Below are 61,257 nucleotides of genomic sequence, written 5' to 3'. Positions count from 1 at the left end.
ACTTTATCGCATTTGACTCCACTCCATGAGCAACAATCCGTACCATTCTGCCAAGTCTTTCTGATACGTTCTTGGACTTCGTTATCACAATATAAGTTTCCAGGGATAGTACCAAAGGAAAATGAGTTTTTGAAATGGAGCAAAGCAGAGCTCTCATCAGGATGACATAATGAAGAATCAGGATGAGGAGAAGGAAAAGACATAGATATTGATGAGTGGAAAAGAAAATAAAGGACACAACAAAACCAAATTGATGATGAACACCCCATTTTTTTTTTTTTTTTTTTTCCCTTGATGCTGATGAACAAATAATGGTAATGTTACTAATTTACTTGGGCTATTTATTTGGATCAAAGTCAATGAAAGTCTTCCAAAGCAAACAAAATATTTCCTAAAATGGTTCTTCTTTTATTTTTTAGGTCCCCACCATACAACAAAAAGTCCACGCTCTCAGACACGTTAAGTAACCAAGTCAAAGTAAACCTTGTGATCATAGCAACTTTAACCGTGAAATGCGGTAGAATTTGATAACTCTTATATATGTAAACATTATTTAGTCTTCTCAAAATCAAATAATAAGTCTATGTGTAACTCCATTATTTCAGCAGTAATGATGAACCTTATCCAGAAGGATTGGAGAGCAATTTTCTACTCAGCTTTTTCAAATACCGTTGAAAAAATGCCATATAAAAGTCTGACATTTTTGTTATCTTTATACTGATTATATCATTAATGTGCTTTTCACTATCATTGTGACAAAGTTACTAGGTATATACAAGGATCCTCTCCATTTCTAAAAAAAATGGAGAATTTCAATTTGAGTTTGTCAAATTGTGACATGTCAATAAAATTAAATCTAATGGCTAGAATTGTATCATGTAATAATTTGCTAGATATGAAATATTTCTGTTAGTTAATTAATAGTGTTAATTTCCTTTTATGGCAAGAATTTTAAATAAAATAATTAAATATGACTATTCAAAATTAAATTGCTAAGTGATCACTTTAAAAAAAAAATGGTGAATATTAATAAAAAAAAAATACTAACAAATTATGCAAGTTTAAGTATTACAACTTTTTCTCCTGTAATAAAAAACGTATATTTATATATAAAAGTAAACGCATACATAACATTTTTTAATATAATTTATAAATATTAAAAAGCAATTCTCTTATTTGTAATGGTAAATTGTCTATATTTTGCCTTTAAATTATGATTTCTTTTATTGTCATCTTTTCGCCTTTACTTGTTTTATTTTTTAATTTTTAATATTGCTTAAACATAATTATTAGGGAAATATGATATCTATATATATGTATAATATATTATTTTGGTTATATTTTAGTACATTTTTTCGTTAGGTAATCTGCTTGGAATTCTTTCAAAATGGATGAGACCAAGTTGTATTGACAAATTAATTACAAAAAATTGTATTGACAAAACAATATAATATAACAATACAAACAATATAAAAGCTATTTGTGGTGGATTTGATTAATTTAAAAGAGGAAGAATGATAATTACAGAGAAGAATTGAAGTTTAGTTGATAGTTTAACAGAAAAATAAACTTAAAATTTTTTTTTGTCTTTTTTCTTTTTTGCTAAAATAAAAAAGATGCCTCTTGATAGTATCATAAGCATTAGATCTAGGCTTGGTAAAATCTTACACGACACGATAATACGATATGAACCCACATGATAATTTATGGGTTTGGATTGACAATATCATGTCGGGTCCGTATGAGTGTCACCCAATAAGATCCAATAAATTAATGGATTTTAATGGGTAAGACATGACAAACCCATTAAATCCATTAAACAAAGGTATTTTGGTAATTACATAGTTTTATAATATTAAAATTACTTAATTAAAGAAATTGAAATGATTGAAGTTTTTCTATTTGGAATTGTCTTAGGTCTAATTCCTATTACTTTGGCTGGATTATTCGTAACTGCATATTTACAATACAGACGTGGTGATCAATTGGACCTTTGATTAATTAACATCTCTTTTTTTTTATTGACCTCCTACTTTCTTTTTCTTTAATCTACAGGAGGTCAAATTAAGATTGCTCGGTGTCATTATGTTAATAAAAAATGGCTTGGTGGTATGTCAACGAATTGGCATACTACAGAAACGAGACTTCATAAATTCAGGGACTTAAGAATGGAACAAAAGACGGGGAGACTCTACGATTGGATTCAAAAAAGCGTAGGCCTCTGGTAATTTTGGCGACGAAAAAACCGTTTGAATAAAGGGCAGAATTAAGATTTATTGTTAAACATATATTAATTTGGTTAATTTTAACGTTAGTTTCAATCTAGTCTAAAGTTGTTATTTTGCTAGCTGCACTAATAGTTGTTGACATGTTGTGGGCCTGAGGCAACTTAAGGACTTAAATGACATAGATGATTACAATAGCTTCACATTTCATTGGAGAGATTTCTTTTCTTGAAGAATTTCTATTCTTTTCTCCTTTGAATGCATTGATTATTGGCTCGCCACATTTAAGCATTTACATGCCAGTTTTCTCGTAGTTATAATTCCTATGGAAAAGCAATGTTGAGGACCAAAACTGGTAAGTATGGCATTAATTGCTTAGGATATCCTTTCTAGAGTTATAATGTGGTAGATTGTTCTTTTCTCCAGTAATATATATTCATGCAACAAAGAAATCATACCTTAATTCTCTCTGATAAATTGGATAAGCCCTTTTTGTCAGAGTAAATAACAGTCAGTCACTGGGCATTAGAAATCACTTCAACTCTACGATGATGTGGTTTAGATAATACACCTAATCTTTTCCTTGGTGAAGGATTTAATGCCAATGCTTATGTAGATTTGTGTTCCTACTTTCTTTTGATTATCTTTAAAGTGTTACAACTAAAAATGCCTGTAGTAATGGCCACTAACAACAATGTTAGGCCAGAGAGTTGAGAGAGAGAGGGATGAAAAAAAGATAATGCAAAGGCTAATTAATTATGGGATGGCTATGCTTTAATAACAATGATGATGAGTTTTAAATAATATGTGTGAAAATTTAATGAAAATTTGGCAGAGGAGCACTATGATATGTAATTTCCTTTGTTAATTTATTTCTCTTTGTATGGTTTTGAGAATCACCCAACCAAAAAGTTGGCGGCTCAGGTGACTCATAGCTCCCCTCTTGCCGATACCAATACCCTTCAAATTCGATATCCTTTTTTAGTGACCCTTTGATAGGGGCTTTATAAGCCTTTGTTGACCACCCTTATTGCAATGACTGGAGTATATTTAATTTAGACTTTTGAATATTTTTATGAAAATTTTTTAAGTGATTACTTTTGCGAACTTAATGAAATTCTATTTGGAAAAAGTACTTTTTTATTATAAATTTTTATGTTATTGCATAATTTTGATTTTAGCAATATATTTTGTTTAAATGTAATGACCTTGATTTATTTGTTACTTATGGTTCTTAGGATTTTATGAAGTTTTCTTATGAAGTTCTTATGCCACAGTCTGATTTTCGCTACTGCAGCTACAGCTAGGTGGGTGTGTGTGTGTGTGTGTTTTTTTTTTTTTCTTTGAAAGAAAAATGTAGAAACAAGCGTGTAAAATGTTTGAGGTCTAGGCCTTTTTATCCGAGCTTGAGATATCCTTTGATTTACTAGGTTTGTGAATGGGAAAGTTTTGTTGTTTAGTCTATTAGTGTGGTCCCTCTCCTTCCCTGCTCTATTATTATTATTATTTCTATAGGCTTAATAATTTCATACCCAAAAAAAACATATTCAGGGTAGGTTTGACATGGACTGGTTATCTCCTCTAGAGTTGAAGGTGATGGTATGTGATATAAAAACCACATGAAAAAAATTGCCCTTGTAGAGGTCAGAAGCCAAGTTGCTTTCATGAGTTGAGTTAATTAAACTTGTCAGCGCCTTGCTGTAGAAATTGTTGCAAATATATGATAGGCTTGCTACCTTGTTAATGATTTTCAAGTTGATATTTCTATAACTATATCAAAATGGTTTGTATAAGTCCTTTATATTATTATTGGTTTTCGGGGATCATTTAAATCTTGTTAAAATGTTTAAGAAGCAACTAGTAATGATTTTATATACAAATCTTTTTCCAGGCTCAGCAGACAGAACTGTGAAATTCTGGGATTTGGACCTTCGAACTGATTGGATGTACAAGCATTCGATGTCTACTTGGTGAGCGAGCAGGTCTACAGTCGAAGAGAGCTTGGGAGAGAGAAGAGAAAGGGAGAGAGAGCAGGTCTGTAGCTGGTGTTCTTTCTTATATTTTTTATCATTAAAGAATGTTGCATTCAACATGTTCTATGGTGCAATACATTGTTAAAAAATAATTGTAAATTTGGATGATTCGTGAAAGAAAAATTTAAACGCAATTTTGATGATAATTAAAAAGATCCTCACCTTAAAAGCATATATGGTCCGGTATTCCCTTGTTCCCTATATTGTTTATGTTCTTTATCTCTCATCTAGCAGAAACTAGTCGAGCTCCATTTGATTTCCCAGAAGCGGAATCTGAATCAGTTGTAGGCTATAATGTGAATACAATTTTTACTAAGTCTTTCATATGCTTACAAGAGGAGAGGTGAGAGATGCTTTTTCATAGAGGAAAGGAAAACAAAGGTGGTATTACTTTGGTAAAATAGTATTATGTTTTAAGTATTTCGTATGTTATATGTGAAGTCTCAAATCGGTTGGAAAGGGAAACAAAACACTCCTTATAAGTGGGTGTGGATACCTTTCCCTTACGAGGCTTTTTAAAACCTTGAGGGTTAGGTTGTAAGAGGATTTCCTAGGCCCAAAGAGGACAATATCGCATGCAGGTGGTCTGGGCTGTTACAGATGGTATCTATAACACCCCGTCCCGAACCATGTCGGAATTTTTGCACGTTGACCGAGGTTGACCGTTGACCGAATAGGTCAAAAGTTGACTTTTTGATCCGATTGGAATTCTAGGTTGACTGAGGTACCGTTACGAAGTACACGTTGGCACGAGTTCGTAGACTGGTAGCACGTTGAAAACGGAGCTACGGTTTGAAAGTTATGAGCAAAACAAGTTGAGGTCCAAACTGTCCAAGGGGTGCCGGAGTTGACTTTTTATTCATGCAAGGTTGAGCATTGACTCATGCATGGTTGTGAAGTGCTCGTCGATACGAGTCCGTAGACTAGCGGCACGTCCGATTTGGACATGTGGTTTGAAAGTTATGGACCTGTAAAGTTTTTCAAATACTGTATTATTTTAATATTATTTTTTTTCACACATAACGATGTGCCACGTGCGACTTATTGAAGGTGACCATGTGTCATCATGGTAAAATGCCACATGTCAACCATGTGTAAAATCAAATTATTTTTATTATTATTTCAAATAATAATATTATTATTAATATTATTTAATCATTTTTATTTTATTTCTTTTTCCTTTTCTTTTTCTTTTCCTTTTTCTTTTCTTTTTCTTTTTCTTTTTCTTTTCTTTTCCCCATGTGGGAAAACACCATTTCTTTCTTTTTTTCTTTTTCTTTTCTTTTTTCCTTTTTTTCCTTCTTCTTCCCCGAGCACCAAAACACACACACACGCACAGCTGTTTTTTTTTCTCCCACCGACTGTCCCTCTCTCTCTCCCGTGTTTTCTTTTTCCGACCACCCATACTGTACATGCACCGGCCAGTGACGTTCGGAAGGAGGAGGCGAGCTTGGCCGCCAATTTTCACGGCCAGCCGCCGCCGGATGCGCGCCGATCGGGCCGGAGAAGCCGCCGGCCGCCGGAATTTCTCTCTCCTCTTTTCTTGTGTTTCCAACCAACCCAGCCCGTCCCATACCTCTATCTCACTATTTTCGACCCCTCTGAGTTCAAATATGGCCTCCAATCTCAAAAATTCGAAGCGGTTTGCGAGATACGAGGAAGTGAAAACCGGCCGAAACTTCCCGACCAAATTCCGGCCACCTCCGGCGGAATTGGGCTCGATGGAGACCGGATTTGTGATCCTCGTTCCACGAGCTTCGATTCGGTATATTATTCGCCTATTTTGGTTAACGTTTGTGTTTTACCCCCCGGGTACCGGGTATTATTTACCCGATTAAAATATTAATTTATTTGACTGTTTGTAAATTTTGTTCTAGGAGCACCGGTGAGTCGTAGAATTGATCCCGTGGTGGATCATGGGTTAATTGCGTTCTCCAGGTGAGTGACCCACCTTCAAATTTATTTTGGGAAATTTAATTGGTGAATATATTATGTGTGATTTAAATATTTGGAATTTAATTTCTATGTGCCAAATATTTATTTGATTTATTGTGGAATTATTTGTGAAATTATCGGATTTAAGAAAATGTGCATTTCACCAATTTATGCCATGTGAAATTATTTTATGGTTTTGCGAATTTTGAAATTCGGGTGTTTTTAATGTTAAATTGGGCATGATTGATTTTCAAATATTTCAAAGAAAATATTTGGTTATGTTGGTGGTTTCAATTTTTATAAAATATGCCCATGGAATATTATGAGATTTGATTATGATATTTCGAGAAATTATTTTTGCTTGGAAAAATGTGGATATTTGAATTGATGGATTTGGGAGTTGGTGGATTTGAAAATCATGGAATTTATGGTATTAATCATAAAGAAATTGTGGAGAATTTCCCGGTTCAAGTGGATGGATTATGCCCGCTATGCTTATGAAAAATGTGAAAATTGTTTTATAATTTAAATTTGCGGATTTTATAATTTTTAGATGCACCGTGCACGTACTGGTGTTCTGATTATGTGATATGGTATATGTGATATGGATATTGTGCACACGGATATGATTAGCGCGCAGGTGGGTGTGAGTAGCGCGCAGGTAATATTATGAGGGTGTCCTGTGGATGCCATCGGAGAGGGTGGCCACCCCCCTTTGGCCGGGACACCAGGTTAGCAGCTGCGCAGTGGGACGCCACGCGACCGTATGCCGGTTTCTTTCTATAACCTCCTGTCTGGCAGTACCTCGGGACGCTGGGTACTGTTGGCGCCACTGGTATATAGTGGGTGCATCAACTGATTTTCAGAACTGTGTTTTAAAAATAAAATGTTTTAAAGCTGTGTTGGAATAAAAATTAATTATTACTGTTCGGATATTTATTTGATGTCTTGGTTTTCGGGGAGTATAAATAAAGGGTTTTGTGAAAATGTTTTAAAAGGGGAACCTTTCCAACTGAGAGAATTGTAAGGGTTTTGAGAGAAAATATTATTTCCAAATAATTATTATTTATATACCTATTACCGTGGTATTATATTGTATAGTAGATAGGGTCACTCACTGAGATGATTAGCATCTCACACTCTTAAATTCCGTTCCTCTAGGTACCAGGTTGTCGTTGTTCATTCGGAGCGGACTCGATCTTCCTCGCTGTTTTAGTTCGTGAAGTACCCTGTTCTTCTTTTATTGCAGTTGTAATATTTCTTCACTCTTGTTGTATTTATTTTGCACTGGATTACTGTATTTATTTTTGGAGTGCTGCAATTTGTGGAATCAATTTGTAGTATTGTGGGAGGAATAAGGGGATATTTTTGAAGTGTGTTTTCAGTGCAGGTAAATTTGTGGTAAGTAAATCCCTTAGGGGAGGTGCTGCCGGATTTTCCGTTGGAAGGTTCGGTGGTATTTCCCTGGGATCAGGGCTGTCTAGGGTTCCGGGGAAGGAATTCTGGACGGGTCCTGACAGTATCAGAGTCAGTACTCGGATCGGTGTGCCAGCGAGAATGCTGGGCCCCAAGGGGGGTGAATTGTGAAGTTCCACATTGGTTGGAAAAGGAGAACGAAGCATGCATATAAGTGGGTGTGGATACCTTTCCTGTATGACTCATTTTGACAAAACCTTGAGGGCTGGGTTGTAAGAGATTCCCCAGGCCCAAAGAGGACAATATCACATGCGGGTGGACTAAGCTGTTACAGTTGGTATCGGATTGTGAAGTCCCACATCGGTTGGAAAAGGGGAACGAAGCATGCCATATAAGTGGTTGTGGATACCTTTCCCGTACGAAGCGTTTTGACAAAACCTTGAGGGCTGGATTGTAAATGGATTCTCCAGGCCCAAAGAGGACCATATCGTATGCGGGTAGACTGGGCTGTTACAGTTGCTATCAGAGCTAGTCCTTAGATTGGTGTACCAACGAGGATGCTGGGTCCCAAGGGGGGAGGATTGTGAAGTCCCATATCGGTTGGAAAGGGGAACAAAACACTTCTTATAAATGGGTATGGATACCTTTCCTTTACGAGGCCTTTTAAAATCTTGAGGGCTGGGTTGTAAGAGGATTCCCCAAGCCTAAAGAGGACAATATCGCATATGGGTGGTCTGGGCTGTTAAATTATATACCGTTATAAAGATGGCATTATCATGATAATATGATATTAATGTGTGTATGGAATTATGGTGGGAATAATCATTTATTCTTCACGCAAATACACATTATCAAAGTAGATATATTGAATTCTAATTATTCGAAATGAAAAATAAAAGAATTGGCAACAACATGGTTATCACATATTACCAATTTTTTGGCCCCCACAAGTCCCCCTAATGTGTATTAAATGCAACAACATGCAAAATATACATTCTTCAACGATCCTAAGGAGAAAAAACTCCAAAAGTTCTGAAAAAGTTCTTAAATCGACACAAAAATTTGATTACCATAGGTACTTCGGTAATTACCGATGCAACCTATGGTAATCAATTTGTCCTTGCTGAAAAAATTACCGTAGCTTTCATCGGTAATTACCAAAATCTCTGTAGTAACATCAAGCCATCACACCCAAACACAAAATTAATCTACAAATTCTCTGACAACCAAAACTCCAAAAAGAGTTTAAGAAATTGAAATAATTTAGACCCATTTCACTAAAAACACCATACTAAAACCCATATTCCATTTTCAAAAGAAAATGCATAATTAATGAGAAAAAAGCATCGTTTTCTCCATAAGAAAGAGTGGGGGGGGGGGGGGGGGGGGAGTAAAAGGGAAGTACTTGACCAACAATGGCAGCTAGAGGGAAATATTGTCTTCCATGAGGAGTAACATATGGGGTCTTCTCTAGAGTTAGTACAGCTCCATTGCCATTGCCAGAGTCAGCAGTAGTAGCATTTACAGAAGCACGAACATGAAGGCCGTAGAAGTGAAGGCGTTTGGAGTTGAAAGAGAAGAGATATACAGGTCTTTTAAAAGTTTTTTAAGAACATAATGGTCACACATGTGCATAAGTCCCCATGTAAAAATTAGGAATACAAAAAATAATAATAAAAAAGGGGAAAAGGAAAATGTCAACCAAAAACCCAAAAGAAGTGAAAAGAAAAAGGGAGTGCCTTTTTTTTTTTTCTGGGTTCGAAGGGAGCATGAGTGGGGTGTTTGGGTTGGGGGGTTCCTAAATCAAGACAAGACATTCAATAGAAACTACTAAGTTTGCGTAATATGCATCTTTTTGCCAATTGTTCCTGTGTTAGGCTTTGTCCCCAAGCATCGTATAGTAACTCCCCTTTACTCATAAACATGATAAAGCATGTACCCCCCAAACGATATTGAGTTTACATACATATATATATATATATATATATAAACCATTTCATAACTATCAAATTGTTTAGCACGAGATATGCTGCCCCTAAGTTGGTTTTATGAACACCAAAACTGTCATCATGATTCAGAAGAGAAGTTGCACTTGACTAAGGTTTCTCTAAGATGAGAAAATGAATTCCATCAAGATAGAAACCGCAGAAACAAAATTGGACAATTTGCAAACATGTTAGACCTATTTTATATTGGTACATGATATATCACCAAGTGTAACAAAGATTTTTAAGGTGGTTATGCAACTCTTATTATATTTTAAATAAAATGTCAGGAACATTTTCTTTCTTTGTACTCATCTTGATAAGTTCTCTGTTTTATAGCTCAAATAATAAGTACCGGTGCTGCACTATACAATAATGTAAAAACAGCTTCAGAAACAAGAAATAAAGCAAAAATAGAAAAGGTACTAGGCATATGGTCAAATTGTCATGTGCTTATTAGTACAAGTAATTGAAACATCCATAGTCCAGACCACATATTGAAAAGAGATGGAGTATGTTTTATGGAAGCAATATCACACATGTAGCACTCAAATTATTTCAAAGACTAATCCCAAAATATTTTAGCATCTACAGGAGAAAAAATCAAATCTAAGAACCCCCTATAAATAAATAAAATCACAAAGATTTATAGCTGATATTACTACAATAAACAATATGCTTTAAGAAGAAGAGCTTTTATTGGAGATATTTTTGTAACTTGTGCATATATGCAGATAAATATTTCATTAGGCAACTAATTTCTTCTCTTGTTATTGAAGCATGCATTCTTCTTCTTCTTCTGCCTTCCTAGCAGTTTATGCCATCGTTGTCCTCCAAACTTTCTCATGAAAGAAGCAAGTCTTTTGTCTGAAAGCAACATATAACATACAGATATCCCTATCAACAATCCACATCCATAGCCAACCAATATGAACTTCCAATCAAACACTCTTGCTTAATCCAAATCATATTCTAATGGGGATGGCGGTTGTGTTCCATCATCACATGTTATGGATAATTGAAATCCACATAATCCCATGTTTCCAATGAATGCAACCTTTCCAAAACCATCAAATTGATTACCTCGAGTTATGGCTCCCACAAGTTGGTTTCTTGAAAGGTTCAAGACTTCAAGTGATATCAATTCAACCAACTAGCTAGAAATCTTTCCAAAAAGTTGATTCGAGGAGAGATCTAACCATTCAAGGTTAATCAAATTTCGCATTGGTTATGGAAAGGAACCAGTTATGTCATTATAAGAAAGATTGAGCACTTTAGATTTCCAATTAACTCTGGAATCTCTCCCTCGAATTTATTTTTTGAATAGTCAGTGATTCTAAATATGTTTTAAATCTTTTCCATTTCCTTGTCATAGCCTTTGATTGTCACTGTCACAGAATCTTGATGAAATCCTTCCCCTTCCATTCATCATTTTGGACAAATTCCCAAAATTCTTTGTTGGCAAAAGTCCCTTGAATTCGTTGTTTGACAGGTACAAGATTGCAACTTTTGAAAAAGTAATTCAACATTGGGAGAACTAGCTATGGTTCCATAGAATCTGTTGGATCTCAATATGAGAACTTGTAGCTTTGGAAGAGATTTCAACCACTGAGGAAAGGTATCATTAATCATGTTATTTACCAGGTTTAAAACTTCCAAGTTTCTATAATTGAGCAAAGCTTGCGACAATGGTCCTTTCAACTGATTTCCATTAAGGTTAATGTTCATCAATATATTGCCTTTTTCAAATGCTGTTGGAACCATGCCTTCATGCCTAGATCCAACACCGAGAGACGACTGCTCAAATTCAAAAGCTCAGAGGGATGTTTCCATTCAAACTATTGTTAGACAATTCTAGGACTTCAATGACACTAAGGTTGCAAATCAAAGAAGGTATCTCTCCAGACAAATTGGTTACTTGAAATGGAAGAGATAATAGTGGATGGGGGTGGAACCGGAATATGTCCTTGAATCAAATTGGATCGCAAGTCAACAATTGCTAGTTTCGTCCATGGAAGTTGATCTACGTATGTCAAAAGGTGGGGAGAAAGATTGAAATACAATAACAAAGCCTTTTCCATGTTCCATAGCCATTTGGGAATATTGTCTTGAATCATGTTGTTGAAAAGGTCTGAATATTCTAAGATTTCTAATGTTCTTAATGAGTAAGGAAACTTGCTTATGTTGCATGCAGCCAACTCCAACATATCGAGGTCAGGCAAAGTATAATTGATGGAGTCCTTAGAATCCAATGACAAATTGTTAAAAGATAGATCTAGATAGTAGAGTTTTTTGACTTTGAAAACTGATCTAACCTCACAGTTCCACTCAAGTTATTATTTGAAAGCAGTGGATAATTAAGATTCACTTGGTGAAGTATTGATGTCGGAATGGGACCTTGAAGTTTGTTATAGGCCAAATTAAGATGATCCAAAGAACCATATTGGAATTTTTTAATGGAACCAATGAATTGGTTATTGTTCAGGCCCAAGTACTCCAAATCTGGAAGGGAAAATAACAAAGATGGTATTGTCTCATTCAACAAGTTGTGACATAAGTTTAGATATGTACAACTCAAAGGAACTTGACCCAACAATTGATGTTTCTGAAGAATCATGTAAAAATAAATTTTGATTTGTGTAATTATTAGAAGTTTCTAGAAGTTGGCCTATAAAAGCATTGCCTGAAAGATCCAAATAATGGAGTCTCTCCAGATTTAGAAAGATCCAAGGAATATGGCCACTGAAATCGTTATCAGAGAAGTCCAAGAAAGTGAATTTTGTAAGGTTGGCAACCAAAATTGCAGGAAATGATCCTATGAGTTTGCAATTACTTAGATGCAATATATTCAAAGACTTCGAATTTCTTACTAGATATGATACATGTAACACCCCATCCCAAAGTACATCGGAAATTTCTAAAATTTGACCAAGGTTGACCGGGTTTGAGCGTCGTTGGCTGAGAAGGGGTCTAATGTTGACTTTTTGTTCCTGATGGAATTTCACATTGATTGAGGTACCGTTAAAAAGTGCACGTTAGCACGAGTTCATAGAATAGTAGCACGTTGAAAACAAAGCTATGGTTTGAAAGTTATGAGCAAAACAAGTTGAGGTCCAAACTCTCCAAGGGGTGCCGGAGTTGACTTTTTGTTTATACAAAGTTGAGCTTTGACTCATGCATGGTTGTGAAGTACTCATCGATATGAGTTCATAGACTAGTGGCATGCTTAAATTGGACATCTGGTTAAAAAGTTATGGACATGCAAAGTTTTTCGAATATTGTAATATTTTAATATATTTTGACTTGAGTGAACAGTGTGTGCCACGTGTCGTATTTTCAACCAATCCCATGAATGAATAGTATCACCCACGGGTGGCTTTTATTTTGGCAAAACACATGAGCCGGGGGAGGAGAGAGAAAGAGAGAGAGAGAGAGAAAGCTAGAGAGAGAAACCCAACCGGCCAACCGCCGTTCACCCATTTTCGACCACCAAAACAGTACACGTGTCACCCCACCTTGAAGCTCACCTGAAAACCGGCATGCCAACCAAAAATCACGGCCAACCGATTGCCGATGCGTCCGGATCGAGGCTTTTTCCGGCGGCGGCGCCAATACTTCAAACCCAGATTTCTCCCTATTCCGACCTCCGTTTGCCTCACCACCGGTCCCATTGAGTCACCCATTACCCGATCTACCTTCCCACCAAAAATCACGGCCAGTGGCCAACTGACGCGCCGCTGGCGGTGGCGGATTTCGATGACCACAACGGCTCGTCGAAAAATTGACTTTCCGGTGAGTTTCCAGTTGCACTGTCCATCCTTTCCCACTAATTCCGACCCTGTGATCCCAAATCCAAGGTCGTTTTCCTCCAATTTGAGATGGATTGTGAGAATCAAAGGTCTAAAATTCAAAAGCTTTCCGACGAGATTTCGGCTATCTCGAGTCCGATCTCCAGGAAGTAAGACCAGATTTGTAATGCTCGTTCCATAAGCTTCGTTTCAGTATATTACTCGTAAATTTTGGTTGACATTTGTGTTAAATCCCCTGGGTACCGGATATTATTTATCCGAATAAAATATTAATTTAATTGAGTTGTGTAATATTATTGTTCTAAGAGCACGTGTGCGTTGTGAAATTGATCCCATGGATGATCTTGGTTGGATTGCGTGCTCGAGGTGAGTGATCCACCTTCAAATTAATTTCGGAAATTAAATTTGTGAATATTTTGTGTGAATTGAATATTTGAAAATTATATTTTATGTGTCAAATATTTAGTGGATTTATATGTGGAATTTTGATGCCCAATTGAGTGTGTTAAAATATTTATATATTAAAAAATATTTTGATTTAAAGAATTTTATGAAATTGAAATTGAAATTATTAATTATTAAATTAATTTGTTAGAATATTTCATAATTGAATATTTTCAAAAATATGTTTATGTGTTCAATATTATGAGAATTTTTATCTAGAATTGTATTGCCAGTTTATAATGTTTTTAATATATGTTTTGGTGCCAAAAGAATATATCTGGGAATTTAAAAAAATTGTGGTTTTGATTTATTTTAATTATTGCTATGGTTATTATTTAATTATCGTGCACAATTATATGAATTGATTATATATGAAATTTATATGGTTTTCGTATTATTGATTTAAATTGATTTTTGAGAATTTGAGAAAATACGGATTTAAATTATTATGTTTCAAAAATATTTATGCATTGAAATATTAATGGCTTGATCTTATGCCATTGGAAAATTTGTATATTCAAATTAATGGATTTGAACTTGATGGATTTATAATGATGATTTAAAAGAGAATATGGAAAAATTACGGGTTTAATTGGATGGAATAAACCCGATGATATTTATGAGATTTTGAGATTGAAATATAAATATATTGATTTTATGATTTTTAGATGTACCATACACGTACTGGTGTTCTTTATACATGGATTTGATTAGCGCACAGGTGGATGTGATGAATGCGCAGGTAGGTGTGAGTAGCGCACAGGTGATTATGGGGTTGTTCTGTGGTTGCCATCGGATGAGGGTAGGCCGCCCCTTCATGGCCGGGATGCCTGTTAGCAGCGGTGCGGTGGGATGCCACGCGACCGTATATCGGTTTCTCTCTTTAACCTCCTGTCTGGAGGTACCTTGGGACGCTAAGTACCGTTAGCACCACTGGTATATAGTGGGTGCATCAAGTGGTTTTCAGAACATGGATTTCAAAATAAATATTTTGAAATTGTATTTAAATTAAGAATATATTTAATGTTGTTTTTATTATTTATTCAAATGGAGGTTTTAATTTGATTTAATTTTTTCCTTTGCTTAATTATTCAATAAATTGATTTATTTTAATTATTTAATTATTTCATGAATTGTTTTAATGTGAGTTTTATTAATATTTCGGTATTAATTGTTATGACGTGCATTAATTATTTAGTAATTGTTATAAGTTATTTTTATTTCAATTTATTTTATTATAAATTTGGATCCTTAAATTCTTATATTTTATTTGAAATTTATTTGATTAATTATTCCTTGATTTTTTGGGCATAAAATATTCGGTTTTGCTAAAATGTTTTAAAAAGGGAACTTTTCCAACTGAGTGAATCGTGAGGGTTTTAAGGGAAAATATTATTTTTAACTACCTATTAATTATTTACTTATTTCTTATTAATCAATTAACTAAGTTATTTACCTTTTATTATTATTATTATTATTATTGTACAGTAGATAGGGTCACTTACTAAGATGATTAGCATCTCATATTTCTAAATTCCGTTCCCCTAGGTACAAAGATTGGGAGACGTTGATCGTCCGGGTCGAATTCGACGTCTCAGTTCATTGCCGAAAGTCCAAGAAGCATTTTTTTTCCTTTTTTCCTCTCCATCTTGTATTGCTTCTTTATCTGACATTGTATCAATTCCATATTTATTTGTATAATGCTCTATATACTGTAATGGATACATTTTATTAAATACTGCATTAATTCCCTGTTATTATTTTGGAGTGCTGTAAATTTGTGGAAACAAATTATAGTAAGATGAGAGGAATAAGGTGGTGTTTATAGAAGTGTGTTTTTAGTGTAGGAAATTTATGGTAAGTCCAGCCTTTAGGGGAGGTTCTGCCGGATTTTCCATTGGAAGGTCCGGTAGGATTTCCATAGGATCAGGGCTTGTTTAGGGTTCCGATGAGGAATTTTAGATGGGTCCTGACAATACATCTATTGAGAATCCAGTCTCAGAAACTGACAATAGTCTAAGTGGATTGGTCCAGTTAGACTCTGGAAATCAATCGGTGAGATTTGCATTCCCAGCTAAGTCAAGCTCTTGGAGGTTTGGCAGGCTCAAAATGTTTTCTGGGAATTTTCCTCAAGTTGTGAATAGCTTAAATCAAGAAATGACAAAGAGGATGACAGATTCATCAAGGATCGAGGTTCTGTTAACGAAATATCGATATAATACAGACCAAGTTTCAGAGATCGGTTAGATTTGTAGTGATTCTTTGCAGGGCAGATGTCTCTAGTCTTAAGCCAGGATTGAGAGAAAGGTCAAGTGTTTGCAATTCAGATAGGTAAGATATTTCTGGAGGGACTTGTCCTGAAAACTCAAAATAAGATAGTTGTAGATGCTTCATACTTGTAAAACTACCAAACTTGGATGAAATTTGGGAGCCTTGGAAACGATAAGGTTTAGTCTGCGAAGATAATTTAAGGATGAAAAGACGATTGTGGAGTAAATAATGCCACGAAGCCTACTACTGTGAAGGTCGAGAGAGATTATGTTAACTTTCACCTTATGGCATGTTACTCCACTCCATGTGCAATAATCGATACCATCCTTCCAAGAGAGTGTTTTTATGTTGCTTGCTTCAGAAAAAGAACCACAATAATCAAAAGCAGAGGCATTGTCAATGGAAAATGAGTTCCTAAACTGCAGTAAAGTAGAGCTTTCATTAGGATTGCATAATGAAGAATTGGAAGAAGATAATGTAAGAAATACTAAGCATAGCAGGAAACACAACCATGGTGACTACCCCATCTTTCCTTTATTATAGAGCAAAGTATAATATATATATATATATATATATATATATATATATATATATATATATATATATATTTTGGTTCTAATGCTGAGAATTTAAATAGGTGGTGAGATTTGCATTCAGGTAGCATGTGGTATTTATTTGCATCAAGTCAGCCAAAGTCTTCTCTGAGTCTACGTTGAAAGTCAACAAAACTCTACCCTTTCACTTTTTTTCACATTCAAAAAAGTTAGAAGAAGAAGAGGAAAAACATAATGATAATGAAAAAAAGAGAAATCAGAGGAGAAACAACCATATATATATATATATATATATATATATAATCTTCAATATTTATTCAATAGCTGTTTATATATAGCATGACTCAGTTGCCAGAGGACTTTAGTCTTTAGGGGATGTGTGAACATTGAAGCAAATGTTTTACTTGAGAAATAAGATATACAATGTAAGATGCGCATGTTCGATTGGGGCATCAAATTTCCATGATCAGGACTCGACTATATTTTTCCAACCGTCCATATTCAGTATGAGATATTTTCATATTTACAAGAGTATCAACCACAATCTAATATTATTACCATCTAACATACCAAATTCACACAGTGCAAGAGCACAAACAACTAGAAGGGAAATCAAAACCAAGCATACGTAACATTACTAATACATTTGAATGTTTGTTTTTTAACGCATTCATAGATCAAAAACTCAAGTAGTCGAATTTTAGATAGCCTAAAATTTATAAATATTCCAAATGCAATAGGTTGACAAATTGGTTGGTCCTTCCAGGTTGAAAATGTCCTGCGTCCTTTTCATTATTAAGCCTCAAATTCCTAGAGAAAAGTTAAATGTTAACATCAGTTGGTAAAAAGTTAGTGAAGAATATCATTACACTGCAAAATTAATATGTCACTCTTAAATGAATCATTAAGGGATTAATATCAGAAATTAGTTTAAAGCATCAACTGCATGTATGAAATAATATCAAATATCCACATGTGAAGCAATATTGGCAAACAAAATATAAAAAGAAACTCTCTACATTTATTTCTATATAAAATTAAAAGACTTAGCCTAAAAGTGGATTTATAGAAAAATGCACACACAAATTGGACAATTTACAAACTTGTAACTTATTTTTGTTTGTAACAGAGACTTTTCGGGTCCATATGCAGCAATTGCTATATTTGAAACAAATTGTTAAGATCAAGTTCTTCTCGTTTTTGTATATTCATTTTTAATAATTCTCTGTTTAAGCTATTTTCTATCTCTTTTCTGAATTCAAACTATGCATTATGTTTTAGAACTCAACTACTAAACACCAGTGCTACTAATGGCAAACAAAAAATAAAGAAAGAAATAAAAAAATTATACATATAAAATGGAAAAAATAAAATAAAATTGCAAACAGAAAAAAAAAAAAAGGTCAAGTCCCCCGGTCCACCCCCACCCCACCCCCCGGGTCCGAGATGGTCAATTTTCATCTCTGCGTATTAATATAACAAAAACATCCAGAGTCCACAAGTGTACATACCACATTGGAAAAGAGATGTCGAATATTTTATAGAGTACATTTCAGTTTTGCAAACTATTCCCAACATCCTGTAACAATTCCAAAACCATCACAAATACTTTTTTTCTTACTTACATGTAAACCTACCCCAAAATTATAGGATATTAATTATTTAAAACATATAAAAAAAATGATAGAACAAAATTGTATTATAGTAGTTCTGTTTTTTCAAAGCACAGGAGTTATCTCCTATTCACTTCCGTAATAAAAAGAATAAATCAATATTAATCCAAAAAAACAAAAACAAATTACTTTCCAATGAAATCATAGTTTCATATTGAAATTATAAATTCAAACAAAACCCCAAAAGTGGCTCTAGTAGGCTACCACTGATATAGGACATCCAAACAAAAGTCAAATTGAAATATCAATACAAAAATCATTTCAGAAGTGATTAAGAAAACAAAATTGAAAAGAATAATTTCAGCAAATTATACAAAATATAATGGGAGAAAATTGACGGAAAAAAAGGTGAATAGGTTACCTTTTGATGTCTACCATCACAGCCTTATTCTTCCAACAATCCTAAGTTGCAGGACGAAACAACATTGGTGAAGAAGAGAAACCGAGAGACTACAAAAATATAATAAATAAGAGTTGCCAAAAAGGTAATTCATGCAGCAATATAGGTGAAAAAGTTACTAACTACCTATAATTGATTACCACAAAACTTAGGAGTTTGAATCATGAAATATCCATTAAGGAGCATAGTTTGTGTATACCTTGTGCAGATTAATTTGCCAGAAGGCTAGTGATTTCTTCTTCTGGTGTTGGAGTGAGCCTTCTTCTTCTTCTTCTTTCGTGCTTTTAGCAATTCAATCCATCGCTCTCCTCCAACTTTTCTTATGAAACATGCAAGTCTTTTGTCCGAAAACAACATATATCCCATTGATATCTCAATCCCTAATCCACAGCCATATCCTATCAACATTGCAAACTTCCAATAAAATATTCCATTTGAAGTCTCTAAATGATCACCTTCTCATGGGGTTTGTTTTGCTCTGTTGTTGTCACATGCTATAGACAACTGAAATCCACAAAGTCCTAGATTTCCGAAGAATGCATCCTTTCCAAAACTATCAAACTGGTTTCCTTGAGGTATGGCTCCCACAAGCTGGTTTTATGAAAGGTTCAAGACTTCGCGCACCGTCATTTCTATCGGTTACATCAGAATCTCTCCTGAAAGCTTATTCGAGGAAAGATCTAGCCATTCCAAATCAGTCAAATTTCTCAGCGATGGTGGAATGTGACCACTTATTTTGTTGTGAGACAAATTGAGACCTTTAAGATCTTTCAGATTTCCAATGGATTTTGGAATCCCCCATCAAAATTATTTTCCGAAAAATCAATGGTTGTGAAGATGTTTGGATCTTTTCCAAGCGTACCATGCTGCCTTTCATTGTCACTATCACAGAATCTTGATAATGATCTTCACCCATGTATTTCAATTTATCCACACGTCCATTCATCATAGCCAAGAAATTCTTGAAATATTGTGTTGGCAAAAGGCTGCTGAATTGATTGTTGGACAAGTCTAAGATTCGCAACTTTTGGAATGGAGATTGTACTTTGGGAGTGCTACTTATGCAACCATGGAATTTGTTGGATCTCAAGACAAGTACTTGTAACACTGGAAGAGACTCCAACCACCCCGGGAACGTATCATTTATAATGTTGTTTCCCAAATCTAGGACTTCCAAGCTTTTACAATTGCTCAAGGATGGCGGCAATGGTCCTTGGAAATGGTTTCTGTTTGGCTTAATGTTCTTGATGTAATCGAGAGATGCAAATGTTGTTGGGATAGTTCCATGAAACATATTCATACTTAGATCTAACACCGAAAGACGGCTAAGGTTTCCAAGACAAGGAGGAATGCTACCATTCATATTGTTATTAGACATATCCAGAATCATAATGTAGCCAAGGCTGCAAAATAATGAAGGTATCCCTCCTAACATTTGATTCTTCTAACTCTTTCCATGGAAGTTGGTTAACATTTGTCAAAAGATTGTGAGAGAGATTCAAATAAGATAAATGATAACCCTTCCCAATGTTCCCTAGCCATTTTGGAATACTGCCTTGAATTCTGTTGTATGAAAGGTCTAAGCAGTCTAGAATTCCTAAGGTTCTCAAAAAGTATGGGGACTCACTTAAGTTGTATGAAGACAATTCCAGTTCAACAATGTTGGGAAAGGTAAAATTGTTGTCAGAACTCAATGACAGATTATAATCTGAAAGACTAAGATTAGTGAGATTCTTCAACTTTGAAAACTGGTCTAGCCCGATAGCACTGTTCAAGTTATTTCTTGAAAGATCAAGATGGTAAAGATTCTCTTGCTGAAAGAGTGATTGTGGAATGGGGCCCTGGAGTTTGTTACCAGCCAGGTTAAGATAATACAAAGAAACATATTTGAATTCTTGAATGGAACTGGTGAATTGGTTTTTGTTCAACCTAAGATACATCAAGAATGGAAGAGAATATAACCAAGAAGGTATTGTCCCATTCAGCAAGTTGTGGCCTAAGTCAAAAATTGGTAAATTCAATGGAAGATGACTAAGTAATTGATGATTTGAAGGAAATGGGTTTTGATCATTTGAGTGGTTAGTATAAGTTTCTAGAAGCTAACCAACAAAATTATTACCTGCAAGATTTAAATAAACAAGTTTCTCTAAATTAATAAACAACCATGGGATTGGGCCCCCAAAACCCAATCCAGAGAGGTCCAAGGAAGTGACTTTTGTAAGGTTAGAAATTACTAATGCAAGATATGCTGATCCTATGACTTTGCATCCACTAAGGGATAATGTTCCGAAAGAATTGAAATTTCTTGTCAGAGATTGCATATCCACTGAAAATCCAGACTCAGAATGTACCAACACTCTAAGTGGACTACTCATGTTAGGCAGATCATCTGGAACAGAACAATTTAGTTGTCCATTTACACTTAAATCCAGCAATTCAAGGTTCGAGTAGTAGTGGAAAAAGTTTTCAAGGAATTTCCCTTGCAGGTCACAATAAGAGAGATTAAGATGTGTCAAAGAGGATGACAGATTCATAAGGACATTAGGTTGTGCAGAAAACATATTAACATTAAACAGATTAAGTTCCTTAAGATTGGATAGGCTTGTAAAGACACTTAGCAAACTGGATGTATTTAAATCTAATGCACTGAAAGAGAGATCTAGAGAAACCAACTGAGATAGATAAGAGATTTCTTGAGGGAAAGGGCCATAAAAATTGGAGTCACTCAGGTCAAGATGCTCCAAATTTTTGAACCTGACAAATTGAGATGGAATAGGGCTATCGAAACTGTTACCAGAGTGGATAAGACTTTGGATATGAGTCAGGTAGAAAAGGCTGCTGTTGGAGTGAATAATGCGTTCAATCCCACTAGATTGAACATCGAGACCGATCACATTGCCTGTCACCTTGTCACAAGTGACTCCGCTCCATGTGCAACAATTAGTACCATTGTTCCATGATAGCAGCATCTCACTTGGTCCATCAATATGACTAGGGTAACCAGGGGGTATATCACCAATAGAAAATGAGTTTTTGAATTGCAGCAAAGCAGAGCTCTCATTAGGATGGCACAATGATGATCGAAGTGGAGGAGGGGAGGATATAGATGGTGCAAGAAATAGGAAGTAAAGAAGACACAAATGTGGTGATAAGAACCAAAAACCCATGTTTTTCTAATTCACAAAACCAAAAGATAACATTGTTGTTTTGAGCGAAGAGAGTTCATGTCACACCCCCAGTCTATATACTTAGAGTGTGACAAAAGTCATACTCAAAACTCTTAATAAAACTTATAATGTGAAACATAAAAAGTCTCCAAACATCATTATAATTAATATCTTAAAACTTCTCCATAAAAAATGAACAAAAAATAAACTTCTACACCCAAAAGATCCTCCAAACCAACTACAATAAAATTAAAAACAACTAAAACACCATCGACCTATGTCAAATCCAGCTACCTTGAAACTATGATGTACGTGAATACATATTCAAAAATAACCTTTAGCAATGTAAATATAATTTCCTTATAAACTCTAATTGTTAACTACCTAGTAGGACTTGGCATAATATAATATTACTCGGTAATCCATATAAACTTGAGTGCGAGGCAGTAACAAGTGGGGAACATAAATTTTAAAAACAAACACTCATACCCGAAGATATAAGTCATACCCCTACTGTGATTGTCAGGACCCGTCCAAAATTCCTTTTTCGGAACCCTAGACAAGCTCCGATCCTAGGAAAACACTACTGAATCTCCCAATGAAAAATCCAACAGCATCTCCTCTAAGGGTAGGACTTACCACAAATTTTCCTGCACAAAAAATACACTTCTATATACACCACCTTATTCCTCCCACCTTACTACAAAGTATTACCACAAATTGCAGCACTTCAATAATTAACAGGGAATCAGTGCATAATTAAATAGATAATCGTCCAAATAGTATACAGAGCATTATCAGTACAGTTGAATATAAAATTTAATACAATACAAGATAAAAAGAAATAATACAAGATAGAAAGGAAAGGAAAAGCTTCTTGGACTTTCGGCAACAAACCAAGACGTCGAGCTCGCCCTGATCGAACAATGTCTACCACCTGAGCCTAAGGGAACAAAATTTAAAAACGTGAGATGCTAATCATCTCAGTGAGTGATACAATGTACTAATCAGGAAAATAAATAATAATAATATAACAATATTATAAACTTGATTAATACATAATAAATACATAATTAATTATTAAGTATTTGAAATAATATTTTCTCTCAAAACCCTTACAATTCACTTAGTTTGAAATGTTTCCTTTTTAAAAAGTTTCACAAAACCCAATATTTTAAGCCCCAAAATCCAGAAAATATTTAATTAATAATTTGCAAATAATAATCAATAAATTAATAATCCAAAAATCTTAGTGAGAAATAATTACAAAAATAAGACTAATGACAAATATTAAATTGGGAATAAAGTATTGTGAACAATTAATATGAAAACAAAATAAAATCTACAACAAAAATGATCCAAGAAATATTTAAATAAATAAAATAAAACCAAATAATTAACAATAGAACTCAATTTAAAATACTAAAACAATTTAATTTATAAAACACTGTTAAAAACATTTTAATTTAAATAAATTTCTAAAATATTTTATGTTCAAAATTATGTCGTGAAAACCATTTGATGAACTCACTATATACCAGTGGAGCCAACGATATCCAGTGTCCTGAGTACCTCTAGACAAGAGGTTAAAGAGAGAAACATGCATACGGTAGCATGGCATCCCACCGTGCCACTGCAAACAGGCGTCCCGGCCATAGAGGGGTGGCCTACCCTCGTCCAATGGCAACCACAGGAAACCCCATAAATCACCTGTGCGCTATTCACACCCACCTGTGCACTAGCCACATCCACCTGCGCACTAATCATATCCATGTATACATAACACCAGGACATGTATAGTGCATCTAAAAATCATAAAATCAATATATTTATTTTCAAATCTCAAAATCTCATAAATACCACCGAGTTTATTCCATCCAATTAAACCCGTAAATTTTCCACAATTCCTTTATAAATCATCGTCATAAATCCAACACCTAAATTCCATCAATGAAATTAACAATAATTTAAAACAAATATTCATTCAATTCCTCAAAATTCAAAATATAATTAAATCACATAAACATTCAGATTTTTGTAAATTCATATAAATGCAATTTTATTAATCAAAATAAAATCACAATTAAATTTCACAATAAATCAAATAATATTAAATTCACAATTCCTTTAAATATCACATTGCATAAAATCTAGATTTCCATAATTTGTCAAAAATCATATATTCCAATTACTTCAATTGTTGGCATCAAAATTTAGTTCACAATTTATCAAATAATCAACATAAAATAAAAACATTCAAATATTAGAATATCCCAAAATATAATTAATTTAACACTCGAAAATAATTTTGAAGGTGGGTTACTCACCTCGAGCACGCAATCCAACCAAGATCCTCTATAGGATCAAGTCTATGACTCACATGTGCTCCTAGAATAACAATATTACACAGGATCAAATAAATTAATATTTTACTCGAATAAATAATACCCGGTACCCGGGGAAGCTAATACAAACGGTTTCAAAATTCGCAATTAAGGTATCAACAGAAAGCTAAGGGGACGAGAAATACGTTACCGATCTCCGTTGGACTCAACTCGACCGGAGGTGGCTGGAAAGTGGATGGAAGGTTTCGGCCGAACTTCAACTTGTCGTGTCTCCCAAACGATGGAGAGTTGAACTGAATGGACCTCAAAATCAAGCTCAGGAGGTCCAAAATAAGGGGACTACGTTATAAAATTGGACTGGGTTGGCCGGAAAACAACGAAATCGCCAGAGAATCAAAATGAGCCGCCGCCGGCTTCATCCGCCGATCTAGGCGCATCATCGATTGGCCAGCTGCCAAACTTGGCAGTTAAGCTCGCCAACTGCTGGGCTTCACCGGTGGTCGGCACGTGTGGCCATCCGGTGGCCGGAAAAGATGCAGCAGGGAGAAAGAGAGATTGATGGGAAGGAGAAAGAGAGAGAAAGAGAGAGGATGATGAATAGTAACCTTTCTCCCCTCTTTTTCACGTGCCCAAAAGAATAAAAAAAAGAAAAAGAAACAAAAAGAAAAGGAAAAGAAATTAATAAAATAAAATAATGATGTATTAGAAAACTTTGCAGATCTATAACTTGTAAATCACATATCCGTTTTAGGCGTGCTACTGGTCTATGAACTCGTATCGATGAGTACTTCACAACCATGCATGAGTCAAAACTCAACTTTGCACGATCAAAAAGTCAACTCCAGCACCCCTTGGACAGTTCGGATCTCAACTTGTTTTGCTCATAACTTTCAAATGGTAGCTCCATTTTCAACGTGCTACTAGTCTATGGACTCGGGTCGATGCATACTTTGCAACGGTACCCCAGTCAAAGAGAAATTCCATCCTTATCAAAAAGTTAAATTTTGACCCCTCTCAGTCAACGTGAAGAAAATTTCGATGTTGTTCGGGACGGGGTGTTACAGTGATCATCAGTAGGTCTTCCCACATTAAACAATACATCTAAACTTGAAGGTAAAGAGCCATAAATCACTAGAGAAATATCCTTAGATGATTCATCTCAACACCCAAAAACATATCATAACGTATCACATAATGCCTACTAAGTACCAACTACTAAAGCAGAGATACATATATCAATAATCCAATAATTTCTTTGTACAATTCAAGGAAATATTTGCTAGGGTTTCAGTTTTTAAAAAGTCCAGTAACTTACCTTGATCAGCACAATCCACAAAAGTTAAACAACCTATGGATAAAACCAATAATCTCTCATAAGTATAAAATAGAACCATCATATACCATAAATATCTTATGTATAAATCCCATAATTAAGCTTTTAAATTTAAACTAAATGAATAAGAGTTGATACCATAAGATCATCATAGCCTAAACCTTAAATTTTAAAATTATAAGCTTAGAACAAGATCAAATCACCAAAAGCCTAATAAAAATCAATTAATCCATAAATAGTCTCTAAACAATAATTCAATTCCTTATTCAAACGATATTATCTGAGTCTGAAAAATTATGGGGGTACTGTACACATTCATAAGTAACTGTGATTAGAACAATTTCATAAAATAATAGTGAAAACCATTCAAAACTCATTGAAAAATTAACAAAGAAAATACTGAAACTATTAGATTTTCATAAATCTTCATTCAATGCTCAAATTGTTTCTCTTTCATGAAAGTTTGTATTCATTTGAAATTTTACAGATTAAAACTAGATACTTATATATACTACTATAAAATTTTAAAAGCCAAACAAAGATAAAAAAACATGGTCAAATTAAATTTAGTAACTAATTGACAGAAATTGAAAATCAGCATTTAACAGGAAAAACCATCTATATAAAAATTCATTAAAAATAAAATACATTTCCAGAAGCAGTAATATTTTATTTTATTTTAATATATATATTAATAATGCTATAAAAAAATTATTAGGTCAAATAGAGGTCGAAAACTATTTTAAATTGAATTTGATTCTAACTAAACGGATCAGAAAATAAATTCAGACGGTTGGATGTAGGTAACTCAGAAAATCACCACGGCCAAAATATAAAGAATTTGAAGCTAACTTTTTTTACACTAATATTAGACATACAAATAATAAAGTATAAAAATTTTCAGATAAAAATAATTTCGTTTGGATCTGTTTTGAAAATTTTATATATGAACCATACTGAAATCGTACAGAAAAACCAGACAGAATACATAAATTCAAAATTTTGTAATAAATTGAAAACAGATCCAAATCAACCCAAATAAATTTTTACGGATTCATAAACATGTCTATTTTTATCATATAAATTGTAATACTAAATTACACTTTTAAATATTTTAAATAAATTTAAAAAGTTACTCTATATAGATCCTCATATAAATTCTAGATTAGGGTTTCAACAATAATACTTCAAATTAGTCTTAATCATTACTTCTAGAACTCCAAAACATCTCAAACAATATCATATAACATAAAAAGATCAGAAAAACCAACCTAGATTAACCCCAAAAATTAAGGATCTTCCTTCCTATACTCAAAAACTTGATCAGAAATTGAAATCTTCAAAGATACTGGATCCTTAACCATCTTAAATGGAAAATGAAAACCCTAAATTAAGATTAGGAGCCCTTAATGTTAACCCTAATAGCTTTTAGAGCTAGAAGAAAAAGAAGGAAAAGGAAGAAGATGACTTACCCGATACCCTAGCGGCGCAAAGTTAAAAACAACGTAAAAGTAAAATCAATGTATTTTTCCTTCTTTTTTATAAAACGAAAAATAGAGTAAATATCTTTTTTTTTTTTTTCAATTTCCTAATAAAATTGAAATATACTTATATGTCAGGACCCGTCCAAGATTCCTCCCCGGAACCCTAGACAAGTCCTGATCCCAGGGAAATACCACCGAACCTTCCTATGGAAAATCCGGCAGCACCTCCCCTAAGGGTAGGACTAACCAAAAATTACCTGCACTGAAAACACACTTCTATAAATATCCCCTTATTCCTCCCACGTTACTACAAATTGATTACACAAATTTCAGCACTTCAAAAATAACAGCAACTCAATGCATAAATAATAACTACACGTCCAATACAGTATACAGAGCATTATACAGATAAATGTGGAATTTATACAATGACCAATAAAGAAGTAATACAAGATGGAGAGGAAAAAAGGAAGAAATACTTCTTAGACTTGCGGCAACGAACTGAGACGTCGAGCTCGTCCCGGACGATCAACGTCCCAACCTGGACCTAGGGGAACAGAATTTAAAAACGTGAGATGCTAATCATCTCAGTGTGTGACTCTAACTACTGAACACCTTTAATATTAATAATATACCAAATAAAATGATTTAATTAATCAATACCGAACAATTAAATAAATAAATAAATAAACATTTGAAGTAATATTTTCTCTCAAAACTCTTACTATTCACTACGTTGGAAATGTTCCCATTTTTAAAATATTTCTACAAAACCCGATATTCGTACCTCCCGAAAACCAAGGGATCAAATAATTTAATAAACAACAAATAAATAAATACCCCAAATATAAATAAAATGCAATAAATTATAATAAATAATTTTTGTACTCTTTGGGGTTTGAAATTTCGATCGGAAAAATTCTACTTGACGCACCACACCATATACCAGTGATGCCCTCCGATACCCAGCGTCCTGAGCACCGACTGGCGGGGAGATTAAAGAGAGAAACTTGCAAAAGGCACTTCAGCGTCCCGACAGTACCGCTGCTGAAACCGTCATCCCGGCCAAGGAGGGGGGCGGCTGATGTGCAATATATAAGACTTGCCTGCCCACGGTCCAATGACAACTCACGGGAGACATAATACTTGCGCGCTAAACCACATAATACTTGCGCGCTAAACCACGTGGACATATACCAGAACACCAATACTGTATGAGTGCGTCTAAAATAATTATTAAATCAACCGTACCATTCTTTCCAAAATTACCGTGGGAAATATACCAATTTTCACATTTACTATCCCACATATTTTTATTTAATAAATCCGATACGAAAACATCGATAACAGATAAAACCATAATTTTTCTCGCAACACGCGGTTCAACAAATAATATACCACGGGCATAATTATGAAAATTAAACCACCAATTTGAACAAATAATTTTTTTAAAATATTCAAACCAATTATGCCCAAAAATAATATAAAATCCAAACACAACGAATTATTGAAAATACTTGCCATGTGTAATAAATACCATTTAATCATAATAAAATAATAATCGGGAATTTCTTAATAACCCCAAGATTCCATTTAGCACCAATGGGTAAATATATATAAAATAATATTTTTTCCCGATTATATTTAAAGTACACCACATGAGCATAACTGCAGATATCAAATTAACACGACATAAATATAATTAATTACCCCAAAAATATTTTCAAAGATGGATCACTCACCTGGAGCACGTAATTAAACCATGATCCACCATGGGATCAATTCCACGACTCATCGGTGCTCCTAGAACACAATTCACACACAGTCAAATAAATTAATATTTTATTCAGATAAATAATACCCCGTACCAGGGGGTTAAACACAAACGTTAACCAAAATGGTCGAATAATATACCGAATCGAAGCTTGTGGAACGAGGATCGCATTACCGGTCTCCATCGATCCCAATTCCGCCGGAGGTGGCCGGAATTTGGCCGGAAAGCTTCGGCTGGGATTTAATTCCTCGTATCTCGCAAAGCGCTTCGAATTTTGGAGATTAGAGGCCATATTTGGACTCAGGGGACCCAAAATAGGGGGAGAGGGGTGGCAATTTGGACTGGGCTAGCCGGAAATGGCGAGAATTGCCGAAAAAATTTCAACGCGCCGCTGCGACTTCACCGGCCCGATCTGGGCGCATCGCCGGCCGACCGACAGCCAAATTTGGCTGGTGAGCTCACCGGCGTGTGGGCAAGGTGGTGGCCGGAAAAAAATAAACACGGGAGAGAGAGGGACGGCCGGAGGGAGAGAAAATGAAGGAGAAGGAAGAAGAAGGAGGAAGAAGAGGAGAAACGGGGCTGGGTCCCCTTTTTTCCCACGTGGGGGAAAAGAAAAGAAAAAGAAAAAGGAAAATAAAATAAAATAAAAATAATTAAATAATTAAATAATAATAAAAACAATATTATATAAAATAATAATAAAATAATATAATATTATACATGGTTGACATGTGACATCTCACCATGGTGACACATGGTCACATTTATTAAGTCACACATTGCACATCGTTACACGTCCAAAAATAATATTAAAATAATACAGTATTTGAAAAACTCTACAGGTCCATAACTTTCAAACCACATGTCCAAATCGGACGTGCCGCTAGTCCACGGACTCGTATCGACAAGTACTTCACAACCATGCATGAGTCAAAGCTCAACTTTGCATGAATAAAAAGTCAACTTCGGCACCCTTGGATAGTTTGGACCTCAACTTGTTTTGCTCATAACTTTCAAACTGTAGCTCCGTTTTCAACGTGTTACTAGTCTACGAACTCGTGCCAACGTGTACTTCGTAACGGTATCTTAGTCAACCTAGAATTCCAACCGGAACAAAAAGTCAACTTTTGACCCTTTCGGTCAACGGTCAAAAACAAAATCAACAGTCAACCTCGGTCAACGTGCAAAAATTCCGATATAGTTCGGGACGGGGTGTTACATATAACCAAATATATTAGGATAAAAATTATATATTTTTTTTCTTTTAAAAATAAATAGTTATAAAATCTTTTTTTTTTTGGCTTAAATATATTTATATATATATATATATATATATATATATTACCCGTATATTACAGTTCATATATATAATATAATATAATATAATATATTAGGTACCATGAGATATCTATAAATGCAACTATGAAATTTTGCTAGAATGGATCCGGGTCAATTGATAGGATGGATATAACTACCCCATGACTTATACATAATTGAACACCGACCCCTGATAGGGTGTTACGACTAGGCATTTAATATTTGTATCAAGTCTACTCTTTACAAGAAAATAATATATGATATTAAAATATGATATATTGGACCTTCCAATTGGATCAAATGGAAATTCCGTTTCACCTTTGTCTTCATTTTTTAACTCCTTTCATGTACAAGCTAATAGGTGTCCATAAAATATAGTGAACCATGCAACAAAAGTCTACCTTAGCTTCTCGAACACGTTGAATGATGTGTGTGCGTGTATATATATATATATATATATGTGCACATATTTTATATAAAGTGAACTTTTCTATCTACATCTAGCTCTCAGAGTGAACTCCAGTAGAATTGGACAACTTTTAGTTGGAATTTTCAAAAATATTGCAACAAAGTCAACACTCCTTGCCCACTTTGACCAATGTTATTTGCAGTCTTTAATATGGTACTTTGGCGTCTTTCCTGGGTTACTAACAACTAACAACTATGGTAGACTTCCACTTGATATATACTTGCACTCATTATCCCTACCAATCAATCAACTTTTTGTCAAATGCCATTGCCAAAACAAAAAGATAATGAAACAGAGAGAAATCAGAGCACTGAAGCAAAAGTCTTTGGAGTGTGTGAACATTGAAGCAAAAGTCTTTTGAGTGTGTGAACATTGAAGCAAAAGTCTTACATAAGAATAAGATATACAATGTAACGTGTATGTTCAATTAGGATATCAAATTTCCATGATGCATATTATTTCTGCTATTGATTCGAGAGAGTCATGGGTTTGTTGTGAGAGTAAGGGCTATATTGAAGAGGCAAGAAAGCTTTAACTATTTTTTCAACACTCGTTCGGTACAGTCGGTTAACAGAGAGGGTAATCATGCAGCTCATGCCTTGTGTAAATGGGAGTTTTCTATTCAATGGATGATCATTTTGGCCAAGTTAATCCTGTTGGAATGCCGGCATTTTTGAAGTCTACCTTGGCTAAAAAATTTTCATGGGGTGTGGGCTAGTTGATTTTAACTTGTCGCTTAACCAGCAAAAAGGAAAAAAATAAAAATAAAAATAAAAATAAAAAAAAGAATTCCGACTGTCCATGTTCAATATGAGATATTTTGATATTTATAAGAGTATCAACCACAATCCATATGATTATCATCTAATACCCTGAATTAACACAGTGCAACAGAACAAACAAGTGTAAGGAAAATGAAAACTAAGCACACATAATATTAGTGATACATTTAGATTATTTGTTTTCTGGTTTCATCTCAAATTATACATTCATAGATCAAAAACTCAGGCAGTCGAATTTTACATAGCCTTAAAGTTCATGAATATTCCAAATGCAATTGGTTGACACATTGGTAGGTCCTTCCATGTTGAAAATGTCCTGCTTTCTTTTTGCTTATAAACTCCCAAATTCCTTTAAAAAAAAAGGAAAAAAAAAAAAGTTAGATAATAAAATGTTAGTGAAGAATATTAACGCATTGCAAAATTAATATGGTATTCTTTTTTATTTTTTTAAAATTTTTTATCATTAGAGTTATTCAAACTCAGGATCTCATATATCAAATGAGAAAATTAGGAGATTATTGTTAAACGCATCATTAAAGAGATTAATATCAGAAATTAGTATGAAGCATCAACTATATGGATTAAATAATATAAAATATCTGGCAAACAAAATATAAAAGAAACTCTCTACAGTTATTTCTATATATAATTAAAAGACTTAACTCAAAAAGTGTAAATTTCCCTCAATAAAAGAAAATACATTTTGTCAGGAGATATATTGAAAATGCACACACAAATCGGACAATTTGCAAACTTGTCACCTTATTTAGATTGATATATGATTTATAAGTGTAACAGATGGATCCTTATGAAGAAATTGCTACTACTTGAAAAAATTGATCTGATTCATCTTTTCGTTTGTTTGTCTGTTGTTTTTTTTTTTTTTTTTTAATAAGTTATTTTCTGTCTCTTTTCAAAGTTGAAACTATGTACTCTATTTCATAGCCCAAACAGTAAACTACTTATAATAAATAAATAAATAAATAGATAAGTAAAAACTAGTAAACACTAGTGCTACTAATAGGAGTTAATGTAAAAAACAGTTTTACAAAAAATAATAACAATAATAATTGAAGCAAAAATATAAAAGTTGCTTTCTTTTTCTTTCTTTCTTTCTTTTTTTTTTTTTTTGGGTATATACATCTTAATAACTCTCAATTTTAATTAGTTTCTGTCACTTTTCGAAATCCAAACTATGTGCTTCGTTTTATAGCTCAACTAGTAAAAACCAGTGCTACTATAGGAATTAATGTAAAAATAATTTTACAAAAAATAATAACAACGATAATTGAAGCAAATATAGAAAAAACTGCTATTCTTTTTTTTTTGTTTGTTTGTTTTTTTTTTTTTTTTTTTTTTAAATGGTCAATTTTCATTAGTCCACATTCAAAAGAAATGTGGGATATTTTATGGAAGAAATATTAACATGCACGTTTCAGTTTTGTAACCATTTTCGACATCTAATTACCCACAACCAAAAAAAAAAAAACTATTCCCAACATCTTGTACAATATCTAGCTATACGAGAAATAAACAATTCAAAAACCACACCACAATCTTTTTTTCTAGCTCACATGCTTACCGACCACAAAAGAATAGGATATTAATTATTTAAAGCATAAAAAAGATATAGAAGAAAACTGATCTATTATAATGGTTCTGCTTTTCCACAGCAAAGGAGTTTCCCTATCCACTTAATTTAATAATAAGAATAACTCAAAGAAATCATTTTCCAATGTACTGATAGTTTCACATTGAGAAAACAAATTCAAGCACAACCCAAAATGCCTCTAGGAGGCTACCACTAAAATAAGACATCCAAATAAAAGGCAAATTGAGACATTAATACAAAATTCATTTCAGAAAGAACTAAGAAACAAAATTAAAGCAAAAAAATTCAGCAAACTGTTAAAGTGAAGATTGACGAAAAAAAAGGTGAATGGGTAGAAACAAAATTAAATAAAAAAGAATCAGCAAACTATTCAAGTGAAGATTGACGAAAAAACAGGTGAATGGGTTACCTTTTGAAGTCTAGCCGCACAATCTTATTCCTTCAAAAGTCCTAAGTTGCAGGAAAAAAAACAATATTGGTGAAGAAGAGAAAATGATCGAGTACTACAAAATATAATAAGAGACCCAAAAAAAAGGTAATTACTTCATGCAGCATATAGATGAACAAGTAACTAACTAAATGCCTAGAGTTTGAATCATGAAATATTCATTAACCGTCATAGCTTTTTATTCGATATATACATGTGTGTGTGCATTCATACCTTTTGCAGATTAATTTGCCAGAAGGCTAGCGATTTCTTCTTCTGGTGTTGAAGTGAGCCTTCTTCTTCTTCTTCTTTCGTGCTTTTAGCAATTCAATCCATCGCTCTCCTCCAACTTTTCTAATGAAACAAGCTAGTCTTTTGTCCGAAAACAACATATACCCCACTGATATTCCAATCACTAATCCACATCCATATCCCAACAATATTGCAAACTTCCAATCAAATCCATTTGCAGCCTCCAAATGATCACCTTTTGATGGAGGTGGTTGTTGTGCTCTGTCATTTTCACATGTTTTAGACAATGGAAATCCACATAATCCTGGATTTCCAATATAGGAAGCATTGTCGAAAGTGCCAAATTGATTGCCTCGAGGTATGGCTCCCGCAAGTTGGTTTTGTGAAAGATTCAAGACTTCTAGCGACGTCATTTCTGTTAGTTGCCCCGGAATCTTACCAGAAAGCTTATTGCAGGAGAGATCTAGCCATTCCAGATTTGTCAAATTTCTCAATGACCGTGGAATGTGACCACTTATTTTGTTGTGAGAGAAATTCAGCCCTTTGAGACCTTTGAGATTTCCTATAGATTTCGGAATCTTCCCTTTGAAATTGTTTCTTGAAAAATCAATGGCTGTGAAGATGTTTTGGATGTTTTCCAATTCCACATCAAAGCCTTTGATTGTCACTGAAACAGAATCTTGATAATAGCGACCTGCATAAAAGTTTTGCCCCATGTATCTCAGTTTATCCACATGTCCATCCAACATAGCTGAGAAAGTCTCAAAATATTGTCTTGGCAAAACACCATTGAGTTGATTGTTGGACAGGTCCATGATTCTCAACTTTGGAAATGGAAATCTTATAACACTAAGGGTATCAATGGAACCGTGAAACTTATTACACCTCAATACAAGAACCTGTAGCATTGGAAGAGATTCCAACCACTGTGGGAAAGTGTCATTTATCATGTTGTTGCCCAAGTCTAGAATTTCCAAGTTTCTACAATTGAGCAAGCTTCGTGGCACTGGTCCTTCCAATCGGTTTCCACTTAGGTTGATGTTCCTCAAGGTGTTATTGCCTTTTGCAAATGTTGTTGGGATCATGCCGTCAAGCATATTCATCCGTAGATTCATCACCGAGAGGATGTCACTGAAATTCCCAACACACAAAGGAATGCTTCCATTCAAATTATTGTAGGACAAATCGAGGAATCGAAGAGAAGTTAGGCTGCAAATTGAATAAGGTATCTCCCCTGTCAGTTGATTGTTTGAAATGAAAAAGATATTGGTTGAAGGTGGTGGAATTGGAAGACGACCTTGAATCAAATTGAAGCGAAGATCAAGCAATTTTAGGCCCTTCCATGGAAGTTTTCCTACATCTGTCAAAAGGTTGTGAGAAAGATTCAAATAAAATAATTTCTCCTTGCCCACATTCCATAGCCATTTGGGAATATTGCCTTGAATTCTGTTGTAGGAAAGGTCTAAGTAACGTAAACGTTCTGACACTCTTAAAGCGTATGGAAACTCGCTTATGTTGCATGAAGACAACGCCAACACATCAAGGTCATAGGGCAAAGTATAATTGATGAAGTTGTTAGAATTCAGTGAAAGATCATTGTAGGAAAGACCAAGATGATAAACATTCTTCAACTTTGAAAACTGGTCTAATCCAATCACACCACTTAACTTATTTCTTGTAAGTCGCAGATATTCAAGATTCACTTGCTGAAAGATTGATGATGGAACAGGGCCATGGAGTGTATTGTTGCCTAAATCAAGATGAACCAAAGAATTATATTCGAATTCTTTAATGGACCCTGTGAACTGATTATTATCCAGCATCAAGTGCTTCAGAGATGGTAAGGAAAATAACCATGAAGGAATTGTCCCATTCAACAAGTTATAAGATAAGTCGAGATATGCTAAATTCAAGGGAACAGGACCTAGAATTTGATGATGTGAAGCATCATATAAAAATGAAATTCGGCTTGAATGGTTAATATAAGTTTCTGGAAGCTGGCCTATTAAATTATTGGCTCCAAGTTTTAAATAAGAAAGGCGCTCTAAATCAAAAGAGAGCCATGGGATTTCACCACTGAAATTGTTATAGGAGAGGTCCAAGGAAGTGATGGTTTTCGAAAGGTTAAAAACCAAATTAGGATATGATCCAATGAATTTGCAGTTACGGAGATACAATTCATTCAAAGACTTCAAATTTCGACTTAGATGAGATATATCTATTAAGAAACTTGTATAAGAAAGTCTCAAATATCTTAGTGGACTACTCCAATTAGACATTGGAAATGACCCTGTGAGATTTTTGTTCCCATTCAAGTCAAGAACTAGGAGATTTGGTAGGCGAAAAATGTTTTCTGGGAATTCTCCTTGCAGGCCTGAAGAGCTAAGACCAAGAGATGTCAAAGAAGATGACAAATTCATCAAGGAATAAGGTTTTGCATAACGCATATCAGTGTAACACAAAACAAGTTCCTTGAGATTGGTTAGGTTCATAGCGATTCTTTGCAGGCTCGAGGTTGCTATCACTAAGCCAAAATTTAAAGAGAGATCAAGTGTAAGCAATTTTGATAAGTAGGAGAATTCTTGAGGGAGTTGGCCTTCAAACATGGAGAAAGATAGGTTTAGATGTTCCAAACTTGTAAGCTTACCAAACTGAGCTAAAAGTTGGGAGCCATTGAGATTATTGTAAGAAAGGTCTAGATTGCGAAGATGAGTAAGGAAGAAAAGACTACTGTTGGAGTAAATAATACCTTGAAGCCAGCTACAATGGAGGTCAAGACTGATCACCTTATGAGTCACTTTATCGCATTTGACTCCACTCCATGTGCAACAATCCGTACCATTCTGCCAAGTCTTTCTGATGCTTACTTGGACTTCGTTATCACAATAAAAGTTTTCAGGGATGGTACCAAAGGAAAATGAGTTTTTAAAATGGAGCAAAGCAGTGCTCTCATCAGGATGACACCATGAAGAATTAGAAGAAGGAGGAGAAGGAGAAGGAAAAGACATAGATATTGATGAGTGGAAGAGAAAATAAAGGGGACAACAAAACCAAATTGAAGATGAACACCCCATTTTTTTTTTTTCCTTGTTGCTGATGAACAAATAATGGTAATGTTACTAATTTACTTGGGGTATTTATTTGGATCAAAGTCAATGAAAGTCTTCCAAAGCAAACAAAATACTTCCTAAAATATTTATTTTTTAGATCCTCACCGTACAACAAAAAGTCCACCCTCTCATACACGTTAAGTAACCAAATCATAGAAAACCTTGTGAAGTTAGCCAAAGTTGTCAAATGGTAATTCAAAACGTAAATTGTTTGTTAAAATTATGAAACGTGTAAGATACACTTAAAAATAATAATAATAAAATATAATAATATCAATTTGTCATTTATTAATACATATATAATTATTTATTTTAAATTTAATATATAATTTTTAAAATAATAACTATATCCATAAAATAAAATTTTAAGAAATATTATTTTTTAAAAATAAAATAATAAAAAATTTTAATTAATTATAAATAATAAATTTTAACTAATATCAATTTTCAAATTCAAATTAGGTTTACATGCATATTTAAATATTTTATATATTATTTTTTATTTTATTATTTATTTAGGATATTAAAAATTTAGATTTGCACGTGGCTATATCAAAACATTACATTTTACTAAATAATAAAAAAATAACCCATCTTATCAATTTATGATCATCACTTTAACCAATAAAAAACAAAAAATAGTAATAATAATAATATTTTTTTTATTATTTTATTTATTCAGTTTATTCACTCAACTCAAGAATCACGATCATATCAATCTACTTGTTTCAACTTTCTACACTCAACCAATAAATTCACAAAAAACAACAAACAAAACAAACACTTCAACCAATAAAAATTAAAAGGAAAACAAATAAAATAATAATAACTTTTCTGCATCTCTCGTCTTCTTCTCCTTCTCCTTTCTGCATCTCTGCCATCTTCCTCTTCTTATCAGATCTTCTAATTCTTCTATATATTTTCAATAAATCATTATTATCTTCTTCTCTTTTCTGTCTTTTTGTCTTCCTCTCCAGTTTCCACTTCTTAAATAGATTTTTTTTCAACGGTATCTTGTATTTGGAAGATTAAAATCAATTGAAAAATGAGAAAAAAAAGCGTAGACAATTTGAACCGGTATATCGACAATTCGTTCCAATCCCACGATTCAGTTGAGGAAACATACGATTCATCTTCCAATTGATTCACATGAATGATTTGAATCGTTTTATATGAAAAACGTTCCGATTCGTATCACAAATCGTCCGATTCTAACAACATTGATCTTAGCAACTTTAACCGTGAAATGCTGTAGAATTTGATTAACTTTGGGAGTATCTCCAATGCTCTGTGTTCGTTTAAAAATTATTTTTCATACTAGAAAAATAGATAAGATTTTAAAAAAATTATTTTAAATAGTTTTGTATATTAATTTTTTCAAACTGATGTGGCAACAAAAGAATTAAAAATTGTAAAAGATATTGTCTATTTTTGGAGATCTATTAGACAGGTTGATTCAGTATTTTATTTATTTTGATTGACTTTTGATTAAAAAAAAAAAAACTCATGAACTTTTGGTTTTTTTTAATTAGTTATAATTTTAAAATAAAAAAATTACATATTAGTATTTAAGATATTTTAAACAAAATCTATTTGAGAAAAATTATCTAAAACAATATATATTAAATAGAAAAAATATCATATAAATATAAACAATTTCTAAAATTAATACCATATAAATTCCAATTGAAAAAACCATTGGAGATGCTCTTATATATTTAAACATTATTTAGTCTTTTCAAAATCAAATAATAAGTCTATGTATAATTCCATTATTTCAGCAATAATAATGAACCTTATCAAGAAAGATTGGAGAGCATTTTTCTACTCAACTTTTTCAAATACTGTTGAAAAAATGCCATATAAAAGTTTGACTTTTTGTTATTTTTATACTGATTATATCATTAATGTGTTTTTCAGTATCATCGTGACAAAGTTAGTAAGTATATAAAACGATCCTCTCCATTTCTGAAAAATGGAGAATTTCAATTTGAGTTTGTCAAATTGTGACATGTCAATAAAATTAAATCTAATGGTTAGAATTGTATCATGTAATAATTTGCTAGATATGAAATATTTCTGTTAGATAATTAATAGTGTTAATTTCCTTTTATGGCACAGAATTTCAAATAAAATAATTAAATATGACTATCCAAAATTAAATTACTAAGTGATCACTTTTAAAGAAAAAAAAATGGTGAATATTAATAGAAAAAAATACTAACAAACTATACAAGTTTAAGTATTACAACTTTTTCTCCTGTAATAAAAAAAACATATATTTATATAAAAAAGCAAAAGCATACATAACATTTTTTTATATAATTTATAAATATTAAAAAGCAATTCTCTTATTTTTAATGGTAGATTGTCTATATTTTGCCTTTAAATTATGATTTCTTTCATTGTCATCCCTTTCGCCTTTACTTGTTTTATTTTTTAATTTTTAATATTGCTTAAACATAATTATTAGGGAAATATGATATATATATATATATATATATATATATATATATATATATATATATATATATATATGTATAATATATTATTTTGGTTATATTTTAGTACATTTTTTCGTTAGGTAAACTGCTTGGAATTCTTTCAAATCTTATGCCGTTTATTTGAAGTTTGAGAGTATCTTAGTAAATGGGTGAGACCAAGTTGTATTGACAAATTAATTAAAAAAAAAAAATTGTATTGACAAAACAATAAAATATAACAATAAAAACAATATAAAAGCTATTTTTGGTGGATTTGATTAATTGGAAAGAGGAAGAATGATATTAAATAAAAGAATTGAAGTTTAGTTGATAGTTTAACAGAAAAATAAACTTTAAACTTTTGTTTTGTTTTGTTTTGTTTTTGTTTTTATTTTTTTTTTTTTTTTGTTTTTTTGTTTTGGCTGAAAAAACTTTAAACTTTTGTTGGTTTAATAAAAGGAAAGAATTACATAATATAAGATTTGCATATAGAACCCTTCACTTGAAATATTTCTTCGAATTGAAAAAGTTGAAAATGGCTTTAAAATGCCCAAAAAAACAAAAAATCACATGTGTTTGTTTTAAAAAATAAATAAATAAAGATATTTTTTATTGATTTTTATTTTTAGCAATCAGATTTTAAAAGAAACGTCTATAATAACACGATGTATTGCAAGCTAACAGATAAATGCTCTTAAGAAATTCATTTCCAAGTGATCTTTTTTTTTTTCTTTTTTGAACAAGGATCATAAAAAAGGAGAATTTGGCCCTTTACCCTCCTTGGCAAGGCGGTAACGAAATATACCCCCTCTCTTTCAAATTTTTTTTTTTTATCCTTTAATATCAATTATAACTTTAAAATAATTTTAAAAGACATCCATATCCTTTTATATTAATTTCCAATCTATTTCTACAAAAAACTTTTACTTCAACCTATCCACATCATATCCCACACCACGAAAAATCCTTTTAACTTTTCAACTAAAAAACAAAAATCTATTTTTTTTCTATTTTTTAATCCACTTATAAGTATCATCAGTTAATTTTTTTTTTTTTTTGTTTATTGCCGTGTGTGATGTATATATATTGTGGATTTCATATTTACATCAAATACTTGGAATTTTAAGAATATATAACATTTTTTGAGTACAATGTGATATGTTTAGGAATGTGAATTGCTTTATTGATGTTTAAAACCAGTTAAAAATTTGAAATTTATGTTAGATTAAGGTTTTTATATGGAAGTTATTAAAATCTAAGTTTTAGGATAGATTGACACTGGTTATCAGTAGAAAATGAAGAGACGAAAAAAATGGGATCGGTTTGGCCTGAAACAGTGGCTGGAGGTGGGAGAAAATTTTGGGTCGGAATTCGGGTACGAGACCCGGTTCGGGTGGGTTCGGGTCGACTGACTGGAGGTTGAAGGAGAAGCGAACGACGTGTCGTCTGTTACTAACGACATGTCATTCGGTCGGCCAGCCCATACGACACGTCGTCCTATTAAGACGACATGTCGTTAATTAGAAACAACGTGTCATTTTTGTGCGTGTGTAACGGACCACTTGCCGTTTTGCTGACGTAATCGATGACGTCAGCCCTTTTTTTTTTTTTTTAATAAAGAGTTTTGGGGTTCATAAGGAGAAAAAAATATGGAGTTGATTAAGGTTTATAGTTTGGCACAAGCTTAAAAATTAAAACTACTATAAATTAATTTTGGAAGTGATAAAAAATGTGGAATTGGTTGGATAAATAAATGTGTTTGATCAAATTTTATGTTATTTTGAGTTGTTTATACGTAGTTATATATATATATACATATATATACACTTTAAATGTAGATGAAAATGAGCATCATTGGCAATTTAAATTGAAATGGTTATTTTGTATTGTTTAGAATTATATAAATTATGTATTCATAATTTAGGATTATGGTTATTTATATATGCATACATAGTTGACTATGTGGCTAAAGGTAGTTAAAAAGTTATTAATGTTGTCAAGTTACATTTATAGGTTGTATTTTATAATGGCACCAAAAAGGAATTTGCGATCTCAATTGAAGAAGGGAGTTAAGAAGATGCAAACTAAGAGACGCGGTGGCAGAATATCAGCACCCAACTTTAAGCGTCGACGAACTACTAGGCAACAATCCAAAGCTGAGAAAGAAACCACCAAACTTCCAGGGCACGTTCCACTCTCCTCTTCCTCATCGAGATGGTAAGTTTTATATTCATTTATGTAGTTCGGTGCGATAAGTGATAATACATCTGTCGGTATTTATTCATGAATGTTATATTGATGACGTTTTATATTGTATCTATTTAATTATTTGGCAGTCATCCATCAAAGGTCGTTATCCCATATGGGAGGCATATCGAAGCACATATTCATGTGATTCGACACTTCGTAGCTATGTGCATGGGAAGTCACCCAAACTTAGTGTGCCGTGGTGGAGATGTGATTATGTAAGTCTATACATATATTTAAAAAAATTCTGACTAAGTTTCCCAATTTGTGGATAATGACATTACGTTCTAATTTTTAGGTGTACATCCCTGTCAACAATGAAGGCGCCCATTGGTTGGCAGCATGTGTGGACTTGAAGGCTCGACATATTGATTTATACGATCCAAATATGGGAAATAAATATGTCCAGAATAAAGAGTTGGACAATGCGAAATGCCTTAAGTATATGCTGCCTTACCTATTGAGGTATGGGGGATATTACGAGAAGAATCCAGAAGTACTTCCCACTTTAGAGCCATTCACAATGACCATGATCAAAGATGCACCCTGCCAAGATAATGGGTATGAATGTGTTGTCATTTCCAACCACTTCTATTGCTGCTGTTTAATTGTGCTTACGTGTGGAAATTCACGTGGTTGGTTTTCATTAATGCTATTTTGTAGGGGTGATTGTGGCATCTTCGCTTTGAAATTTATTGAATACAAGAGCAGTGAGGAGAACCTTTTATTTGGCCTGGAAGACATTAGCTTGTTTAGAAAAAAATATGCTGTTGACTTGTGCTTTAATAAATTTTCAATGTAGATCGTATGTTTAATATTATGACATCCTATATTAATGGTATCTTAATATGCAGAATCTAGCTTTAGCAATGATAACCGTTGACAAAATAAGAGAAAAGAAGACCCTTGGTAGTGATAAAAATTCAAACAAAGATGATTACCAATACGCTTTCGGTAACATCAATTCACATATTTTTTGACTCCAAAGAGTCCACTAATGCGTGTTTCTGATAACAACATGCAAAATATACATTCATCACTGACCCTAAACAGAAAATACCCCAAAAGTTTGGAAAACGTTCTCAAATTGGCAAAAAAATTTGATTACCGTAGGTTTCATCGGTAATTACCGAAACCCCAGTGTTAATCGCATTTTATCAATTTTTTGGCCCCCAAAAGTCCCCTAATAAGTGTCAAATGCAACAATATGCAAAATATACATTCTTCAATGATTCTAAGGAGAAAAAATCCCAAACGTTAGGAAAAAGTTCTCAAATTGGCAAAAAATACTTGATTACCATAGGGTCTTCGGTAATTACGGATGAAACCTACGGTAATCCGTTTAAACTGGCTAGAAAATTTACCAAAGATTTCATCGGTAATTACCGAAGGCTCTACGGTACATTTGACAACTTTTTTGGCCCTCACAAGTCTCCTTATGTATGTTAAATGCAAAAACATGCAAAATATATATATTCTCCAATGATTCTAAGGAGAAAAAACCCCAAACGTTAGTAAAAAGTTTTTCAAATTGGCAAAAAAACTTGATTATCGTGGGGCCTTCGGTAAATACCGATGAAACCTACGGTAATCAGTTTAAACTTACTGGAAAAATTACCGACGATTTCATCGGTAATTACCAAAGGCCCTACAGTAATCACATTTGACAACTTTTTTGGCCCCTACAAGTCCCTTAATGTGTGTTAAATGCAACAACATGTAAAATATATATTTTTCAATGATACCAAGAAGAAAAAATCCCAAACGTTAGGAAAAAGTTCTCAAATTGGCAAAAAATACTTGATTACCGTAGGGCCTTCGATAATTACCAATGAAGCCATCGGTAATATTTCCAGAAAGTATAAATCTATTATCGTAGGTTTCATCGGTAATTACCGAAGGCCCTACGGTAATCAAGTTTTTTGGCCAATTTGAGAACTTTTTCATAACGTTTGGGGTTTCTCTTCTTGGTATCATTGAAAAATGTATATTTTGTATGTTGTTGCATTTAACACACATTAAGGGACTTGTGGGGGCCAAAAAATTTGTCAAATGTGATTACTGTAGGGCTTTCGGTAATTACCGATGAAATCGTTGGTAATTTGAAAACTTTTTCCTAACGTTTGGGGTTTTTTCTCCTTAGAATCATTGAAGAATATATATTTTGCATGTTTTTACATTTAACACACATTAGGAGACTTGTGGGGGCCAAAAAAGTTGTCAAATGTGATTACTGTAGAGCCTTTGGTAATTACCGATGAAATCGTCGGTAATTTTTCCAGCAAGTTTAAACTGATTACCATCGGTTCGATTTCATCGGTAATTACCGAAGGCCTTACGGTAATCAAGTTTTTTGGCCAATTTGAGAACTTTTTCATAACGTTTGGGGTTTTTTCTTCTTGGTATCATTGAAAAATGTATATTTTGCATGTTGTTGCATTTAACACACATTAAGGGACTTGTGGGGGCCAAAAAATTTGTCAAATGTGATTATTGTAGGGCTTTCGGTAATTACCGATGAAATCGTCGGTAATTTTTCCAGCAAGTTTAAACTGATTACCGTAGGTTTCATCGGTAATAACCGAAGACCCTACGGTAATCAAGTTTTTTTGCCAATTTGAAAACTTTTTCCTAACGTTTGGGGTTTTTTCTCCTTAGAATCATTGAAGAATATATATTTTGCATGTTTTTGCATTTAACCCACATTAGGAGACTTGTGGGGGCCAAAAAAGTTGATTACTGTAGAGCCTTCGATAATTACCAATGAAATCGTCGGTAATTTTTCCAACAAGTTTAAATTGATTACTGTCGATTTCATCGGTAATTACCGAAAGCCCTACGGTAATCAAGTTTTTTTGCCAATTTGAAAACTTTTTCATAACGTTTGGGGTTTTTTCTTCTTGGTATCATTGAAAAATGTATATTTTGCATGTTGTTGCATTTAACACACATTAAGGGACTTGTGGGGGCCAAAAAATTTGTCAAATGTGATTATTGTAGGGTTTTCGGTAATTACCGATGAAATCGTCTGTAAGTTTTCCAGCAAGTTTAAACTGATTACCGTAGGTTTCATCGAAAATTACTGAAGGCCCTACGGTAATCAAGTTTTTTTGCCAATTTGAGAACTTTTTCATAACGTTTGGGGTTTTTCTTCTTGGTATCATTGAAAAATGTATATTTTGCATGTTGTTGCATTTAACACACATTAAGGGACTTGTGGGGGCCAAAAAAGTTATCAAATGTGAATACTGTAGGGCCTTCGGTAATTACCGATGAAATCTTCGGTAATTTTTCCAGCAAGTTTAAACTGATTACTGTAGGTTTCATCGATAATTATCGAAGGCCCTACGGTAATCAAGTTTTTTTGCCAATTTGAGAGCTTTTTCAGAATTTTTGGGGTTTTTTCTCCTTAGGATCATTGAAGAAAGTATATTTTGCATGTTGTTGCATTTAACACACATTAAGGGACTTGTGGAGGCCAAAAATTTGGTAAAATGTGATTACCATAAGGGTTTCGGTAATTACCGATGAAATCTACGGTAATATTTCAAGCAATTACAAATTGAATGTTTTCACTTATTAATGTCGTTTTTTCTCTTACTTTGTCAACATTTATCATCAATAAAGCTAGATTTAGCATGTTCTTGGTGGAAACACATACGATTGAAGTTGTCGGATGGAATTGTGGTGATTCTCTTACAACGGTGAACAAATGTCAATTACCGATGATGCATCGGTAATTACCACTGGGCAGTAATAGAATCCGTGAAACAATAAGAAACCTACAAAAAACTGAACAAAAACTGAACACAAAGTGATATTTTAGAAACACAATAAAACAGATGACTTTGCCAACAAAACAACACATAAAACCAATGTCTATTATGCCAAAACACATGTTACACAGTTGAGCTACTAATTGCATTCCTTACTACATTACATAACATACGCATACCGCATAACATGCCCCCATTGTCTTAATATAGCGTAGAGCGATTTATGGTCCTTCAGTTGAATGGTGCTGCTGGTTGGTAGTGCTATCAAGAGGTACAGCGGCCGAGCAAGATCGGCTGCTATGATCAATCTGTTTGCACCTCCCGCATCCATATTGATGATGCTCCTCTCCTTGAGATTGAATGTGGTAGCAGGGAGAGAAAGAGAGAGGGATAGAAGTTAATGAGGGTAAATGAGAAATGGTAGATAGTAAAACAATTTGTTTAAATATTTTCCACTTTATTGGACAGTTAATGAGAAATGAGGGTAGATGAGAAATGAGAGATGGTTCCATTTATTTGACACTTTCATATCTATTTATTTAAATATTTTCTACAACTGCACAATTAATTCCCTCCTGGGAATAGTCAAAAAATCTAAAACTAACTAGATTTTAATGCATACCATTCAAACAAGTTCAAATGGTCCCAAACTAGAAAGCCAATATTTGAAAACTCAATTACCATTTAAATTCTTATCCTTCTTTTTTCTTGCTTTTCCACTTCTCAAAAAATATGGAAAATTCAATAATGAAATTGAGTCCTTAAACTTCCTCTTGAAATGAGAATCATGTAAAAAAAAGTAAAAACTAAATCTGAATTAGTAAGAGAAAAATATACATGTGTTTTATGAATACAAACCTATTTTTATTGAGTCGATGAAAATTACAAAATTTAGCTCTTTCTTTCTTGGGGCAAGTTGTACACTTTGATCATTCTAATCCATACCAAATCCCTCTGATAATTCCAATTTTTTTTATTAATTCTAAGTTCTAAATATTAAACCTCGCTTAATAGCCAACAAAAGACAAAGCTGACACCTAGGGCTGGGCAAAACCCGATCCAAACCGACCAACCCGCCCGAACCGAACTATTTGGGTCGGTTTGGGTTGGTTTTTAACTGTTAAACGGGTCGGTTCGGTTACATATGTATTGAACCCGTGGTTTTCGGTTCGGATTACGGGTGGGTAGAAAATTTACCCAACCCAAACCGAACCGACCCATAATAATCCAAAGGTGAAGGTTTAGTCATGAAATATGCATGAGGTTCAAACTGGTCCAAACCAAAAATACAAAAAATTGGGCTGAAAGTGAAGCTCATCATAAGGCCCAAGCCGGCCTAAACCAAAAATAAAAAAATTTGGGTCGAAGCCCATCAGAAAGCCCAACCCAGCCCAACCCGTGAACCCAACCCAAACCAAAAAATATTCATTCGATTCGGTTCGGTTTGGGTTGAATGTAACGGTCGGTTCGGTTCGGTTTTGTACCCAACCCAAACCGAACCGGTCGGTTCGGTTTAAAAAAGATCACAAAACCGAACCGAACCGAACCGAGCCCACCCCTACTGACACCTAATAGGGTCGGCCAGGTCCTGTTCCAAATCTGGTGCGAAGGCTGTCATAAGTCCGTGAAACTTGTAGGAGCCATGGATCATCTTCTAGAATCTCGCGTCCCTGCAATTTCATAAACCAAAAAAAGTTCAGAAAATTTATCAAAAAAGATGGAAAATTGGAAAAGAAAAAGAAATTGAGTCACGTGGATGGGTATACATATATATATATATATATATTATATACTTTAAATTAAAGTGAAACAATAAACGTCTCTAGCGAAGCAAGAGACTAACTTTTAAGCCATTGTAATATGCTTCCACAGCAGGAAGTGAAGGAGTAATCTTCCGAGCTTGCATCAAGTCCCAAATATAGTTAGCAGTAGTATATCCACCAGTCTGCAAATATCAAAAGGAGGTCTTGAATGAGAATATTTCCTCAAACGCAGAAACATAAAATTATCCATGAGGAACCACAAAAGACAAAGTGCAATCACCCTTCTCATCCCTAAGCTAATAAAAAGGGATCAAATGAAGCTCTTACAGCACCTTTTTGCCAGAAGCTATAAGGAGAAGGTCACTCCCCATTTTTGGGCTCAAGAAAAAGTCCCTCTCAATCATTTTTACCTATGGCAGAGAATGAAATCACATTAGATAAGTCCTTGATTTATTTTTTAACTCAGATAAGAAACTGCAATTACTCAACCTACCAGTGTATCTTGTGCAAGTTGCATTCCCTTGGTGGTATGCCCAATCATGGCTCCCTCTATAAGTGTCTGGAGACATATATTATACAAAATTAACGTCCAGCTATTAGAATAATCCTTCGAGCATTTCAGAGAGAACAACACAAATAATATACTTTCTTGAGTCTTAAATGGAAAATGTGCCAAACATGAAGGTGTATAATATAATAGAATAAATAGCTACATTTATATTACTAAGCAACACACAACTAGCCAACCATAAATGCTTAGTTTGAGCTTTTTTCCTCCATTTTTTTTTCTTATATCAAAATTGCTTAGTTAAAATGCAAATTCTAGTGAAATAATAATACACCCATAAGAACTTTTGATTATCCTCGAGCACAAACAAAATACCTCTATAACACGAAATCCACAATGTTTTGCAGCTACATGAGCAAGTGTAGTCTTCCCCAGCCCTGGGGGACCACAAAGTAATAGGATCTGCAAGAGGCATAAAAGTTTGGTTACCAATGGCTCATCCCACAAAAACTAATCATAAGTTCTCTGCTCAAGAGTTAGACAAGGTAAAAGCCATTATTGTCTAACATTAGAGTATGCCATAAAAAGATACTAAGACTCATACCTGCATACATCAATCAGTCATATACAAGTCAAAGAAACATGGGAAATGTAAATAGGATTCCACTATAGTGGAAATCCTGTTTTCCAGTTCCTTGTTATGCAAAGGATATTTCAATTAAACTGGGGATTTAACGGTGAGCAAAAGAAGTCCAGAAAAAAAAATTTCACCAGTTATTGCAAATCAGAGCTCCTTTTCCCTCAATTTTTATACAGAATTTTAATACAGATCAATCTTCAAAGCAGTTACTTTCTTTTCCAAGTACTTAAGCTAAGATTTCCACATTCATTGTTAGCTACTGTGACTTAGCAACAATCTGCGGCTTACTTATTGGAGACACAACATCCTCAGCATCTTCACTTTAAGAAACCGTTTTGAGAAAACCATTCATTCGTCCATTAATACAGGCTACTTAACAACTATCCCAAATAAATAAAGGACCAATTGGTTTTCTTCTTGATGAGCTCTCCTTTGCTAGTTTTTTATATATAACATTGAGGTGATCATTAACATTATATGAGAGAGATGAAAGAGAAATATATATGAGAGTATAGAATCAACAAATCCAAATGGCTAGGGTATTTCATAGTATATTTGCAAACTGCAAAACCTAATCAAGGCAGTTTTTATTGTGCAAATAGTATGTGTCCTTGATCTTATACAGGAAGCCTTGAGAATGGTGAACATGAGAGCTAATGATAGAATAAAATTATCAAAAGATTGAAAACAAAATATCAGTAAATCAACTAAACCAAAACCAAAAAAAGATTATTCAGCAAAAAATTCCACAAGACAAAAGAAAGGTTATTCAGCAAAAAATTCCACAAAGGAGAAAAATGCCACCAGGACTTCTGGGATGCTACCCAAAAAGCACTTCCTAAGCAATTGAAAATATCAAATATTTGTAACGTGGTCAATGCTTCCTCATAGTAATTGTGACTGGCATGTGGCAAGCACCTATCAGAAACATCTTTTTACATGTTCGATTTTGCAGCATCTAGTACCTATACAGAAGAAAATCATTACTAATAACATAATAATTTCATCTTATGTTTTGAAGAATGCACAGATCGATAAGATGCATATTAAACAGGACAAAAATATGATGAAACAAATCTCACCTTCTGTTCTGGTGGACCTGTAGACATTGATTTTTTGTTCCACAAGTCTTGAACACCTTTCGCACCACTTTCTTTATGGTCCAAAGCATTAGAATGACTAAAATCTTCCTTATTCCATCTTGATCCTCTGTTCTTCCTTGGAAAATTAGAATCCAGAGATTTTCGATGTTGAGAAATTGAAGAATGGCGTCTTAAAGCAGATAGAACATCATCTGGGATACTCCTAACCTCAGAACCATAAACACAAGAATCCCATTGTCTATGAAATAGCATTCAAATATAGAGAACGAAGATGCTTTGACATAATGCCAAAGATTTTTTGCCACCAAACTTACTACATATAGTTCTGGCGCTGCAGGCTTTTTTGCATTCATGTGGTCTTCGAAAGTTTTAAGAGCATTATCAATGTCCCTTGCACGTAGATAGCACCTGAATCAAAGCGCCAGTGACAGAGACCAGTTTCTTACGGTGAGCTAATCAACTAACAAGATATTTTACCAGGAAAATTAACAGAATAAATAGGACATAACAGAAAAAAGCATCTTCTAGGGAATAGAACATAGCAAGCGAAACAGAACCAATTTAGAATCTCCAAAAGAATTTTTTCCCATCCAATGAAGATAATATTATTAAAAAAATCACTTACCTCATAATTTGCATTACAATGAAGATATCTGGATATTTCTCATCCTTTGAGTTTCCATCAACTGACATAATAAACAGAGATTAAATAAACAAAGCTAAAATAGCATTAAATTATTCATAGAACATATATAAGCCACAGGTATACTAATATAAAGGTATATTACTAATATCAAGAGATAACAGACAACAGAAAAACATAAAGTAGATAACAAAATAACAATAGAATAACAGACCGACAATTGCCTATACACAAAGAAGATAATAGAGATTTGCTTGTTGAGTGATGTTAAGCCGAAATATTAGAGATGCAAAGAAGTACCTCTACATTTCCCAGGTCTGCACAAGCGTGAAATGCAACATGATATACAGTTAGTTGCCTATTCAAAAATCCACCACGCCTATGAACATATTCAGCAGTGGGAAGATTATATAATTCCTCCTAAATGACACCCATCATCAGATTTTCAGCTGAGGCACTGGATGCTTCAACTGACGTCCACTCTTTTGACCACTCAATGAACTTAATGATCTTTCAGCAAAGGGAATATCATAGAAAACATCAAAAGCCAATGATATGATAGCCTAATTTAAGAAGAGAGATCCTATAGTAATTACTTTAGTGGCAAAATCTTCTGGAACAGGCGATTTATTCTTAAGTGCAGCAATAAGCCCTGTATAGCAGAACTTGTTCAACCCAAGACCAGCTGCAGTCATATCACAAATGATCGCATATCTGTAGATTAGAATGAAAGTTTAGTTTGTTATATGCCGAAATTAACCAAAAGTAGATCATAAAGCATATAGGACAACTTATAAATTAATTTGCAGAGCAGGCATTTAAATGTAAAATTTTGGAATGAATTCATGTAAAATCATCCACTAAGGTAAAATAAAGCCAATTTAATCACTGGTATAGCGGACTATCAAGTTTCCAGGCTAAGGTTTATGACCATAATTATTGCAATTTGCAACTAGGTAAAACAAGACAACTAAAAGGGTGGCATACGCTCGATCTATACGGCCAGCAGCAGCAGCACATGCATTGAGTAGACACACATAGGTTTGCACCATCGGCTTCACTTCATATTTCTTCATCTCATCCAAAATCTTCAATCATGTTGAAAGTAAACAGATCAAAATTTACCCCAAAATCCGACATAAGTTTATGGATTCTAAAAAAAATCTGAAGACTTACAAAACATCTAAGAAACATACCCGAATTGCCTGGTCAGAGTACTTGCATTTCCCACACAATGAAACTAAAATGTTGTATAAAGTAACCTATAACACAAAGCAATACATTGTAATAGCTAGGGAAAAAAAAAAGAAAAAAAAAAAAAAACACAAAGTAACTTTATACAAAATTTTCAATCTTGAAAGAATCTAATAGTCAGCAGATAAGAATTAATGCAGATCCATGCGAAGAAGAAGAAAAAAAAAAAAAAAAAAAAAAAAAAGAAGAAGAAGAAGAAGCATATGTATACAAATACATACATCAGGGACCGAACCCATGGATTTCAGTTGGTCAGAAAAGTAGAAAGCATCCTGCAAGCAAGAGCTTTTCATGGTTCCAACGATGAGAGAATGAAATGTATCCCTAGTTGGCTGTACTCCATCCAGCATCATATCATCATACACATCTCTCAGCAAGAAATGCCTACCACCACCGTTATTAAAAAAAAAAAAAAAAAAAAGAACACAACTTTCACAATTTCTCCCAAAAAAAAAAAAAATCCCAAAACAATTAGAATCTACCTTCTTTGCGCGGTGAGAGAACCGATAACAGTGTTATACTCAGAGACATTGCTTGTGTAGTTCCTCCTTGCGTATTCCTCTCTTGAAGCCGCACTGGAGTATTGCCGTCCCATGCCGTCCCACCTCTCGCAGCAGTGAATTACGCTGCCCTAAATTATAACAATCTAAAATATATTATTTATTTAAAAAAAAACTATTTTATTATTAGCGAAAAGAGTAAGAAAATGTCCGAGAAAAAGCTTAAGAATTTGAAAATGGAAAGGAAAAGATTACCGGTGATTGATCGAATGAGCCTCATGCTTTCTACTTCGCTGTTGCCTACCTGTTGCTTCTACTCCTAGGGCTCTCTAAAACCTTGCAGTTTTTTCTCTGAGTCGCCTCTTCACCATTTCCTTCAATACGCACAGTCTCCAAGCTTACAATCTGGCCGATGCAAAAGGAAACAGAGGGCTCCGAAATGGCTGGATATTGATTATAAGGAGAAGAGAAAAGTCGGGTGAAGAAAAGAAAGAAATAAACATAGAAAAAAAAATAATTTGGATATAAAGATATTTTGGGATTATCAAAAATTGAGAAGGTAGAAAAAAAACATACCAAATAAAAGGGTAAAAATTGTTAATCTCATTCTTGTGAGGATATTGGGCCAAATTTCTCTTATAAAAAATTTGGTAGCAACCCAAAAGCCCGTTTCCATCAAAAAAAAAAAAAAAAACCCAAGAGCCGAAGTGTAAATAAGAGCCCATAATGTCCAAAGTCCACGTATACAGTGTGTGCCAAAAAAAAAAAACAAAGGAAAAACCAGCTATAGAATCAAGATGCAACGGCCACAGGTGTGCATAAGTCCGCACGTAACAATTGGGAAAATAAAAAATAATAATAAAAAAGGGGAAGAGGAAAATGTCAACCAAAAACCCAAAAGAAGGAAAAAAAAAAAAAAAAAAAAAAAAGGGAGTGCCTTTTTTCTGGGTTGGAAGGGCGCGTGAGTGGGGTGTTTGGGTTGGGGGGTTCGTACAGTTGCAAAGTTCACACCCATAGTCCCATACCATTCTCACTCACACACACACTGCTGTTCTCTCTCTCTCTCTCTCCCTCTCTCTCTTTATACATATATATATATATATAGATATATATTTATATATATGTGCACACCAAAATCAAACCGAAACTGAAACCCCGCACTTTGGAGCTAGCTCTCTCTCCGGCACACAAAACCCTAAAACGCATATGGTGATTCTCAACCTGAAACGACGTCGGCCCGGCTTTTTCTTCTTAACCAACAGAGCATTTTGAGACTTCAGAACCCGGGTCAGTTTTTTTTTCTCCTAAAAAAACAAAATTTCCATTTTTGGTTTTCAGGAAACCATAATTGAGAAGTTGGGTTGGCGGCTCTTTTTTTTTTTTTTTTTTTTTTTCCTTTTTGTTTTTCATTTTTCAGTTATGGCAGCATTTTTGTTGAATTTTTTGTAAATGGGAGGGTGTTCCTGGGAAATTGTGTGAAAAGGGTTATGGTACTTTCTTGAGGGATTTTGAATGCTTTTGAGTGTTTTTTAATACCGGCTATATAATGCTGATGTGGGATGGTTTACTTTGGAAGCTTTTTCGTTGTTTTTGAAAAGCATAAGTTTCTTAGAATTAGATGGCATGGGAAAAAAAAAAAAAAAAAAAAAAAAAAGAACAAACAAACAAACAAAAAAAGTGATAGTTTCATTACTCGCCAGCAGTTCCAGGATGGTTGTTGTGGAAGTTGCTGCAAAATGGACCTTTCAATTCTGTAAAACAAGTTAGTGGCGGCTCAGAAGACTGACCCCATTTTCCATGTAGTTTTGTTTTATGGGTTGATATATTTTAGACAATTTGATAGGATTTCTGTTGAATTGGGTTTTGGGTTTTTGTAATGTAGTTAAATTTGCGTTTGGAAATGGGTCCTCTAATTGCTATACTGATACCCATGCCCGAGAATGCAAAATACAAAATACAAATGAAATAAACAGCATCTGGCCTTCTTATGGTGATCCTATCAGTATAGAGAATGTTGCATTTTGCAATATATATATATATATATATTATTTAAAGCATTGAAGCTTTGCAATTCAGTGTTTCTGTGACCTTGGGCATAATGTATAGTTATTTGCTGCTAGTTTTTGTTAAAAAGGATACTCTGTCAATGGTAATGATGATCAAGCAACTGATATTGGACTTCTCCAAGTTTTTAAAATTAATATTTTAGCTCTCATTTTTTGGCAATTAACTGTTTATTGGGTTTCTTTTCTTGTAAACTGCAATCTTACTTTGCTATACGTTTATTTGTCAATGTTCCTGCTTAATAGGTTTCGATCAGTGTAGGCTACAATTATTGCTTGAGCTCGTTTAACCATGAGAAACCCTTTAAGGTAAACCCAAAAAAAAAAAAAACAATAATAATAAAGTCATACAAAGTTGATCTATCTGGAATGGACATTCAAGTGGTAGATGGTGAAGGGGGAAACAGTGAACATCGTGTGGAGGAAAGTATCCTACTGGATAAGAGTGAAAAACAAAATGAAAGTTCAACAGGGAGAGATGTAATTAGTCAGGATGATGATGGTGATGCTACTCCTCATGTGGGCATGGAGTTTGATACAGAAGATGCTGCCAAGACTTTCTATGATGGATATGCCAGACGTGTTGGTTTTAGCACCCATGTTGGTCAGTTTAGTCGTTCTAAGCCTGATGGACCAATTGTGGCATGGGACTTTGCATGTTCTAGAGAGGTATTTAGACGGAAGAATGTAGAAAGCTGCAATGCTGTGCTAAGAATAGAAAGAAAGGATTCAAACAGTTGGGTTGTGACCAAGTTTGTTGAGGAACACAATCATTCTATGGTGAGTCCTAGTAAGGTCCATTACCTTCGACCCCGTAGACATTTTGCTGGTGCTACAAAGAACGTGGCTGATACGTTGGACGCAACAGGTGAAATTTATGTTTCCCTGGATGGCAATAATGTTTCTTATGAACCTAATCATGGAGTTAGGAGTGTCTCCCCTGCAGACACAAATCGTCAAGCACGAAATGTTGGGCTAGTGAACTACATAAGGCCTTCTACTCGAAAGAGAACCCTCGGAAGAGATGCTCAAAATCTTCTAAACTATTTCAAGAAGATGCAGGCTGAAAACCCAGGCTTTTATTATGCAATACAGCTTGATGATGAAAACCGCATGACTAATGTCTTTTGGGCTGATGCACGATCAAGGACAGCCTATAACTACTTTGGTGATGCTGTAATATTTGACACAATGTACCGACCAAATCAGTTCCAGGTCCCATTCGCTCCTTTCACAGGAATAAATCATCATGGGCAGATGGTATTGTTTGGTTGTGCTTTACTTCTAGATGAGTCTGAGTCTTCATTTACTTGGCTGTTTAGGACTTGGCTTTCTGCAATGAATGACCGCCACCCTGTTTCAATAACCACAGACCAAGATAGAGCCATACAAGCTGCGGTTGCTCATGTATTTCCTGAAACTCGTCATTGTATATGCAAATGGCACATCTTGAGAGAAGGCCAAGAAAGATTAGCTCATATTTATCTTGCTCATCCTTCCTTCTATGGTGAGCTGTATAGCTGCATCAACTTTTCAGAAACTATTGAGGATTTTGAATCATCATGGGCATCTCTTCTTGATAGATATGATCTCCACAGAAATGAATGGCTACTGGCAGTGTATAATGCACGAAAGCAGTGGGCCCCAGTTTATTTTCGTGGCACTTTCTTTGCTTCACTTTCCTCAAACCAAGGAATTAGCTCCTTTTTTGATGGCTATGTGAATCAACAGACAACAATACCGCTATTTTTCAAGCAGTATGAGGTAGCTCTCGAACATTCGTTGGAAAAAGAAATAGAAGCAGATTATGATACAATCTGTACCACACCAGTACTTAAAACGCCTTCACCAATGGAACAGCAGGCAGCAAACCTGTACACAAAAAAGGTCTTTTCTAAGTTTCAGGATGAATTGGTAGAAACTTTTGTGTATACTGCAAATAAGATCGAGGGTGATGGGGTAGTTAGTAAATACCGGGTTGCAAAATATGAACAGGATGACAAGGCTTACATGGTCACGTTAAATGTTTCAGAGATGAAAGCAAATTGCAGTTGTCAAATGTTTGAATATTCTGGCATTCTCTGTAGACATATATTAACAGTCTTTACTGTAACAAATGTTCTTACTCTTCCATCCCATTACATATTGAAGCGATGGACAAGGAATGCCAAATATGCGGTTGGACTGGATGAACCAAACTCCGATCCACAAGGTGTTGAAAACCTTACCATGCGCTTCAACAATTTATGCCAGGAAGCCATTAAATATGCTGAGGAAGGGGCAATTGCTGTAGAAACTTATAATGCTGCAATGAGTGCACTGCGAGAGAGTGGCAAAAAAATTGCTGTTATGAAGAAAAATGTTGCTAAAGTCACTCCTCCTAACTCTCAAGGAAGTGGAAATAGTCAGGAAGACATTAACAAGAAAGCATCTCTGCCACTTTCTGAAATGGTTCCCTCATTGTGGCCTTGGCAGGATGCAATGCCACATCGTTTCAATCTTAATGATGTTGGAGTTCCTGTTGCTGATCTAAATCAGCCCATGATGGCTCCCGTGTCTATTCACCATGACAGTGGCCCTTCTGATAACACTGTATGAATATGAGAAATTTTGATTGTTTATCATAGGCATTTTTATCAGACTAATGATCTGCTTAGATTCTTTCTGGTATGTATGCCGTAGTAGATATTTTGGCAAGGTTGTTATTTGAATATTTGTTATTGATGCAGGTTGTCCTTACTTGTTTTAAGTCCATGACTTGGGTCATAGAAAATAAGAATTCAAACCCGGCTGGAAAAGTAGCCGTAATCAACTTGAAGGTATGTGTATGCTGCAAGTTTCATTAAACTTATTGCATTCTCTGATACTCTAAATTATGTTTAACATTGTGAGACAGATATGATTGTGCATTGATTCCTGCTTTAATCATGAACTAACATGGGAAGCAATGTATTATTTAATTTTGAAAAATTTTCATATTCATAAAAATAACTTGTACAATCTTTCTATTGAACTTTTTTAAGTACATAGTATTGTTATATTGCTCACTTCACTTTACGCAAGTTATAGCTGAAATTGGTGACTGGAATAAGTTTGTCTTGATATCACCATCTTGCTGTTGTAAGTTTCTTTTACCTCTGTTGTAGCTGCAAGATTATGGAAAGAACCCTTCGGGAGAGACAGAAGTACAATTTCGGCTAACGAGGATCACACTGGAGCCTATGTTGAGATCCATGGCCTATATTAGTCAGCAGCTCTCTGCACCAGCCAACAGAGTTGCTGTCATCAATCTGAAGGTATACAAACTAAAACTTTCTACCTCTTGCCTCTTCTCTTGCTATGGACTAAAATTGGTGCAAGGATTCAGCAATGAGTTTCTTTAACACATACATCTCTCTCTCCTCTCTCTCTCCCTCTCTCTCTCTCTCTCTTCCTTCGGTTCTAAAAAAAATATAACAATTTCCAAATGTCCAATGGCATGTCAACATTTCTCTATTTTCTCAGCTCCAAGATACAAAGACAACAACTGGAGAAACAGAGGTCAAATTTCAAGTGTCTAGAGATACACTAGGTTCCATGTTGAGATCAATGGCTTATATCCGTGAGCAGCTATGACAACCGTAAGTATATATCCTAGTACTTTTAATTATTGTACGTCATTATTTATAATTGAATTGCTTGATAAGTTGCTATTCTTATTTTCCTGTCCTCTGGGGGCTGTTCTATTCATGTTTGCTGCCACAGAAATAACTAAATTGGAGTTACCTGATTGCTACATGCTCACTGAAGCGAACATTATTTCACATGATGGGTTATTGGACAAGCATTGTTCTTATGGTGCTATGAGCCTGTGACCCAATGCAAACTTTTATACGAACTAAACAAATAGAAAGGGCCTTAGGCTCAATGCCTGTAGTCTAATCATGGTGTTTAGAAGAGTTTTATTAATTTTAGCTGGAGGTAAATTTTATAATTAACTAAGGATAAGAATTGGGGTCACTGATTATGTTAGCTTATAATAGCTCTGCCATTTGCCTATGTAAGAAATGTCCAATCTTTTTTATGGACATTACTACGGGCTATGAGTTTCATAGTTCTTTACTATGGAGAATTTTGTGATGCTGTTGTAGTCTAGATTATATGTTGGAAATATCATTATATGTTGAAGCTTATTACTTCGAATGGAACTAGTGCAGAAATCCACGCATTGTTTGAGGATAATCATTTTGTATAAACACATACAGGAAGCAAAAATGGGAAGAGATTCAGAGCCTTCTATTTTTTATTTTTCGGCCACTCAGATGACTAGCTGTGAGCCTGAGCCCATCCCAACCTGCAAGGCATGTCAGTTTCGTTATATTGTATCAGTTAATAGGTGAGCCTCCTAGACCGCATGTTTGCAGAAATAGAAGCTACTTGCTTGTAGTTGGTTGTGGAAAGAGTAGACCCAGGGCATGCTTTACCTATTTGAAAAATTATGTATATTGTAACAGGGGGGGGGGGGGGGGGGGGGGGGGGGGGGAGTTAACATCATTGAGAATATAGAGAAGACGGCATGATTTTGAAGTCTGATAGAGTAATGAAGTAATTGGGAAGTTGGGGAATGAATAAAAAGATGTTCAGTTCCTGTAAGTTGGATTTCTAAAAGTTGTTATATCGAATAGTAACCACATTATGTTAAATAATAGTAACTTTTCTGTGAGACCTTCTATAGCTTGTGTTTGTAGGGTGAAAAAGTACTCATTGCCTACTTAGGGGAGTCATGCCAAAACTAGAAATTCACTTACCAAGACTTTCAAACATGTTAATTGTCTATTATATATATAAGAGCTTATGCAAGCTCTTTGCCTTGCAACTCTTAGACTGTAAGTAATATAGTATGGTTGTATAATGTGGTTAACAGTAATATTATTGGAGAAGTTTGAATTTATTGTAAGGGCCATGTGGTGGTCCAGTTGCTACCCCATGAATAGAAATTGAATTTAGGCCTAACCTAGGCTTTGAAGACTGTCAACTAGGCTTTTGTTTTACTGGATTATGTGTTTTACAGAAAAGATGGTTGTTTCTGGTCTGCTTAGGTAGCCAAAGAAGCTTCCTTTGCATTGCATAAAGCTTTTGCTCCTAGATTTGCGCTTCTACTGTATCTTTTGTCAGATGACTATTTAAATTTGTGGACTCTCTGGATGACTAAAATATAACTTGCTAATTTTGTCGTTTGGCTGTTCATGTAAACATGTAATTTTCTTTGCTTATCATTAAAATATAATATTTACTGATAAACTTTTTTTTGTGACATTTTTTTAGATTCATGTTGCAGTTTGCTCATTTTTCTACCCGTCACAAGATTAAAATCCACTTTTAAGAAATGTATCCTTTAGGTTTTATATAGGTTATATAGTTTGACAACAAAGTTATAAATGATGAGGTTAATAATTTTATGTAATGATTTGATGTAAATAACAGAGCTTCTTCCGGATGGTGAAATATACAGAGTTGTGTTTTAAGCCCCCAGGCAAGCTGGGGAACACAGCAACTAAATCAGGGCTGGCTGTCATCATCTAGTAAGACACAAAAAATAAAGTACCGAAGGTGTGTCCTGGTTTATAACCATTTGTGTACAATGTTAATGTTTCATTGACTGAATGTGATTTAGTTGCAGTTAATTAGGTATTGTTAAGCTACTCCTTGGATTGCATTTAGTTAGGTTTTGGCTTTCTAGGGTCTAGTAGTTTATATCGATTTAACTTTCAAATATACATCATTTTCCTTGTAACCACGTCTTGGGAGCTTGTCTGTACATGTAAGTTGTGAATGATCAAATCATTTCTAAACGAACTTTTTGTAATTTGTAACTAAGCCTCATAAAACATCTAGTCTCTGATTTCAATTTGTTATAGTTCTGATTCTTGATCTCGTTTTTATAATTTACCTTTATTTTCTAGGTTTGATCTCATCACATCATCATCATCATCATCATCATCATTATTATTATTATTATTATTATTCATATAAATCAATAATATGATACTCTTGTGTGTTTTTGTATTTAGTTCTAGTCTATATGAGATAATAAGTCATAGAATTGCAAAAAAAGTCTCATTATTTGGAATCACAAAAGTTAAGGGAAGTAGTCACACTGTTTAGGTAGAGCAAAAGAAACAAGCATTTGGGAAGTGGGAAGCACTGGGGAGCACTGGGGTCAAGAAGATCTGGTAATGTGAGGAAATGGATTTGTCAAATGCAGATTCTTAGTTGACATCTGCTGAAGAATTTGCTTCATCGTTGGACGACATTGTGGACTGGCATTCAAGCATGCCAATGCTATCTTTGCAAGGGACTTCACTTCCCTCGCGACTGCTTCATTATCTTTTTAAGGCAATATGCGTTGGTCCAAAACATCCTTCAGTGCCACTTCACGTGGTTGTGTATTGCATTTGATGATGATGATGATGATGATGATATTAGGTCTCCTGGATGAACCCCCGTAAGTATTTCCAAAGTCACTACTCAAAAGCTATATACATGGCATTTCTAATTCACTTCCACAGTATAAGCAAGCTCTGTTTGGGAAAATCTCATGGGGTGCAACAAATTTGTTAATAGCATTAATAGTGTAAAACAAACTAGTTAAAATATGATACCATAAAGGTTTTGCAGTATCAGCACTTAAATTTAAAACGTTTTATTCTTTCTTGGAAAAATAAAAATAAAAAAAAATTAAAAACGTTTTATTTGAGAGAATATTTTTTTTTTTTTTTTTTTTGAAATTTTGCAGTATAAACCCAATTGGATATTTTAGTTAAAACCAACTGGATCGGTACTAAATGCATAGGTATAGCACTTTAATACCTTTGGTTCCAAGTTTTGAAGATTAATACCATCTAATTTAGTAGGTAGACGTGTTTTGGCATTGGTCATGTCCAAGTATGCATAGAAACAGAACCAATAATCTTCCATGGTATAAATAAACGAAGGGGTCTCAAATGCAACATTTTAAATTTGAAAATCAAAGGTTTAAAACTCTAATACTAGATGTACTAAAATACAATATACCTTTATAGTCAAAATAATAATAATAATAGTATAAACCTTTGAAAAATTTATGATTAAGATAAAACTAACCTCGAGCAGTGTAGCCAAAAGTTCCTGCAAATGATGTCCAATTGGATGAGTCAGGTTTTAGAAACTTAGCTGTGCCAAAGTCAGAGAGACGAGCTTCATCACATTCCACATTCAACAGAATTTTCTGGCTTGATATCTATATATATATATATATATATATATATATATATATCGATGAATTACAGGTGGTGAGCAATCATGGTGCATATAACATAAAGCATTTGTCACACCTTTCACGACTGTCACCCCTTTACTCCAACCAAAAGCTCTTGCTTTTTCCTCATTCTTTAGTAAATTTCGTAGACTTCTTCCAAGAACTCACAAACTGAAAGTGTATG

The 61,257-nt window shown here is 34.0% G+C and overlaps 5 protein-coding genes across 17 annotated transcripts in view; 1 reads left to right on the top strand and 4 right to left on the bottom strand.

The window, feature by feature from the left end:
• Window positions 1-275, bottom strand: part of LOC112491086 (receptor-like protein 7) — a 5,165-nt gene extending 4,890 nt beyond the window's left edge. Inside the window, exon 1 of the mRNA XM_048470683.2 lies at window positions 1-275. This exon is cut by the window's left edge and continues 2,808 nt beyond it. Coding sequence (XP_048326640.2) covers window positions 1-269 — 269 coding nt within the window. The 5' untranslated portion in view covers window positions 270-275.
• Window positions 276-19,505: 19,230 nt separating this feature from the next.
• Window positions 19,506-21,912, bottom strand: LOC107412874 (receptor-like protein 53). Its single transcript, XM_060819624.1, has 3 exons — window positions 20,909-21,912; window positions 20,195-20,674; window positions 19,506-20,097 (listed from the first exon to the last, which is right to left on the bottom strand). Exons 1-3 carry the CDS (start codon window positions 21,910-21,912, stop codon window positions 19,506-19,508), a joined length of 2,076 nt encoding a protein of 691 aa, XP_060675607.1.
• Window positions 21,913-31,544: 9,632 nt separating this feature from the next.
• LOC107412877 (receptor-like protein 7) lies at window positions 31,545-36,786 on the bottom strand. Of its 2 annotated transcripts, XM_060819444.1 has the most exons (4): window positions 36,457-36,786; window positions 33,690-35,457; window positions 33,438-33,478; window positions 31,545-31,765 (listed from the first exon to the last, which is right to left on the bottom strand). In XM_060819444.1, the coding sequence occupies exons 1-2, from the start codon at window positions 36,779-36,781 to the stop codon at window positions 33,716-33,718; spliced, it is 2,067 nt and encodes a 688-aa protein (XP_060675427.1). In that variant the 5' UTR covers window positions 36,782-36,786; the 3' UTR covers window positions 31,545-31,765; window positions 33,438-33,478; window positions 33,690-33,715. The 2 variants fall into 2 exon arrangements, with proteins under 2 accessions (XP_060675427.1, XP_048325624.2); XM_048469667.2 differs by having other exon boundaries at window positions 33,690-36,786.
• Window positions 36,787-46,113: 9,327 nt separating this feature from the next.
• On the bottom strand, window positions 46,114-52,257 carry LOC107412871 (pentatricopeptide repeat-containing protein At4g35850, mitochondrial). Its single transcript, XM_060819348.1, is given in 13 exon segments — window positions 46,114-46,993; window positions 47,167-47,268; window positions 47,419-47,496; window positions 47,580-47,645; window positions 49,652-49,745; window positions 49,963-50,056; window positions 50,271-50,490; window positions 50,577-50,694; window positions 50,968-51,068; window positions 51,177-51,242; window positions 51,456-51,618; window positions 51,717-51,865; window positions 51,990-52,257. Coding segments are annotated over 12 exon segments (1,317 nt in total). The 5' UTR covers window positions 51,830-51,865; window positions 51,990-52,257; the 3' UTR covers window positions 46,114-46,891.
• A 380-nt stretch (window positions 52,258-52,637) lies between these two features.
• LOC107412880 (protein FAR1-RELATED SEQUENCE 3) lies at window positions 52,638-59,693 on the top strand. Of its 12 annotated transcripts, none has more exons than XR_007239680.2 (7): window positions 52,638-53,021; window positions 54,044-56,389; window positions 56,527-56,616; window positions 56,944-57,093; window positions 57,302-57,417; window positions 58,042-58,137; window positions 59,261-59,693. XR_007239680.2 is itself a non-coding variant. In XM_048470227.2 (6 exons), the coding sequence occupies exons 2-5, from the start codon at window positions 54,167-54,169 to the stop codon at window positions 57,410-57,412; spliced, it is 2,574 nt and encodes an 857-aa protein (XP_048326184.2). In that variant the 5' UTR covers window positions 52,638-53,021; window positions 54,044-54,166; the 3' UTR covers window positions 57,413-57,417; window positions 59,261-59,693. The 12 variants fall into 12 exon arrangements, 3 of the variants coding, with proteins under 3 accessions (XP_048326184.2, XP_048326185.2, XP_060675330.1); XR_007239674.2 differs by having other exon boundaries at window positions 58,042-58,172; XR_007239676.2 differs by having other exon boundaries at window positions 57,994-58,172.
• Window positions 59,694-61,257: the final 1,564 nt, after the last annotated feature.

Source organism: Ziziphus jujuba, chromosome 8, assembly GCF_031755915.1.
Source record: "Ziziphus jujuba cultivar Dongzao chromosome 8, ASM3175591v1".
NCBI classification, from domain to species: Eukaryota; Viridiplantae; Streptophyta; class Magnoliopsida; order Rosales; family Rhamnaceae; genus Ziziphus; species Ziziphus jujuba.
The sequence above is the reverse complement of the archived record's forward strand: the minus strand, read 5'-3'. Positions and strand labels throughout refer to the sequence as shown.

Coding starts and splice junctions, on each gene's coding strand:
- LOC107412874 (XM_060819624.1), bottom strand. CDS start 21,912: ATGGGTTTTTGGTTCTTATCACCACATTTGTGTCTTCTTTACTTCCTA. Junction 20,675..20,908: donor TTTGGGGGCCCAATCCCATG/GTTGTTTATTAA, acceptor GATGTATCTTAG/GTTGAACAAAAACCAATTCA. Junction 20,098..20,194: donor AACCAACTTCCATGGAAAGA/GTTAGAAGAATC, acceptor TATGAATGGTAG/CATTCCTCCTTGTCTTGGAA.
- LOC107412877 (XM_048469667.2), bottom strand. CDS start 36,781: ATGGGGTGTTCATCTTCAATTTGGTTTTGTTGTCCCCTTTATTTTCTC.
- LOC107412880 (XM_048470227.2), top strand. CDS start 54,167: ATGGACATTCAAGTGGTAGATGGTGAAGGGGGAAACAGTGAACATCGT. Junction 56,617..56,943: donor TAGCCGTAATCAACTTGAAG/GTATGTGTATGC, acceptor CCTCTGTTGTAG/CTGCAAGATTATGGAAAGAA. Junction 57,094..57,301: donor TTGCTGTCATCAATCTGAAG/GTATACAAACTA, acceptor CTATTTTCTCAG/CTCCAAGATACAAAGACAAC.